At 42.1% G+C, this 72,089-nt stretch overlaps 1 protein-coding gene across 2 annotated transcripts; it reads right to left on the minus strand.

Annotated features, from left to right (window-relative positions):
* Window positions 1–19,812: 19,812 nt before the first annotated feature.
* Window positions 19,813–35,459, minus strand: Cbln4 (cerebellin 4 precursor). Of its 2 annotated transcripts, XM_074075008.1 has the most exons (4): window positions 34,051–35,459; window positions 30,980–31,096; window positions 29,318–29,453; window positions 19,813–20,905 (listed from the first exon to the last, which is right to left on the minus strand). In XM_074075008.1, exons 1-4 carry the CDS (start codon window positions 34,339–34,341, stop codon window positions 20,712–20,714), a joined length of 738 nt encoding a protein of 245 aa, XP_073931109.1. In that variant the 5' UTR covers window positions 34,342–35,459; the 3' UTR covers window positions 19,813–20,711. The 2 variants fall into 2 exon arrangements, with proteins under 2 accessions (XP_073931109.1, XP_020009878.1); XM_020154289.2 differs by lacking the exon at window positions 19,813–20,905 and having other exon boundaries at window positions 28,163–29,453.
* Between the last annotated feature and the right edge of the window lie 36,630 nt (window positions 35,460–72,089).

Consider the following 72,089-nt stretch of genomic DNA (forward strand, 5'->3'; position numbering starts at 1 on the left):
GAATTGGGGCCACTCCTGCAACTAGCCACACTTCTTCAACCTTCCCAATTCCTTCCAACCTGCCTCAAGCTCACAAAAGTCAGAGAAATTGTCCAGATATAAAATACTTAGAGTTTACTATCAAGAAAATAGGTGTCTCATAAAAACAATGTCATGGATGAGACATTGCTCAGCAGCCACTGTCCCATAAAAACTTGATCTGATATTGACTGAGTCACAGTTCCCAGCCAATGTGTCTTCTGGAATATTTTCAGCATAATCATTTTCTAGTAGCCTCCATATAACTTTATAGCAAATCATATACACAAAATCCAACCACAGGAAAGATATAGTGTTTGCATCACCCAGCTGTTGCCAAAAGGCAACAAGTCAGATTATTAGTCAAGAAGGTAGCAGAGCACAGCCACTCAAATGCAAGTGAAGATATTGCAATGGAAAAACTGGTTGCAAAGCTGTGGATGGGGTTTCCAGAAAGACCATTGCATAGGAAGCTCCAGGCACTAACACAGAAGGAGAGACTGAGCCATGGGAAGATGGACGGTGCAAGGGTAGGCAGCTGTGGCAGAACCCACCACAAGCTCAAGTGGGAGAGGGACTGCCTGAAATTAGCTATGGGTAGAGATGGAAGAGAAAGAAAACCAGTAAATAACCCAAATTTCTCTTCTCATCCTTCCATCTCCTGCAGAACTAGAGCTTTGGGGAAGTCCAGGTAATGTATCTGTGGAGGTCTTATTCCTGAGGCTCAGAACAAAAAAAGGATGAAAAGTGAGTCTGCCTAGAATCCCAGATGGAGAGTGACCAGGCCACTTATGTGCAGCTCTAAGGAGTTAGAACCATTGTTGTTTGATTTATCTGTACATTATCCATGCAGGGTGGTCAATAATGACAGGCACTAAATATCCCTGGTTGTGTGCCTCTTGAGTGCATGATGAAATTGCATTGACCTGACCCCATGTGCACATGGGACCGTGAGCTTCTTTCTAGACAATGAGCATGAATGGGAGTAATGTGAGCACTTTAGAGAAAGTTATTCATTTGACAGTTAAGACCCTTCAAAGCTCTCCCTTTTACCTATGTCTTAGTTACCAGCAGAACAAACATATCCTCCCATTACCCCTCAAAGGATATGCAGAATAAGCAACAAACAAATTGCTATTTTTTAAGCCACTGAGATTTTTGAGGTTTTTAATAAAGCACACCAACCCTAACTGACATATGTTCCCTGTCTGGAACCCCACTAGCCTAGCTATTGGGCAGACAAAGCATTCTTGGCAATTCACATTCGTTATTTAACCGAATGGTGTATAACAAGAACCTATCATGTATGAGGCACTGTGTTATGGGACATAATGACAAAATGAGCTAATGTTTGCCCTCAGGATGAGTCCTGATTGCCAAATTCATTCCCTAAAGTAAGAATGTTCTAGATGTTTATTCTGGATGCTATAGAAAGAAAGACTCTAAAGTGACCCATCCCCCATGATCTCACCCTTCTGATGCTCACACCATGTATGATCCCTGTCTTAAGAACAGGCAAGACCTGTGCATTGTTTTTAACCAACACACTATGGCAAAAGTGACACAATGACATTATATAAGACTGCAATGTCCACTTTGGGAAGTGACTAGTCTCTTTGCTGGCTTTGATAAAGCATGAGGCCATGCCAGGACCATGGATCAGGGCTGCTTCCAGTCACCAATCAGCTAGGAACTGAGGGTGCCTTTCAGCCAACAGCCAACAATCCTGCCAGCCTGGAAGCAGATCCTTTCCCAGCTGAGCCTTCAGATGAAAAGTCAGCCCCAGATGATACCTTGATTGCAGCTTTACTGAGGACCTTGAGAGCTGGTACCAAGGGAAAGTGTTAGGTAATAACTCTGTGTGGTAGTTTGTGACATGGTAATTGACAATTAATGAGCACAATCACAAGGCCATAGGAGGTTCCTCCCAGGTATCAGTTCATTGAATCCTCAAAGCACCAGTAATGTAGGTACTATTATTATCTTATTCATGTTATAGGTAAGGAAGGGACCTGAAACCTAGAGGATTTATTCTACCTATCCACGACCACAGCCAGTAAGTGGTAAAGTCAAAATTCAAATCAGGCTGACTCCAGATTCTGCTCTCTTTACCTGGTCTGTGCTATCTTCCCATTCTGCCTCCTTTAATCTAGCCATTGTCCTGCTCAAAAACTTTCAGTGAATTCGCTCTTTGCTGGAAGCAATGGCTTCTATCACCTGAGAGGTCTCAAAGTATTACAAACTCAAATTGCTCACACTTGGTAGCACTTGTGCTGCAATACTTAAATCCTCCCAACAAACCTATGATGTAGCAAGTATTTCCCCCTCCCCCATTTGAAATATGAGAGCATAGAGACACAGAAGGATTAAGTTTTGTGCCCAATGTCATTCAGGAGGAAGTGGAGGAGTCGCTAATCAAACAAATCAACTCCGGCCCCTGAGATTGCCTCTATAACCACTATGCAATCTACATTGTGATTAGGATATCAAAGTTTGGGAATAATGAATTTGTTCATAATGAACCAGATGGGATCCATGGCTATGAAAATGTCATCCTCACTCACTTACCTTCCTATCTCCTCCCTTGAATAAAAGAGAAATTACACTGGAGCATGCAAAACACTGGCTCTTCCCATAGACACGGGTTGTGATATGAACACCATCCATCAGATGTGTCAAGACTGAAGAAATTTATAAACCACTGACTCAAAGATTCAGTCCTTTATTTCTCTACCTTGTATTCAAGATGCTCCATGACTCAGCCATGACCTGTAATTCCCATTTCAAATCTTGCAACTCCCCCTTCCTTAAATCCATACTCCATCTAAGCCAAACTTCTCACCCATGCTCCACAATGCCTCAGCTCACCCTGGCTTTTCCCACTTCCTTATTATCACATGTCCAAATGCGGTCTACCATCCAAGGGCCACATGACATTCTCTCTTAGAATAGTTTCCCATTTCCTGCCCTCAATCTCCTTGTCATGAACATTCAAGTTGAAAGCAAAGCTTTTCATCTCCTTTGCTTTGGCATAAGATGCAACTCTCTTCTCCTTCATGTCACAGTTACCAATGCACTGAGGATGACCACAATGACAACAGAACAACTCATTTTCTCTGAATAAGTGTGCTGCACCAGGCACAGTGCTAAATGGCCCCAAGCATCTTTTCACTTAAAGATATCTCTGTCATGGGTCATCTCTGTCATTATTCCCCAATTGACAGGCAACCCTCATGCTTTGGCATAAAAAGGACAGTGTTTGCAGAGAAATGATCAACTTTTTCCTGAAGATCACTGTTCCACAGAATTCCAGAAGCCTCACCCTTTTAGCTTCATTCCATTCTTTGCACATCAAAGCTGCATGAAAAAAAGATTCTCCCACTTTCAGCCTGAGCTGACCCTTCCCCAGTGGGAAAAAGAAGCGTTAAAATGCAGTGGGAGTCCACTGACCTCTCTTCTCTCATATCTCTGTGAGTTCAAGCATAGATTCCAGTCAAGAGTGAATGTGTGTCCTTATTTTTCAATCTGACAGTGCTATTTGTGGGACTTGAACCTCAACATCTTTGGGGAACTTTGTGCTCTTCCATCTGAACTAGGGCATATCTATACTTTCCTGATGCAAAATAGTTATTAAATAGGTAGTAATAATTATGTCCTCCCTATTGTGAGCTGAATGCATTATATGTAACTTTTAATCCCTTAAAAAAAAGACATTAGCTAGTGAACAGGGCTGTGGGTTCCAAAATCTATATTTGCAACCAAAATGTTATATATAGTATAGACAGTTATAAAATAAAGTAAGCGAAACTTCCCCAAAGGAAACACCCCTTCAGTTACTTAAGAACTCTTCCACAGAAGAAAAATAATAGGAACAAAAATAAGACCCAATATTTATAAAGTGTATATTAAGGCTGACTACCATATGAAAAGCTATTACCCTTACCTTCAAATTTTCATTTATTCTACAATGGACTCAAAAAGCTAGATCACCATTATACCCACTATATGTGAGGAAAACACAACTCAAAGAGATTAAGAATTTGTCTAAGGTCAGAGAGAGAACAAGTGGAGAGACAGAACCCTGTGAACCTATAAGTTAAGTCTGTGATCTTAACCACAGTACTAAAATGTGCAGTGGTGTGTATGAGAGAACAGATGAGTCTGGTACTCAGTCTCTTAGTAAATTACATTTGATTAAGAAAAAAAAAAATATGAGCCAACAGACAAAAAAGGTTCCCACTACCCTTTTCAAATGATTAAGTATTAAAAGTAATTTTAATTGAAACAATAACATTACAAGTGTATAATAAGTCAAATTATTGTTAATCATCCTATTTAAATATCATTTAAAATATCTTTTAAAAGAATCCATATGCCTTAGAGAGAGACAAGCTAGAATGTATATAAATAAAATGCAATTAGCTTCAAAACATGGCGCAAAGCTGGATGTGCACGGAAAAGACTGGCAATGAATTAACGTTGCTGAGGCTGGCTGGCTGATGTGAGAGGTTCAATATACTTATAATTTTTGTATGTGCTTGATATTTTTCATAATAAACAATTCCTTAAACATGAAATAAGGAAACTATAGAAATAAAAATTGAATTCTCCTCTCTTGACCCCAGATTGGTTCCCTATCTCTCTTCCCCCAAAACAAACAATGTTTGGTTTCTAGTGCATTGGTGTGGAACTTTCCATTTGTACCCAAAGGAGTGTGTTTGTCCTTCCCTTTGTTTTCCCCAAGTAACAAACAACACACCCCAGAACCTTCTGCAGCCCCTCTGTGTGCTTTTCCCACTCTTACATTCTGTCACCTGTTCATTTCCTTCTTCGTACTTGACAGCACTCATACCTGCTGGCATAATCACATGCTTAAGCTTTGAGATAGAAGTAAAAGTCATGTGATGTGAATTTGGCAACTTTAAAGTGGACAATTCTGTGTACGTTCATAGTGCTGTGACACCCTTATGTCCATCACCTTAAAAGAAAGTCATGCACCCATTGAACAGTCTCATCTTTTCCCCTTACCCAAACCCCGGCAGCTGTAATCTGTTTTCTGTCTGTGTGTTTTGGTCTATCCTGCATAGTTCATATAAATGGAATCATACCGTGTGTGGCCATTGTGCCTGGTTTCTTTCATCAGATGTAAGGTTTTGCAGGTCCATCCAAGTTGTACCCTAATTCTATGTATGATATACCACATTTTCTGTCCCCATTCATCAACTGATTGACATTTGGGCTGTTTCTGCCTTTTAGCGATTGTGAATAGCACCACTATGAGCCTCCATGTGTAGGTGTTTGTATGAATTCTGGCTCGATTATTTGGGGCCTATGCCAGGTGTGGAATTTCTGGGTCATGTGGTAATCCCGTGCCTAACGTTTTAAGGAACACCAAACTGTATTGCCCAGTGGCTCGCCATTTGCATTCCCACCAGCAATAGGCGAGTTCCAACATCTCCACGTCCTTGCCTTTGCTTGTCGTTCTTTGTTTGTTGCTTGTCTTCTGCACACTGGACTTTGACCAGCCCCTCCACTTAATGGCAGACTCAAGGAGGTCAGGGCTCCATGCTTCCATTACCACCGCCTCCCCAACGCAAGCACAAGGGCCTTCCTGCACGTTTTCTCAAAGAATGAAAGACCCAGTCACATAGCAAAGCACCCCGTAACAACTAAGGAATCTCTGCATGCATTCTAAAAGCAGCGGATGAATCATTGCATGTCCTCCTCACCATTGCTTTCAGAGCTGGCCTGACCACATCTCAGCCCCAAATCCCCCGTTAGCTCTGCTTTCCTCACTGTCAGTCAAAACCTTGCAGTGGTCTGACAAGTGCTACATGCTCTGCCCCCTCCCATACACCCCTTCAGCAGCTCTGGGAGCCTCTCCTCCATGTTTCTCCCTGCTCACTCCACTCTTGCTATGCTGTTCTTCAGTCTTTCCAAGCTCTTCCCTCCCTATGGGACTTTACACACCTCTGCCTTCCGTCTAAGGAGCTCTCCCCCAAAATATCCAGGTGGCTTTGTCCCTGTCCTCCTTAAGTCTTTGCTTAAGGGAACTGTGTTCCCATGGGGACTTTCATTGACCACACTGATTGAAATCGCGTGCGCACGTGTGTGCACACACACTCAGGTCCTGCATTAGCACAGCCTGCCCCTCCCTCTCCCTGCCTCTTTTTTTCTTTCCTTAGCACTTAGCCTCAGATGAGTGTGTTACTTATCCATTGTTCATGTCAGCCCACAGCGTCTTCCCAAGGTCAGAGATGTCCATCTGTCTTCATCCATTCTGTATCCTCAGCTCTGCACATGGTAGCTGGTCCTTCAGAACACTGCATGTGAATGAAGGGAGGCATGCTGAGGCTCAGACTCCCTTCCCACAGAGCCTCACCCTGCTGTGACATGAATTCCCAACGCCGGCACATCTCCTCTCTGCTCCTGGAGAGGACTGCTTCTGGCCTGGACACATTGCCCGGTGAATTCCAGGCTAGGCTGTCACCTACATGAAGCCTAGAAAGGATGGGTCAGCCCTCCTGCCTTTGGACCTCCACCAGTTAGTCCTGCACTGGCCTGGGTAGCCTTAGGCATGGTGAAGGAGACGACTGCCCCCATTCTCCTTCTAGGAGGGTTTACAGGCTGGTCACAGGTAGAAAGGGGCTGTACATGTGCAGATGCACACACACACTCTCACATGCACTCACACTCACACTGCAGGCATGAGGACCACGTCATGGTGACGTGTGTAGATAGCACCTTTCCACACAGTGACCTGAGCTCTCAGGAAGCCTTGATGATAACCCCAACCACCTGATGTGGCTCAGTCTGTCAGGCTCTGGAGTCAAAGTGCACTGCTGGTCAAGTCCCAGCTGGATGGCCACAGACACATCCCCAACCTCATAGTCTCACTTTCTGCATAAACAAAATGAGAGTGGTGGCAGCACCCCCTCACAGAGAGGCGATGGGGTCAAAACAAGAACCATTATGTGGGACACTCAGCACTATACTTGCTCATAGGGGGCTCACATACTGGACTACTTGTTTAACATCAAATCTGTGTTAAGCAGCCCCGTGTGATGGTGCACACCTGCAGTCCCAGTTACTTGGCTGGCATAGTCAGGAGGATTGAGATCCAAGGCCAGCTCTGGGCAGAATCGTGAGATTCTCTGAAAAACAACTAAAGCAAAAAGGGCTGGAGGCATGGTTCAAGCAGTAGAGTGCTTGCCTGGCAAACCAGAGGCTCCAAGTTCAAATCCCAGTACTACCAAAAAAATAAAAGTCTGTGCTGAACACTGTGCCACTCCTTGCTCACCGCTGCAGAAGATACAGACCTGACCAGAGTTTCTTGGAGGAAGACAAATGTTAATTTTGCATATATCTGTGGGACCATGAGGTTAAAAACTCAAACATTCTGAAGAAAAAGAAATAGTCTTCTGGCAGGTGACATATTCTAATCCAGTGCAATCAGAGACTTCTTCCTGGAGGAGTTGACACTCAAGTAGAGACTAAGGAAAAGCACTAGTTAATGGAGTACAGAGAGTCGAAAAGCAAGGGACTGAGTTCATCCTTCTGGGTGCAGGGTCAACAAGTACTGCTTTGCTCAGGACTTCCTGGTTCTAGCACTGAAATTTCCACAGCCCAAGGAACTCCTCAATCCCAGGCCAACAAGGATGATTGGTCACCTTAGGTCAGGAGAATTGTATAACAAAGGCAGTGGGAGATCATGTCTCATTTTAGAAACTAACAGAAAGCAAGTTTGGCTAGAACAGAGATTGGTGTGATATGAGAGGCAGAAAAGCCTTCTTCTGAAGACTCTGTGCATCAATATTCAAGAATTTTCTCTTACTCTGAGGAGAAATAGGGAGCCATGGAAGAGTTTAAGCAGGGAGATGACATGCACAAAGGTGGGATTTTATAAAGTTTACAGCAGCTGCTGCATAGAGAATGAACAGGAAGTAGCTGGAAGCAAGAGAGAGGGTAATGGGCTCAGCAAACACCAGTTCTGGTTAACACAATTGTCATGGTTTCAAAGAGGAAATAGGCCCTGGTGACAGATCAAGAATTCCCATATTGATTGGGGGTGCTTGGGCTATTGGGGTGCAGCTGTAGAAAATCTAGCAAAGAGAATCACCCTGCATTTTCCATCACAAGGACTTCAGAGAACAAGGAACCAAGGCCTGAATTACACTTTGACATGGGTCAGCAATAACAGAGTCCCCCATTGTGAAGGACTGAAGTCAGTCAAAAATTTAATTTTTTAAATAAGTAGAATAGAAAAGTGGAAACACTGGCAGAAACAAGCATTTGAAAAGGGAAGTCACTCAGAAATGTCTTGTATTTCCTGTCTGTTCCATTAATGACTTTTGTAAACTGTCTCCCAAAGGAATTTCTCTTAGATACACTAATGCCACTCCAGGTCTCTGAAACTCTGTGCTTCAGTAGCAGAATTTTCTGCTACTTTATCTAAATCAAACACCCCTACAGATATGAGAGGCAAAAAGCAACAAGGAATGCCCTCTTGATTCCTATGTCAGATGGCAATGGTGATAACCCCATAGTCTCTTGTCTCTGCTAGGACCGTTCTCAGCCTCTGGACCCATGAGCACCCTGCTTTCTGGCTGAGATCTTCATCCTTTAGGAATCAGTTATCAAATGTTGCTCCCAGGCTAGATTAGAGATTTCTTCTGCCCATAACACCAGAGCACCCCGTGTCCCCAGACAGAGCACTATCAGGCTTATTGTGGTGCTGAGATTCTCCTCCTCCCTCTCTAGTGCCTGCTTAATGAGAGGGACTCTGGGGACCTTTGTCTCAATTGCATTTCCAGTGCGTAATCCACATGCATAATGAGCACATGTCACTGGCTCAAGCTTCCTGTCCAGGTGCTGTACTACGTGACATGCTCTGGGAAGATTTCCTCATCCCATTCCATCCCGCTCCGTGGCTCCATGAAGAGGATGTAACCAGCGGTTGGACTGAGAACCTGATAATCCCAGGCTCCGTGACTCTGCCAAGATCACACTGATAATAAATGGCTGGATGCTGACAGGAACCCAGTGTGCAACTCCAAATCCTAGGGTTTGAACCAGTTCTCCTCTGAGTCAGAGAGAAGTACTGTAGGATGCAGAGACAAGTTTTGACTTCAACTTTTCCATCTTTTTTAATCTCATTGGGTAAAGTATCTTAGCTTTCTCCACCAAGTTCAGAATAAAACCGAGGCCAGGTAAATATGCGTGTGTGTGTGTCTGTGTGTCTGTGTCTGTGTGTGTGTGTGTATTAAATTGTACAGAGTAAGGGGTCTGTTTTGACACTTCCACACATGCATCTAATGTGCTTTGACCATATTACTCCCCTCTAACTCCATCTTCCCTCTCTCCATCACTTTCTCTTGTGCTAAGTTTGTCCTCAGGAAAAAGCTATTTGTCACTAATGACCTGAAGTCTGTTTAATGGGTAATCGAAGCCCTTCCTGATCCTGAGCCACCTCACAGTATAGTGAGGAGAGGAGCTGGGAAATGAGACCATTGAGGGGGCCCAGCTCCAGGCAGTGCAGGTCGGAGTAGGAGCCTCCTTCAGGGTGTTAAGGGCACCTCCCAGGTCAGTGACAGAGGCAGAGATTCATGGAGGATAAGGGAACGGAGCAAACAGAGAGAGGCTGGGAGGGGAAGTGGGGAGGCTAGCATGCCAGGTCCTATGGCAGGGCCATCACCCAGGAAAGGCTGGAGAAGCCATGGGAGTCTGGTCACCATCCTGGAGAGGCCACTTCTCCCCACCACAGCCCTGCCTGGCACCAGAGGAGGGTCTGGTCTGCAACCATGTGGCACTTGCTGACTGCTGAAAGCACTCTCAACCTGGGCCATTTAGCTAGGACTCCTGAACACTGGGCAGGACTTTGCACCAGCTTCACAAATGCCTGCTGGAGCCCAGTCCCAACCATACCCTCAGGACAACTGCAAATTCCACAGACGTCACCTAGCTTCTAGCAGCCAGGCAGGAGTGGTACCTGGGGAAGAGAAGGCCAGGTCAGCACTCACACGTGGCCCATGGAACACTTCGTCTGATGCAGTCACCAAGGAGACTTTTAATTAAAAATGATTACGAACTGCAGCTTCAGAGCAAACCAAGGGGACATTTATCCCAGGGCACCTCAGAGAACTGAGTAGGAATGTTGGGCATCTGTAAGGACCCGTGTGGCACCTATGTGTCCCCAATGCCTGCAGCTACAGAACTCTATCCTGAGGAAGCTTCTGGCTCACGGATGTTTCATTTGTCCCATAAGCGTTTTGGAAAACTTTGAATTAGATACCAACGTGTACAATCAAGAGGGCTCATCGAAAAATAAATCTAGATTTCCAATGGCTTCTTTCAAAATCAGAGAATCTGACAATAAAAATTCCACATTTTACATGGCAGCTCCGTCCTTTAGGTGGGACAGTGAGGCTGTTTGCTCCAGTCTCTTTTTTTTTTATTATTATTCATATGTGCATACAAGGCTTGGGTCATTTCTCCCCCCTGCCCCCACCCCCTCCCTTACCACCCACTCCGCCCCCTTCCTCTCCCCTCCACCCCCCCAATACCCAGCAGAAACTATTTTGCCCTTATTTCTAATTTTGTTGTAGAGAGAGTATAAGCAATAATAGGAAGGAACAAGGGTTTTTGCTGGTTGAGATAAGGATAGCTATACAGGGCATTAACTCACATTGATTTCCTGTGCGTGGGTGTTACCTTCTAAGTTAATTCTTCTTGAACTAACCTTTTCTCTAGTACCTGTTCCCCTTTTCCTATTGGCCTCAGTTGCTTTAAGGTATCTGCTTTAGTTTCTCTGTGTTGAGGGCAACAAATGCTAGCTAATTTTTTAGGTGTCTTACCTATCCAGTCTCCTTGATACCCAGCCTCACTGACTGAAGCCAGCAGTCAGTGTCCCCTCTGTTGCCATTGAAGTGAGAAATGATTCTGTGGCCAGACCACCAGCAGTCAGAGAATGAAAGAGGCTGGAAAAAGTCTGCCTTTCTCCAATCCGCCTTTTCCTCCTGTGAGCAAGTCCCCTTGTCCACCCATGTCCCCTCCTCCATGTTGCTCTCAGTACACTTCAGTGGGGCTAGGGGTCACACACTGCTCAGTTGCCCATTTTAAAAAATCCCTGTTGATCAAGGAGTCTTTACCCAGCATGCCATCACTTATGGACTGAACTGTGCTCTCCCAAACTGATTATGTGAAGTCTTGACCCCAAATGTGACTGTATTTGGGGATAGGGCTTTTGAAGAGGACAAAAGTGTGAACCCTAATCCAACAAGACTGGTGTCCATCTACAAAAAGAAAGAGACCCCAAGAGTATGCATGTAGAGGAAAGGCCAATGAAGAACTTGGTCTGGAGAAGACAGCCATGTGCAGGTCAAGGAGACACCTCAGGAGAAACCAGTCTTGTCACCTCTGGGTCCTGGGTTTTCAGTGTCCAACACAAGGAAAGACAAACTGAGGTTGTTTAAGCCCCCAGGTCACAGGTTTCTGTTATGGCAGCCTGGGGCACAGGCAGATGCTGTGTAGCCAGAGTTTCGAGGTAAACTTTGCCTCTCCAGAATATGCCCCAGGTCTCATTTCTAAAGTCAGACTGTCCAGAGTTCTTGGCTCTGCCACTGCCTTGCAGACCCAGAGTGGAGCTCAGGGATCCAGAGAGGTCATTATCACTGTGGGGGACCCTGTGCCAAGGTAGTGCTGGGAGAACATGGTTCCCTAAATGCCACCAACAGTGAAGTCTCAGAGCGGTCAGTGAGAGGGCATGAACAATCGACTGTGAGTACTGTTCACTGAGTGTGTTCCTTCATCAAATAATTGAAGGGGTGAAAACACCCATTTCCCTCTCTGCTATAGTTCATGGCCTCTCTAGTACACAAAGGCTCTGGCATATGGCAAAGATTGTAGAGGAAATGAGAAAAGGCACAGGGAGAGAGAAAGCCGAAAAGTGTAGGCAAGGAGGAAAAGGAGGAAATGAACTTCCCAGCGTTCACTGCAGCTACTGACCCCCTTTCAGGGCCATCACAAGTCATTTTCCTTCGGGAGCCACCGTTCCCTACCCTCAGTCTGAGACTTTTGGGCAGGGCTGACTTTATCTGTAACGGAGGAGGAGCATGGTGCCATTCAGCATAATCCACTGGCCATATGACCAGTTCAGGCTCTATACTGAGCTAAGTTCATCCCACTACAGTGAATCCCTGAAACTCCTGGGTGCTCCTTAAAAGAAAATCTCCCTTATTCTGCCAGATATGAACTAGAGAAGGGATAAATTTAGAGGAGGATTCCTGAAATTATTAGGGGCCAACAAAGGAGGAAGTCCTACTAAGGAGATTTAAGCTATTAATAAGCTATTAGAGCCGTCCGATGGAGAAAGCATTCTGTTGCTATCACTTAAACCCCTGGATCCAGCTATACCTGAAGGCAGTGCCCCATGAACTTTTTAGTTTCTTGAGCCAATTACTTTTTTAATTAAATCAGTTATGATGTGGATTTCTATCATCTGTAATTGAAATGACCCTGACTAATGAAGACAATCTTAAATTATCTTTGCTTGAAGGTAGAATACAAAACAAAGAAAGTCAAAATCATGAATTACAAATCCTTGGTCACACAAAATATCTACTATTTTTGAACCCTGACTATATGAAAGTCTCTAGGCCAGGCCCTTAACACACATTGGCATTATTTCTTGAAACACCCTTGCCATGAAAACTTCTGGCTAGCCAAACAACACTCTGATCCTCTGGTTTGTTTGTTTTTTTTAAAGTAAGATAAATAAACATCCACATTTCTAATACCCAACACCTTCTCTTGGTCTTTCTAAATGAATTTTGTGTCTCAGCTACCATTCTTTGTGTCAGAGGGAAGAAAAACACAAACGCAAGAGAATCGCCACATAAATCAATCTTCATTCCATTTCAAAGCTGGCAAGATTTTTCCAGACATTCCAAAGACCTCCTTTCTTGAGTGAAATACTACATTTATTTAATAAAGCAGGGAGGATTTACTATCTGGGCACAGGTAAGCACTTTTTATTTTTCACAAGATAGATGACAGCTGCTGAAGGCTTTTTCTCCCTCCTTTCTACTTTTTTCTTCTCCTCTCTCTTTTGCTACGACTGTACAACTTTCCTGACACAATTGAATTACCAAACTGAGCCAAAGAAAGATGGTCCCTACGGGGGTGCTGTGCAGGTTGCAGGCTTTACTTCCCTTTAAAAATGGCTTTAAAGAATTAGAAATAAATGTTATCAACTGTGGTTTTAAATGATGCTGACTTACTGCAACCCACACACACACACACACAACTCAGCTGAACTTGCTGGAGACAGGAGGAGGGAAACGGCTTAATGACAAACAGGACATTCTGCAAGCATCCCCCTCGCCAAGTTCAACAAATGAAGACAAAGGCTAAAGGGGGAGATTTTGGTCCCTTGGCTTACATGGAGTTAAAGAATCAGAGACACTTTAAAAAGAGTCACCCGTGGAGGAGAGAAAGCAGCTGAGAGGGGAAGAAAAGCAGTTTGTTTTCATTTGCTGCCAGCAAGACAGAAGGTGAGAGTTTCTCTCTCGACATCTTCACCCATAAGTTGGGCAGTGAGCCAGTTTGCACTTTGGCTGAAAAACTCCAATTAAAAATGTATGACTTTGGTCTTCCAGAGAGGAGAGGCAAAAATTCAGCACTGGGCTATGCAAACAGCAGAGGCAGCAGAAGCAAGCCGAAGGCCCTCCCTCCCGAACTTGCCACTGGCTGTCTAGGAAACAGTGCCGCTAATTCTGGACAGAAATGGGGAGATGCCAAGGCAGATGCCCCTGCCATCACCAGGGCACACGGCTTCATCGTGGCCCCAGTCTGTGATTCCACAACAGGCCACCTCAGGTGCTCAACGAACCATTTTCAACTCAAAACACACCTCCAGTTACTTGTGTGCATTCACATGTGCACATGGACACCTAGGTGCACACGAATACAGACGTACACACACACACACATTCACACACACACACAGACATACGGGCAGCTTCTTAATGGTATTGTCCTCAACATGTTCTTGATGCCCCAGATCACGGGGTATCTGAGCTGTGTCCTTCTCCTCCTTTGGTCTTTTCACACCTTGGTCAAGGCTAAGCAGTGCCTGTATTGGTCTTTTTCATTTCTGAATCCCTGGCACTTGGTGAATGGTAAATGCTCCTATATTTATTTAATAAATAGGCAAAAATCCCCTATTTTCCATGACTTCCTCTCCTGTGAGCATCCCACATTCCTGAGACTCTCCCCTCCCATCCTGCTCTTTACCTCTCTCACCGTGTTTCTCTTCCACCCCGCCCAATCATCAGCGGAGAAGCTTCCTGGAGATTTCATGAAGGGGAGAGGCACCCACAAGTTGAGGTGAATCTTCTCCCCTGGTACCTTCTCCAAAGCACAGTCCCTCTTCAGCATCTGGCCTCCCAGCAAGCAATGGTTCTTGCTCCTCTCTACTCTGAGACAAAGAGCAATTGCGCTGTGCCCTAAACCTGCATTTTAGCTTTCATCAAAATGAAAGAACCTGCACTAGCAAGGACCTAATGGCAGCTTGTGGACCATTAACTACCCCGAAAGTCTAATCTCTCATGCTGATGACTGATTAAAATGCTTCCTCCAAAATTCCAGAGCTCCAAACCTAAACAAGGTTCTGATCAATGAAATCTTACCAGTTTTTAAACATTAAGTTTTACTATTCACAGCTAGCTCCCCTAAAGTACAAGAATGTCTTTGATTACTTCTGTTGATGCAGAGTCTTACTGGTGAACCCTGAGGACTGATTGTCTATTCCAGTAGTCACCATCCTTGAATCCATCAGAATTCCCTTTTGATGGTTTACCTTGGATATAAAAAGCTTCCCTAAGATGTTTGCTTTCCTTTCTTAGTTTATTTATTGACCAATTAGTTGTTCTTTATTAACTAAGCTCAAAGATCTCCACTTATTAGCATTCTGTCACGTAATTTCACCCTTCCAAAGATAGCTAGACATACTGACTTGCTTCTGATGAATAGAACATGACAAAATGATCAGCTGTTTCTTCTGAGAGATTAAAAAACTTGTGACTTTCACCTTTCTGGACACTTACTGCCATTTCAGCTATACACTTTGATGAAGCTGCCGTGATGGAGGAGCCCAAATGCAGCAAAGAACTGAATTCTACTCACTAAGCCTATGCTTGCTTACCAAAATCCTGAGACACCCCAAACAACTAAAACCAATGATCCCTGGATTATCCTTCTATCAAGACTTTAGGGACATACTAGCTTTCCCAGATATTATTTAAGCCACTAATCTTTGCTAAATAAAGTGCTGCAGCCATTATGGAAGACTGCCATTCTTCTGCCAGATAAACCCTCCTGATGTAGCCATCTCATTCTGTAAATTGCCTGACTGGACCCCTTTTTTATTTGCTACTAGTAAGCAGAAGCTTTAATCCCTAAGAAGTCTACAAGGTTAGAGTTTTGAGGAGCCATGTCTCATGGAAAAATCTACTTTGGAAACTTATCAATTACTATATTGGTCAGGTCCAATATAGGGACTACATGACTAGTCCCTAGATATTTCAGTTTCCAATGTTGAGAGAGGAATTTCACCTAAGCCCTTTAAGTAGCACTGTCATGTATACATAAAGCAGCACCTAGCCTTCCACCACCTTCAGAGAAGGGCTGGCCTCTGAGTTGCTGAGAACAATGAACCCAGACTCAAGCTGTCCATCCTTAGGGTCTATTCTACCCCAAGGCCCTGTCCTTCCTAGGGAAAACTAAAATTGGTAGGTGGGCAAGATGGGTAGAGTTATAGAGGCCTAGCCATGTGGCCCAAATGCAGGACACTTGGATGGGCCGTGTTTGATCCAGAGCTCACCACTGGGGCAAAAGAAGCATCTCAGTTTGATATTTCCTTCTGCCCATTGCTGCTTCCTCTGCCTTCCTTACCAGTGTTGATCTCTCATAAATATTTTAGATCCCAAACTCTGTCTGGGTATCCACTCTCTGTGAACGTAAGCAGTGATATCACCATTAGAAAGTCCCTCTTTAAAATCCCATTCCCTAGGAACTAGCAGAGTTTGCTTCTCTCTGTTTCACCAAGTGGTTCTGTCTCCATGATCTAGCTTTATGGTCACCACCTCCTCAAGCTAGCAAAGTAGCAATCTCCTTTGTACCAGGGACTGTCTCTTCTAACGTCTTGTGCTCAAACTATGACCCAGGAATCAGCAATATCAGTTAGTGGATTTTCTTAGTAATGTTCAACCTCTGCCCCTTCCAGACTTGATGGGGTCAGAATTGGAATTTTAACAAGAACACATCAAAGTTGATAAGCATTTTTCTATTAGTGGTTTCTGCCTTTAACTTCCTAGTGTACATCTGAGCTTGTGGGAAGGAAACCAACTTAGTCCTGCTGACTGACTTAGTCTACTTTATATGTGGGAAGAGAGAGGTCAAGGAAGAGAACAAAGCTTTCAGGTTTATCCTACTGATCAGAGTATAGGACTATGTAGTTTTGAAGAAAAGACAGGAAATGCAAAGGAAGATGGGCAGCATCCCCACTAGTTATTAGAGGTGCAGTCCTAGGGAAGTTTCTCATTTAACCACACTGCCCTGGCTCCCTTAGACAAGTTCTCCTCGCATCAGACAGGCTTCGTTGTTCATCCATTCCCCTGAAGCCTCACCAATTGTCTGACTCCTAAATAAAAGAATGAATGATAGAAGTCTGCTAAGACTCCAATACAGAGAGGATGGTCAAATAAGCCAACCCTATGAGGTGTGACTACTAGCCTCTGAGTCAAGTCATGTGACTGAGGATTCAGGCATTTATCACGTCAACACGGCAAGGAGACAGAGACCTGTAAAGAGCTGCAGGTCAGCTTTCAAAGAGGAATTTTAATGAACTGCCCATACTTCATCATTTTGATAATCACAGAAATTAGAGGAGGAAATGAAAAGCTTGACAGGTCATCTAGCCCATGTGGAACCCTCTCTAGTGTATAACTTGTAGGGTTTTATCACACTGCCTGGTCGAAATGATTTTTGAAAATTAGGGATCAGTTCACACTTGCTCTTTGCTTCTTCTCCTACATAGGTCACAGTCCAAATTCTGCTCTGCTCATCTGTAATGTATTTCTTGAAGGCAAAAGTGAAGTGTTACTCTGAAATAAGATGTCATATTTGTTTTAAGTCATGTGTCATCCAGATGGGCTTGGGCACGCAAACAGCAGTAGAATACAAGTCTCAATGCTGAACACATGAGGTATTTAATTTTTGCTCCCATGGCATGCCCAACACAATTTAGCAGGGAGTCATGTTGATCTTCACTCGGACCACAGGCTAATGAAGATATTTCTATTTGTTCTTCCCTGGTCATCAAAGGACAAAGATGGAACAAGGCTAATTGCACCTGTGTCTTCCTTGAAGCAGTATGTATAACTTCTGCTCTCATTTCATTGCCAATCGTACAGCCTACCTTGGCATAGAATGGAGAGAAGTATCATAGGCAGCATGAGTGATTGCCGTAAGAAAGAAATCAACAATGGCTAAATGGTCAACCTCATTCTCAAAGGCCACTTGATGATAAGAACAGGGCCCTATACGTGGACTTTTGCAAAAAAATATCCACTTCTCTCAGTAGATTATTTATTGGCTTTTACAATGGTTAATTTTATATGAACCTGAGTAGGCCACAGGATGCCCAGCTAGCTGTCTAAACTTTAGTTCTCAGTGTGCCTGTGAGCATATTTCTAGAAGAGATGAGCACTTGAATTTGTGGACTGAGTAAAGCAGATGGCCTTCCCCCAATGCAGTGAGCAGCATCCAAGCCCTCAAGGGCCTAGATAGAACAGAAAGGTGAAAGCAGGTTGAACGCACTTTCTACCAACTGTTGAGTGGGACCATCCATCTTCTCCTGCCCTCCGGCCTTTAGACTCAGGTGGAATCTGCATAATTACTCCCTAGCTCTTAGGCCATCCAGATATTCCACCCACCTCTCAGGTCTCCAGCTTGCAGTTGGAAGACTTCAGGAATTTTCAGCCTCCACAATCATATGAGACAATGTCTTTAATAAATCTCTTTATAGGTATGTCTCCTATTGGTTCTGTTTCCTCTGAAGAATCCTGACTAACACAACCCCTACTATGTCAAGATTTGCAGTGACAAGAGAAAGAGAGGCATTTGATGACAGAGGCTGTATTTAAAAGAGGGAGACAGAGGAAAAGTTGACAGATAACAGAGAAGTTATGAAGCATATATACAAGGTAGGTGTGGGGGGTTGATCTTTTGTGTGTGTGTGTGTGTGTGTGTGGCCACTGTATTTCTGGTACCCAGGCAGGGTGAGGAAGGGATCCACAGGTACAGCAAACCTACCTGAGAGGCTTAAGCCTACTGGTAAGAAGAATGTTGGCATGAGGGGAGAGACCTGATGCCAGGGGTGGTGTCTAAGCAGCTGAGGAAGGCTCCCACGTGTGTGTGGGGAGTGGGGAAGAGCCTAACATGAGAAGGTGGATGCTCTCCTCATAGGGAAAGGGGTAGTGATAGAAACAGGACATTAGTTAGATGTAGGATTGATCAATGAGTAAATTAAGAACCATGAGAGCCTACATTTTATTTTATTTTTTTCAAGAAGTGAGATACAAATTGGAAAAAGAGAAACCGAAAATGAACTATATTTGGAGGATATTGGAGCAAATACATCATTTGGATGGATGGATGGATGGATGGGAGAATAGATGGGTATGTGTTTATATTCCCTAGGTTGTCCACTCAGAATATGTAAGAGCACCAATACAGTGGCAATAAGCACACCTAGCTTGCAAGTCTTGACTTATAAGTCTTCCACAAAAATAAGCCAGAGCCCTGGAGAAATGGCTCTCCTCTGCTAGAAGAGAGAAAGGGCAAGGTAACCCAAGACATCTTTTTGTGCTCAAGAGAAAGTGCTCGAAGAATGATGGAAACATGTTTTATAAACGAAACCAAAATAAAGGAGGTTCTCTGAACAAAATGGGCACAATTTAAGCATTCAAACAAATGATAGTAATGGATTATAATCCAGTGAATAAACTCCAAAACCCGAGGTACATTCAAGTATAAACAATCAGACAGACACACAGTTTGGTGAAAAATGGGACTTTTATGTGGTCACAAGGATCCTCCCCACAAAACGCCTCTTAATTCCAAGGGGGAAATAAGTAACAATAGTAGACAAGCCCAGAAGGTACCACCCCTAATGACCAGGGGGGACATTGTCAGTAATGGGGACAGCTTTACATTGTGTGCCTTTCTGAAGTGTCCGAAATTGACAGCATGCCCATTGCAATGAGAAAGAGTTTTGTTTTCCAGGCTTTTGTGAGCTCTCCAGCGTGTGGCTTCCCAGTCCCAGTCTTGCAGAGGGCACAACCTCACATGGGCAGCAAGATGAGGACAGGAGACCCAAGGGACAGAGCACGACTCTGCATCTTCGGGGGCACTGACTTTGTGTTGTTTTTCCTGGAGCACTGAAGATATCTTGAGCACCCCCCAAGGGGCAGCCTGTATATTTAACCTCACAATTAGCAGGCATCTGTGAATATTGAGTGCATTAATCACTGGCTGCCCGGGCCCCCTTCCTGGGCTTTCCTCAAAGCAATTTAAGGCTGGTTCCTATTCAGCAAGAGCTGCAGCATGTGGAAAGCCAGGCAGCCGGGTGTTCTCTCAGGGCTGTTGGTTTGTCTGTCCTAGGGGTTGAGGCCAGGGAACTGATAAGGAGCCTCCTCTCTCCTGCTGTCACTCATAACCAGAGGGGCGGGCGGGCTGGGGAGAGACAGTCACTGATCTTCTGGCAAATGCTGCATTGAGAGGTTCTCTCTTGCATCAGTAACTCCATCAGCTCCAAATGGCTCTTGTTGACAATGCCAGAGCAAATTCTCAGTGTTCTTATCTGGAACTTGGGGCAGACTTTGTAATGAATTTCAAATGAAAAGATGAGTTAAATTCAAATTCTTTTTTTTTTTCCTGCAATGCTGGGATCTAACTAAAACCTTGCACGTGGTAGGCAAGCACTCTGACACTGAGCTATATCTCAGCCCACAGTCAAATTCTTACCTGGGACTGAATGATGGCAAATTTGAAAAGTCTCTCTACCTAGCTGGTCATTGGACTCAACTGGAGAAACTGTGGAACAGGACAAATCTCTGGGCCTACTAAGGCCCTCCTGGAGTGGGCAGGAAGAGTGAGGAGTCCACAGGATGAAGCTTTCTGGGGTTTGTCCCACAGCATCATTGGCAATTTTTAAGCACGTATATATTCATTTGGTAATTCAGAAGCATAAGGAGGAAAAAATAAACCAGTATGAAAATTGTTTAAGCAGATGTGACTTCTTCAGTGACAAACTTAAAGAGTGACACTCACCCATTTGGCTCAAACCTAGTGGCAGCATTACAAGGACAATAGGCAATGAAGAGACATCATTCTTAATTACAATATTAAGAACTATTTCTTCTCATTAAGATGGTGCTTTATGGTTTACAATGGCCCAGCATGTATTGTATTTAAATAATAATTCTCAAATGATATTTTCCCCCATGGTATTGGAAAGAAAAAAATGCAAACTTCCTGCCCTGCCTCCCAGAATTAAAGAGAAAATCTGTGGGTAGAAAAAAAAATATGACATTTTTTATCAAGCATCCCAGGGTTCTTAGGCAAAGGGAAATTTAAAGATAACTAGAGATTCTAACCCTTATGGCCCGCAAGGAAGACAGTACACAGATTACCTGCCCAAGGTCACTCAGAGGTGGACTGGGGACTTTCACTCCTGGCAGTTTTCCAACAGTATCCTGGGAGCAGGCCCCAGAAAATCTTTGTAGCCCTCCCTGCTTCTTCATCCAAGGAACAGAAGATTCAACACCTGCTCAGGGAATGAAAAGGAAGCCAATTCTTCTCTGGCCCAGTGTGAGCCAGGTTCTTCCAGAAGCTCTGTTCCAATGGAAGTAGCTGCATTATACGCTAAAACAAGGGCTCTCCAAGGCACCCCTTGGGGGCTCAGTTCAGCTTCCCTGGATTCCAGCAGGAAGAAGTGAGTCAAGGGCACACAGTGTGGGCATGGCCATGAGTCCAGTAGGGAAGTTGGGGCAATGGGTACTCAGGCATGTGAGGTATGGCTAGGCCTGTGGGCACCTACCATGCCAGCTCCAAGGGTTGGTGACACACCTCACCATGGGGTGAAATGATACACTGATAAAGCAAATACACTTCTTCCTCTCCTGGGTTCTTCTTTTCCTTCCCCATGTTCAAGCAAGTAATCCACTTTCAACTCATCTGCTCAAGAGATATGTGTAACAGAAAGCAAACGTTCCTGCTATCTCCACCGTGATCCACCTGGACCCAGAACCAAAAGTACCCCTCTCAGCCACAGTTCTGAAGACCTCAGAACTATTGTCCAAACCTTTGGGGGAAGGGTCTGGGAGCAAGAATAATTGAGGCAAAATTTTCTACCAGTCAGTTTAAGTGTGTTGTGGGAGTGGGGGTCTTAGAAGCAGACTAAAGTTGAATTATACAAGACTTTTAAGGAGTTGCTTCCCTTTAATCTGCTAAGCTTTTAAGAAGCTGTGCATCACCTCACAACAGTGGGATGATTCACCCCCGTCTCTGCCACCAGTTCTAGGTGCCAATGGAGGGAGGTAGCTTCCTGTGGCCTGGAAGCCAACAGAAACCTACAACCCAGATAGGCTCAAGTGAACCTCCAGGGGCATGAAATCAATTCACCCAGACCTGGGTGCATAGGCCTCATGCCCCCACTTCCCATGGCCAAAGGCACCGTTCAGAAGTCAGATGAAGAACAATACAGTAGCTCCCACCTACCATGGGAGGTGTACCTCCCACAACTGTACCTGGCAGCCCTGTCTTGTTCTTCAACATTTTCACAAAACTTGACCCTGAAAGAACACTGTGGTAAAAGCAGTCAGGAAATGGCTTACTGTAGATGGTTGTTTCAAAACATTCAAATTATGGAGCTCAGTAAATACTAACACTACCACTCTGGATTCAGCCTGCAGAGTTTCAACCCACAAAGCAAAGAGGTGTTTGCCAACAGTTTTGAAACTTAAAGCCAGAAGGGAAGAGCAAACTCAAGGTCAAGAGTGTGGAGCATACAGTAGGTACACAATAAGTGTATGATTGTTTCTTCAGTAAAAGAATGGACATGCTCAGACCCAAAGAGAAGGTTCTTGCCTTATTGCCTTCCTAACAGTATTGGCCTCTAACTCTCAGAAAATTGTAGGTGACCTTGTGATTTGTGGCACTGTGCCAACTTCTTATAGTAAGTGAGGACTTGGTATTTGTTCTCTTTCTCTAATAACCAATTCAGTCAAAAAAGGGGAATCTTGCAAAACAGGACTTTTTAATGTCTCTTATGGTCTCCACATTCCCCTTTATGGATACTTATAAAATACTGTCTTATCATCTCACAAGAAGGAGAAAAGGGCAGAGTCAGAGTCCTGTTTTCCCCTGAGACTAGCCCCAGGCGCATTTGATGTCACTTCTAAATCCTGAGTCCCTTGGTGTCTCTGCTCTGAAAATCTCTCCGAGGACAGAGAAGAAGGCGTGGCTTCCTTCCAAGCTAGGAAAGGGCTTCCTTGAATTACTGGAACGTGGGGCATTCCTCTCCCTGGAGAGGACTTACTGGACTCTTTCAGCAACATTTCTTTCTTTCCAATCAGCCGAGCCAAGAAATAGAAGGGCAGAATCTAGCACAACGTCTGACGCCGCCCATGGTTCAGAAAGTCGCTCTAATGAAGAGAGCTAGAGTCTTTGCTGGTGAGGCAGCATCCCTCTGCCTGCAGAGAACTGACCTTGACCCTCAGAAAGACAGAAGGGAGAAAAAAAAACAACACCTAAACCAAACCAGAATCCATTTCACTCTCTTCCACTAAATCATCATGTCAGATATCAGCAAAGTTTTATCACTCATTTTTTCCTGTTTTTTTTTTTTTTTGGTTGAGTTTGTTTTTTACCTTTATACACTATTTTTCTGATCAAATGTTTCTTATGTTAGCATTTGCTCCATTCATTTTTTTACATTGGCGGGGGAATCATAACAGTTTTTCACCATGGTGTTAAAAATACTAACAAAGTAGAAGCTAAGTTATTTTAAAAGAAACACTTATGACTGTTTATATATATATTTAGACAGCTAAGGAAACAGAACCTAGAAGAAAATAGACTTGTGCTACTCACAGGTAAAGAAAATACAAAAAATAATCAAAACCCCTTTATTTTGGGAGCCCATCACTCAGACTGGACGTCATTACTGGGGAAACAGGGCGATGTCCAGTGAGGACAGTGGGCCAGAGAGTATAAAGTAATGAAGAGATTTCCTTGTACAGCTCAGGCCTGGAGACACCATCCGACCTGAGTGTACAGTGCAGACGTGTTCCTTCATTGCTTTGTGAATGGCAACAGTCCTCCTTCCAGTGTGGGGACGCCCTGCCCAGGAGACACAGCAAATCACTTCCACACACACCGCAGCCTGTTCCCACATTAATGTTCTTTAATTTCTGGGTGCACATGCCGCACGTTACTCCCACCCCAAAGTGGGCCCCATGGCTTCTTCATGCTTTTTCACATTCCCCCCTTTTCGGAAAAGCCATGAACAAAACTTCAGAATGATTCTCCCAGCTGGACAGGTCATTTTAAGCCACTTTTTCCTCTTGTCATAATGACTTTTAAAAAGTTGTGGAAATAGCTACCGACTCTGCATTAATTTTCCTTCTTCCTATCATTGATTATACTTTGACATCAGAGTTTAAACATGACAAAAATGGAAAAACAGCAGGGAAAGAGAGACCTGCTTTTCTCACCCTAAGCCATGAGTGCAGGGGTCTTAGTTCCCCAGGTTGCTGCCAGATCAAGTCCCTCTAGGATTTCCTTGACATTCTCAGTGTTTAGAATTCCAAATATATGTTCTCAAGATAACTGACTGGGAAATGAAAACTCCCAAAGCTCAGCACCTAGAATAATGTGCTTTCTCATGTAAGTATCAATAATTGCACCCGAAAAATATTAGGAAAGTCCGCTTTCTGCCTTTGTATGAATTTTCAACATCCCGCCTGGCCACCAAGACTGCTGATATCATCGATTCATCTCAGTATATTCTCTCTGTCTCTCTCTGTCTCTGTCTCTCTCTCCTCTCTCTCTCTCTCTCTCTCTCTCTCTCTCTCTCTCTCTCTCTCTCTCTCTCTCTCTCTCTTTCACACACACACACACACACTCACTAAGCAATGTCCTCTGAGGCCAAGTGTCAAGGGTACTCAGACAGAGGCACTGCCATCTCAAGGGGAGCACTTTAGTCTCAAAGAAAGTGAGGATTTGCAGGTGACTTACCTCTGTCTTCAGGCCATCTCTCCTCTAGGCAAAATCTTCCTGCAGTCCTGCTTTGTGCATGCGGGAGGATCTCCTGGAGCCCTGCCTCACAGAAAAGAGTGCTTTGCTGACCCTCAGTAAGGCCTGAGGCCCAGAGCCTCTGCTCACTGGAGTAAAGTCATCACACTTAGCCCCATTTAGACTCGAATTCCTGAAGCACTGAAAGAACAAGCCCTGCACCTGCATGGCCCAAGGACAGGGCTCACTGAGGTCTTTGTTAGTCTGCACCTGCCTGATGCCCAGCTCAGGTGGTTCCATTGCAGGTGGTCTTTGGGTTTTATATAAAGACAGTGCTTCATGAACTTTGGGGTGCCAAAAACTCATGATGGGAGCAGAAAATCTTATTAAAATGTGGATTCCAATTTAGTCTATCTGTGTTGTCTCAACTCCACCTGGGGTTTCTAACAACCCCCAGACGGTGTGGATGCTACAGTACTCTGACCAACTGAGTAGCAAGGCTTTAGGAATGGTGGTGGCAGAAGTCCTTGCTATTGATCGTGTAGTCCCCGGTCAGCAGCATCAACAAACAGAGAGGCTGTTACGATGCAGACTCTCAGGCCCCACCCAGCCCAGCTGCACCAGACTCTGCTGTCAGATGATTCGTACACATGTAAACTGACACAGAACTTCAAGGTCAAAGACACAAAGAAGTTCTTTTCTGTCAGAAAGGTCAGGGTAGCAAAAAAAAAAAATCCTTTTGAGCCTAAGATATCAGAAATCCACAATAAGGCCTTATTAGAGGAGATCAAGAGCAAGCAACCCATTCAGAAGTCAGGCTCCTCAATTCCAAGCCCCTCTACTAAAGAGAATCATTTTGTTCTAGAGTTCAATGTTGCTAGCTCCAGAGCTCTGAAGCAGACAGCAAATGTAAGTCCTCACCTCTCTGTTCCCATTACTTTTCATAACCATTAGGTTAATGACTCTGGGGACCTTACTATGCCCAATGGGCCACCAATCCTCAGGGGATGTATGGTTTATACAGTGCTGGTGGATGGGTAAAACCTAGGCCTCTCCATCAGAATACAAGTTGAAACCATAACTATAGCGGATGGCTATTGCTCCTTGAGAAGAGTAGGGTTTTGTTTGATATTTAGGGAAATCTGATATTTTTGTTTTGTTTTGTTTTGTTTTTGTGGCACGGGGGTTTGAACTCAGAGCCTCACACTTGTTGGGCAGGAGTTCTTACCACTTGAGCCATTCTGCCAGCTATTTAGGGAAATCTGAAAAAAGGAGATGTCACCACTCCTATAAACACAGAATCTGTGACCCATAACAAGGATGATTGAATTGGTATCAGTTAGTTAAAATACTTACTACAAAATTTAAAGTAGGTGTCAATCATCAGCGGCTCATACCTCTAATCCTAGCTACTTGGGAGGCTGAGATTGGGAGGACTGTGGTTCAAGACCAGCCCAGAGAAATAGTTCATGAGACCACAATTCCAAAATAACCAGAGCAATGGGTACTGAAGGTGTGGCTCAAGCGGTAGAGCGCCTGGTTTGCAAGAGCAAAGCCCTGAGTTCAAACCCCAATCCTACCCAAAAAAAACGTACTTGCTAGAAAGTAGCGGCTTATAGAAAACATGAAGCCATTCAGGTTGCTGGAAACCAGAGGAAATAAGGAAACAAACTTAACTCAAAAAAATAAAAAATAAAAGAATTTTCAAAATGTAACTAGATAAAGTCTAACAATCTAGGGTCATGGTAAGTACCTCAAAGCCACTGGAACCAGCGAGCTCCTAAGCACATACCACTGCCTTCCCTTTCTTTTCCATGAGCTTCTGTCAGAAGGAAACTGCTTGCTACAGATAATTGTTTGCATTTGTTGATCAACAGATCAAGGAACAGCCAAAGGAGAGAGGAACCATCTAGGAAGGGGTAGAGACTGGCATGAATGAATACAGATAGGGCCAATGCAAATATTGTGCTCAATTAGCATTTTTGTGGATTTAGAAATTTCTGAAGACAATTTTCAAGTCATAGAAAACACAGGGAACATCTGACTCTGTTTCTGGAACTACTTCTGACACCGTGCCTCCTGCTCTTCCACCTACTCCATCTACCCCAGCTCAACTTCCCTCTGTTCCTCGCGCCAATGTCAATTTCCTCTACACGCCTATTTGTTGCTCTGCCTGTGTTAGGGCTTTAAATTGTAGTCCTCCTACAGTAATCACAGTAGTAATCACAGACCTTGGATGAGATCCTACTGTGCTCCAGGCACTTCACAACTACTTCTTATTTACAAATAAAATAACTAAAGCTTGGAGAGGTGAACAGGGTCACAGAAATGGCAAGTAAAGGGTGCAAGACTCCTTTTTACATCCATCCAAAATCCACACTCTTCCAGTCAAATCGTCCATCCTGTTACTTTTGCTGTGCTGTGCCACGCCAATATTATTTTCTGGCCAGTGGGGGTGGGGGATGTAGCTCTTACTTCTTTGAACCTAGTTAGGATGAGTATCTGAGGCTGTCAGTCTGATGTCATCTCTTCCATTTAGGGTTCACTATCACAGGTACCCTCCAACATTTGATAGCTATGGCCTTGGGACTTTTCAAATAGACTTTCTCTTGAGGGTTTCAAATGGGTTTTGCATCTCAAAATATGAACATTAATGCTTTGGAATTAAAGCTAAGACCTTTGTCAATGCACTCTGATGTTCAGAAGAACCAACAAAAATAAGGGTAAGCCTAAAAGCACATTTATGAAAGACCTTTCTACATTGATCTGTCTTGATAATCAGCTCACTTCCCTGTGTAATCATGGTATTCTTGACCATTTTGCCAAAATACTGACGGATAATAGATCTATTCAAGTATGATTTCTCCTGCTGTCCTGTATAGACACAAACTTTGAATCTGTTAGAGCAGGTTCATTTAGAGAGGATTCCTCCAGCATTCGGAAGAAAGCTGCCTTTGTCATCTCTCTGTGCAATACTAGCTTTTTAAGTTAAAATCAAGATCATTGACTGAAAGCCAGCTGGGGTTGACTTGTATCAAGGATCTGTTGGCAACACTTCCAGATAATTCTTTTTGGGGAAAGAAGTGAGTCTTCCTAGGGACTTCTTAGTAGGAGATTAATCACCATTGTGCTGGAAGCCTGCATGTGTCTCCCTGAAACATCTTTACTGTTGTCGCAAATTACAAAAGGGCCCCTGCCCCAAAAATTGTTGTACTTGACTACAGACCAGAAGGTTGGGCCAAATCTCAAACAAGAAGCATAATAACAATCCCTCCTTCAAAGGAGTTTTGTCTTCTAGTGTGAGAATAAAGCAGGACTTTTCCCCAAGTCTTCAGTTTGAAAATATTGGTCTTTATACTCATCACCGCTCATTCACACACTGAGCCCCCTGGTGATAGTTTAGGGGATTTTTTTTTTTAACAGCTTCCTTGCAAGTTCTTCTGAAAGAAGAGTTTACGAAGTTCATTGATTCTCTTTTGGCAAACTTGCAGCTCCTGGATTTGGGCAGATTAAACACAATAAAGATTTCCTATACCAACTCAGAAGACATCGCCTGAAAATTCAAAAAGGTTTTTTTAAGCTCCAGGAAAAAAAAAAAGAAACAAGAGGGACAGAGTGGGGGAGGGAGGGAAGGAGGAAGAAAGGGAGGGAGGGAGGGAAGAAGGGAGGAAGGAAGGAAGGAAGGGGGGAAGGAAAGAAGGGGGGAGGAAGGGAGAGAGAGGAAGGAAGAGGGGGAGGAAATCATGTAAAATACGTTCCCAAAACCAAAAGAACAAAACAATTCAACTAACATATATTAAGCTTTATTCTATAACAGAGACATAAATAATTTTATGAATTCATATGACCTATACAAAAGACAAAATAAGATATTGCACTAAATTTAGTCATGGGATATTTGGATTTAATGCTAGCTAAACAGATGAATGTATACAAGGTGAGGAGTTAAGGCAAAACCAGATGATACTTCAAACACAACAGAAGGTTTGAAAAATAGGTATAATTAAAAACAGGGCATCCCACCTCCAGCTAATAAAGTAGTCATGTCTAAGGGAAAAATCCCTTTCGTTTTTTAATAAAGTGGTTATTATCAATCATGTTAATTAAAGTTGAGCGATAAAGTATAAAGTTTCCCGTGGAGGAGAGCTCTTTTGTGAGGTGTGGATCTCGAGTACTTAGGATTCAGGTAAATTGTCAGATTTATGATCTATTTTCCTATTAGAAAATATAATTTGGAAAATATGACTCTTTCACATATATAATTAAAATACAACTATGAAGCATTCTTTTTTTCTTTTTCTTTTTCTTTTTTTTTTGAGGGAAGTCATGTTGGTGATCTCATAGTCAAGATAAATTTTCAGGCGAGCCATCCATGGCCCTATTTATAGAGCAAACACAATGCCAGCCACTGAGGAATGACTCCCAGGTACATAAGAGAACAAAACAAACTAATTGCAAAGGAATAAAAGCAGCAAGTGTGGTCAATATGTCAACATGGTGTACAGTTCTTTGGCGGCAACACACTAACCCATTGCCAGTCTTCTGACAATAAATAAACAAAATCTGCATCTGTAATGAATTCAGTAATTCCAGGAAGTTAAATTAGAACAAACCTCGACACAGCTTTTGATGTTACATTTAAGCATAGATATGTATGATCTGCTTTGAGCCCCAATCCAAATATATTGAAATACACACACGCACACACACAAAAAAAAAAATCTGTGAAACTTCGTGTTGGTTCAGACAGGTAAAGAATCCTTAAAGAGAATCCATGTTCACCCATGAGAAACCAATAAAAGATATCAATCCAATGATGAAAAATGATCTTCCAATAATTCAGGGGTGGGCCGCCCCTCACTTCATGGAGAAATCAAATTCTATAGGGGAAACACCAGAAAGCCAGAGAACGTGGAATACTGCCAGCCTCCAACCAAGTTACCTTTCTCCAGTTTTAGGTAAACCTTATCTTCTTTGTCCAGATAGAGTAGGACTCCATTGGTGGCAGCTTCACGAGTAACATCTTTGTCCCCAGCAAATGCAGATATTACTGGTTTTCCATTCAACATCAAGTTAACCTAGAAGGAAAAAAAAATCACTGAAAAGCTCTCTTTAAAGTCAAAACATTTGCCATGGATACAAAGAGATGACTAAGTTCACCAACCTGGATGTTCACATATTTTACCCCTATCTTTCCAAACTAGCCAATTGTGGAGTCAGACTTAGTAAGTTAAGTGTTGATTACTTTGATTTCACTCATAGATGTTTCCTTAAATTCATACAAAAACAAAATGCCATCCAGAGAGAAACCTAGTCATGTAAAAACTGGCTTCCCTTCAGAATGTAAATTAAGCTTACTACTTTGCTGACCTCCAGTCCACAGCAATCCATTGGTAATGAAGACTTGTGGCTTCCCAGTGCCCTGACAAACCCAGACACAGCCAGATTCTGTCAATGTTCTTTCAGATTTTAGGGTAAGATGCATAGCACTGAAGATCATTTGCAATAACAAAGTGTGTATGTGTTGATTTTTTCTGTCTTCCCTGATAAGAAATGTATATTAAAAATAACAATGACCACTACCACTGGAGATCTTAGTGATGAGTAATTAGCAAAGAATCAACTCAAAATTTTATTAACTTTTCTCCATTCTATAAATTTGAATTTACTGTGTCAAATATTACAAGGTTTCTATATATTGGAGCTTGGAAAAAGTTTTTGCATGGAAGTAAATTTGTGTGCTAGATATTTATTCCTCTTAGGTTAAAATTAATATTGAGTAAATTAAGTCTGAGACCTAGCAATTGATCCATTCACTAGGATACATCAAAGAGGCAGGTGGGTGTGTAATCTACCAATCAGACAGACACAATGCATAATATAAATACTGAACATAAGATAAATGGTGTCCTAGAATTTCACAGGCGTATCAGGATTATACACTATTCACATATTTTAATACTTTAGGAAGTATCTCCTTTGTAACGTCTGAGTATAAGATCAAGCCCATTACCTTAGAAAGCACAACCTTAGTTAACCATGTAACTACAACTGGTAAAATTCATTAGCACCAGAGTAACCATGGATGAAGGAAATCTGAAGCAGAGCACATTCTTTTTTAAAAAGTACTGTGAACAGTTAACTCTCCTTCATAGGCTTATTTTTAACAGTAAGCATAATTTTTACAGTGATAGCAAATTTGTTTTACTCATTTCTGATGCACTTGTAAAAGCTCTCCTAGTTTCATAAGCTTTTTTCTTGACATGTTCAAATAATTTTTGTACATGTATTAAATGAAATATCAAAATCTTCTCAAGGGATTTGTGTCACTGACTTTTTGTCACACCACATTGTTTAAATGTTTTGTTGTGATCAAACTGATAGCATCAATTGTTTGTTTTTCTACATTTTTTTGACACATGCTTTAATGGATTTTAGAAAGAAAAAATTGGAGATTAACTACTTTAAAAGTAAAGTATAAAGACAGATTTTTTTGTTGTTGTTTTACAGTGAAAGCACATCTTTGAATAAAGACTTAAATACGTAACCCACTAAAGATAAACACAGTTTGGGGAGTAGAGACAGGATGGGTCAAAACACATACCTGGATTGTTTGGCTCTGGTAGACTTTAATTACATGAAAACTGAAACTGTAAATTCCTTTCCTTGGTGCTACAAAGACAGACTCCAACGTGAAAAAATTACCCACATTAACTAGGATCTACAAATAAAAATAATAAATAACAGTTAATTATAATATTTTCTTTTGTAAGAAAATAAGTTTCCTTTCTCCCCTTCCTTCTTTGCTTTCTTTCATCCTTCCTTCTCTCTTCCCTCTGTCCTTTCCTTCTTCTTCCCTTCCTTCCTCCCTCCCTTTCTTTCATCCTTCTTTCCTTCCTTCATTTCTTCCTTTCTCAACAACTAGCTTTAGAAACCATAGAGAATAAAATATGTATTTCTATTTCTTTCCTCTTACGTGACTTGGAAAATGGACTTGTATACTGGAAGGTTCTTCTGTCTTTTAAATGGTATAGGAAAAAAACAGAGTAAGTTTTGTATTCATGTCTGCAGTCTCCAGCAAAGTCTGATGGCTGTGGAAACGCCTAGGGAATCTTCCAGGCTTTATATATAACATGAGCTTGGGCTTGAGAGTCAAACGAAAGGCATATGCCATGTATCTACATTCCTACTATCCATAGGCCTTGGCAATATCCAGAAGTGATGTTGCCACGCCAGCCAATCCATATCCATGGGCTCTCTGCAGTCATCCCTGGACATATCTCACAGAGGCATGGGTACCCCTCCACCTCGTGACACACTGCATGACACCGAACAGCGGGTGCACAAAGTGATATGAATGTCTAGCCCTTCCCAGAGCCTCGCCAGCACTCTCCTAAGATCCATGTCCACTTTTTCATTTCTGTGGCATCTAAGCCTTAATTATAATATTTTGGCAATGAGTCAGCCCTTGCTGGCTGCCAAAGAGTAGAGCATGAATAAGACAGATAGTGAAATAGGCGGCCTTTTCATGTTCCTCTCAGTGTCATGCATTATCTTCCTATCAATCACCTACTCTTCATTTAAAGTTCAAGGATCAAAAATGAAAAGCAAAATTAAGCACTGTTTCCAAGAAAGCGACAATGCAGTTTGTATTCCAAAATGCTCTCCATGGTTCTTCTATTATTAAATTATCTGTGAATTTCAGTAAGTGACTTCTTAAGCTAAATTTGCAATGTCACATAGGTAAGTCTCTTCCTAAGAGGAAAAAAAAAAAAAGAGAGAATGGGGAAGGCAATAAAATAAGGGTTTCTTTCTTGTCTCTCCAAGAAATAAATTTGTAAGTGGCATTCAAAAAAGTCAGACACAGATATGTTTCCTATATATCAATGGTAGTCTGCTATTATCTTTGTAAACATTGCCTTCTTGTCAAAATTAATACATTTTAAGCCCCTTACATCATTTCCTCAAAGTGCACTATTACCTCTAAGCAACACACCAGAATGGCAGGGCAGTCAGACAGATGTGCCAGCTCAACCCTGCCTCAAAATACATACACATATGTGATTTTTGCTGAGATTCTGCCTTATTCCCAGTAAGCATCAGATTTCTGTTCTCTGACCTGATGATGGATGGCTTTTCAACATCAAGTCACCAGCTGTGCAATAATCCCCATCAGAGCCTGTATGAACAATTTTTTCAAGCACATTCAAGGTGCTTAGCGGGAACTTCCTGATTCAGATATAAGTAGTAAAATTCATTAGCAATAATGGAAACGGCTGATTAGTGTTGACTACACAAGAAGCCGATGTTGACTCTACATAGTAATTGGAGCATCCAGGCACATCAAATGTATAACTGAATGTGTCTTGTTGTCTCTAAGATGCATAGCTCCCGGAACACAGGAATAAACCTTTCTCCTTTCCTAATTGAAGGAAGGTCATTGAAAAGAATGCCCCATACAGAGGACAGGGCAATGCCCACAGTATTCCAACATTTAATGAATGCATTGAAATGCAAACCAGGGGTGGTGCTAGACATTATTTCCATCACAGTGGAAAATAGGGCATCAAAACCCCAAAGGGGCTACTTAACTCATTTAAAAATTACAGCTATCCCATAGCAAGCCCCCTGAGAGGCATCCCCTGTCTTTGGCCAGATGGAGCGAACATTACCAAGGAAAATTAAGTAAGAAGTACAAATGTCACCTCACACCTTCCCTGGCACAGCCTGCAGCCTTAGGACTGTGAACTATGACTTCAGAATTTAAAAGACTGTGGGCGCTGTTGGGATTGGAATTCAAACGCAGGTGCCAGTTTTCTTCCTCAGGATGCTGTGCGACAGCTCAGAGGATGTCCTGGGGTTTCTCATCAAGCCAAACCACAGAGCACCACATCTCTAAACAGAAGCTGCAGCTTTCATCAATTCTGCCCCCACCCCCTACCTGCCTCCTCAAAGTCTGTGGTTCCCTGTGAATTTACAGTTCTCTAAAAGGACTGGAGCCCAGGAAAGAGGACCCATCTCCCCAGCGCTTCCCCACTCGACCTTCGCGCCCAATTCCTTTCTCTCCCTCCTGGACAACTTTTCTCTGAGTGGAAGGGCTGTCTGCCTACTCCAGGGCAGGAGCAGCCGCGCCGGGACCCTGCCTGGGGGCCTTGGCCACTGAACCAGGAGGTGAGATCTGATTCCGCCCTCCTCCCCGCACTCCCCGATTTCTGCAGGGTGTAGGGTCCTGGAGCTTTCTTTGGAAAGAAGCTTTCCCACCTGGAGAATCAAGTCAAACATGTATCCAGCGAGGGCCCCACAGGAAAGCCTTGGCGGCACCTGCAGGGAACCAAGCTCTGACTAAAAGACTGGGGTGTCCAGGGAGCTTATTCCCAGCTCCTGCTGACCTGTTGCTGTGAAACTTGTCCTGATCTCTCGCCGCTCGCCTCTGAGCTCCCAAGCCTCCCCCACCACACAGGCAGCCTCTGTTAGAGACCAGGAGGGGATGGGGGCCGGGGTTGCGGCGAGATGGGAAACAGCAGAAGTTTCAGGCTTAGGCATATATGGGGAGACGGGTTTCTAAACGACCCCCCACATTCCAGTCAGACAAGCTGAGCCTGAGCAGGCAGCTCCGATCTGAGATGCCCGGAGACCGCCCACCCCCTCGGTGCCCTGCATCCCATGGGGTCTGACCTGATCGAAGTATATGATTCTCGTCTTGTTGCTCATCTCGGATGGCTCGTGGTTGGTGCTCCGCACCGCCGAGAAGGCCACCTTGGAGTTGGCCGCCCGGACCGATATCCCCAGAGGGGAAGAAGAGGAGCCCTTGGAGTCTGTGGCCGGGTTCGAGTCGCACACCACCAGACATTTGCCCTCCAGCACGATGGGCTCAGTGTCGTTCTGCGCCCACACAGGCAGCCCCCGCAGCATGAGGACCAGCAGAACGGCCCGCACCACGGACAGCGCCGGGAGCGCGGAGCCCATGGTGAGCTGCGTGGGCAGCCACAGCCGGCTGGCGCTTCTGCTAGCCGGCGTCGCCTCCTACCCCGGGATCCCGGAGCTCAGGAAGATGCCAGTGGCTAGGTCGACAGCGCTGCAGGAACGGCAGCGGCGGTGCGCACACTTCCACCAATTCTGTGGCTTGAAGTCAAAGTCTCCCCCCGAGCTGTCTCACTAGCTCTATTACCTTTGTCCTTTAAGGAGCTCATGCAGAACCCCCTACCCTACCCTCCTCCTCCGCTCGAAATCAGTCCTGCCTGGGGCTTCTGCACCCCACCCTTGTTCCTAGATATCTAAGAGTCCCCAAACCTTCACGATCACACCTCAAAGCAAAAAATAAAAAATAAAAAAATATTAATTCTCACTCCAAACCCAAGCACTCCCAAGGAACAGAAGAGACAGAGGGGACTCAATGAGAAGCCACAAGGGTGGTAGGTGCCAAAAGGTGCGGGAGTCGGTCCTGTACGAGTCTGGCTTGCGCAGGGACGAATTACAGAAGCAGGTGTTCCCTGGACTGGGAAGACCGCGAGGCTGTGTTCATGGCCAAGATGCTAGCGACTCCCACTTTCGCTTGTCAAAATTATTTCCCAAAGCTTGGTGTCACTCCGACGTAGGCAGGCAGCGGCCAGCCCGGTCCTCCATACGCGGGACCGGTTCCAGAGTCCAGGATGGCTGGGCAGGCGGGGTCTTTCCTTTCCTGGTTCCGGCCCGGCACGCAACTTTCTCCTTGCGCAGCCGGAGAGCGCGAAGCTGGCACACGCGCGCTATTTATAGGAGCGCAGAGGCCAGCTGGGGTTGGCTTACTGCTCAACCCGCGGCTCTCAGAAAGGGGGGAGAAGGCGTCCGGTGACCCCCGCCAGGCAGCTCTTGCCTGACGTTTAATGCACCCCGGAACTAGTGGGTGGCACAGCACTGCTGGTTAGCAAGGTCCGAGGCCACTCAGCCCCCGGAAAGCACACATTGCGGAGCTTGTGTGCGCAGAGAGGCGCACGCAGCCCTGCGCTTACCCCTGCTCCGGCGGCTGCTCGCCCCCTTCTCAGTCCCAGCCCTCGGAGGGAGCTGTGGCTCCCCTCGCTCTCTCGAGCGCGGGACTCCGCCGCCGAGCGCCCGACTCCGCCGCCGAGCGCCCTCCGAATGGAGCGCTGCACTGCCAGTCCCGGTTACTGAGATGGATGGGCCGCCGCGGGTCCGCGCGGCACGATGCCCAGAACCTGAGGACCCGCTGGCGTGCCCACCGCTCCTGGCCGGGAGCCGGTCCCACACAGCCCTCGGCCTTGAGAAGCTCAGGAAAGTCTTGGGGCAATCCAGGGCCTGTGGGGGCGGCTGGAAGGAGGTGCCTGATTCCTTCCTTCCGCTCAGGGAAGATGTGCCTCTGAAGCTGCAGGGGCGCGCCTTTCCACTCACGCAGCAAATCCACCCCAGCAAGGCCAGACAAAGATGAGACAGAGTCAACTCAGCCAGAATAGGTCTTCATGAACCACATTACCCCTTTAAAAAAAAAAAATTCACACCACCTGACAATAAAGCACCTCTCTCCAGGTTTGATGATGGGCCTCCCTCTCCCCTGTGCACCCCATTACCATCTTGACCTGGGATTGACAAAAGTATCTTTCTCTTCTGCAGGCACCGCAGGAAATGGCTTGTCTCTGTGATGAGCTACGTGAACTTGGCCAAGTCAGTTACCCTCTCTGAGAGGGCGCCACCCTATTCCCTTAAGTACCTATGGCTTTTTAGTTCCATGGTGATTTAGGGTCATGGCGGTGCCTCTCAAAATTCCTTTTGACTTCCAGCTGTAGGAGGGCAGGCACGGTAACTTCAATCTAAACATTCCTTTCAACAGCATCAGCCATTGGGAGCGCTTCCAATTATATTGACTACTTTTTCATTGAAAGAATGTTTATTGTGCTGTGCCCTTGGGACAGGCAGCTCCTCATTCTTTGCTGACTGAAAAGCATCCTTCTTAACATGACATTCAAATCCCTCCACAACAGAAGCCAGCTGTGAATCTTCAGCCTTGTCCCCTCATAAGCTCTTCCAAGAGGGGTATCAGTCCATAAGCACCACACTGCAATTCCAATTGCTAAAATAGGAGACACGTCTATAGTTGGTCATTCCTGGCCCCATCACCCTATAAACTTGCAACTAAAGATTTGATACCTTGTACCATATGAGTGTCAGTTCTGAGTGGGAGATGCTAACTCCATGCTATTTGTTATAATATTGAACGTCACTGGTCTAACTTGTAACCAAACAGATGAATTGGTCAGTGCTTTTGGAAGATGGCAGTAATCTACCCAGCTGTGATGCCCCACCCCAAGACCCACATAGCCTTCAACTCCAGTCCTCTCTGCACTTGGTAATCTCGGCTTTCACCACTGTCCTCCTGAATGGCAGCTGTATTTCACTAGATGTTGCGTTTTGAAGGTAGATACCCATGGAATTGGATTCCTCTTTCCTCCTTTAGAAGTAGCACTCAGCCTGCCTTGTCCAAGACAGCTGCTCAGTAACTGTCTTAGGCTGTTCCATTCCAAGCTGAGAGGAGTTTGAGGGGGAAAAAAACTCTGTTGACACAGAACTATTCAATAAGCTGACTTCCCCAACACCCAACATATTCTCTTTGCAACCTTTTCTTCTCCAGGTATTTCCTTTCTACAAGGACTCGGGGGTGGGGGGGGCGTAGGATAACAGTACTGTGGTTTGAACTCAGGGCTTTGTGCTTGCTAGGCAGGTGGTCTGCTTCTTGAGCCATGCCATCAGCCAAAAGAGCTCATGTTTCTCTCCTATTTCTCTCATTGAAAGTATCCATTTGTACTCCCTACATCTAGCAATGACCATATTAGAGACTCAATAATTGAAAGAGATATGACTGAATACTTCAAAATAGAAAGTTACCAGTCAGGCATCTTATAGTATAAACCGGTTTAATTGAGTCCCTCCCAGTAACATTTAAATTCAAAGCCTTCTGGGTAATTTGGGATGAAATCTTTGTTCCTTACTAGAGGACATTCTGCTAAGCAGGGTGACATGAAGATGTAAGACACCACATTTTCTGTGGTCTCCCGGTAAGAGATATTGTGAATCACAGAGTCCTGTCTTTTCCCACCACAGCTGACTGAACAGGGATAGTCTCCAGGCCCTAGAACTGTCAATCCATTTGATATCAGAAGTTCATTACTTGTAGGACCCCACATGGCCAGAAGGGTTGGGACTTCTAGATTTTCTGTCTGGGATCTGAATGAGGCACTGGATGGATTACAGGAAGCACTGGGTGCTGCAGAAGCAGGTCTGTAGTCTCCCAAACTGGTACAGCCACTTAGAAAGTTCCTGGAAGCTCACACCGAGCATGCTGGAAGATTGGGAGCACTGACCACTCTGGAGAACAGAGGCCACTCCTGGAGGCTGAGGACCTCAAGAGATGGGAGAGGGAATAAAAGAATCAGACCTGACTCTCCAGTTCCAATCTCTTAATTACATGAGGTCCAGCAGCCCTTTTTCTAACCTTAGGCTTCCTGAGATCCTCCTATATGCTTCAATAAAATCCACTTCATTGAGCTACTTTTAGTAACCTGTTCTTTGTCATCCAAAATCTTCATTAGAACAGTTTTCCCCAAATCGTACCACAAGAGGTCTTGCATCTCCTGCTAAAAGACACTAACAAATCCCATCTCCTATCTGTGGAAAATGCTTTTGAACATTAGGGAAAGGAGTCATTCCTTGCACTTCAGCCTGTTCTCCAGCTCCAGCATCCCCAAAAGGAAAGAACCAGGATCAGGTTCAACTTTCCCTCCAGCTACAGGATAAGTCTGTTTCTTTTTTTCTTTCCAGTAATATGCTATTAGAAAACCTGACTGTGACCCAAATGTTCCCCTTTTCTGAGATCTCCAGATTGTGTTTGATGCCCAATGATTTTTTTTTTGTTAGACCTTTAGAGGTGAGGAAAGAATGCATTTTGCTTCTCTGCAGTTGGGCTCAACTTCAAAGTAAATTAGAATCTGAACTGATCTTACATAGGAAAGGTACTCCTGTGTCAGGAAAATCAACCAGTGCTTGTCCAACCATCCCTAAGAGAAATCAAGTTTCAAGCAAGCCAAGACGGTGAATTATCCATGAACAATTTTCTGCTTCTGAGGAAGCTCTCCCTAAGAAGGCAAAGACAGACACACAGGGCTGAATAAAAGAAGACTCCATGCATCACGTAGCAGAGACAGCCCCAAGTCGGGTGGGCAGAAAGTAGAAAATCAAGAGAGAGCAAGCAGTAAGGCTCACATCATGGCCAAATGAAGGTCCACTGACTCGCTTAATTACCCTTTTCTCTCTTCAGCTATGTCTCTCAACCCAAGCAAATGCTTTTTTTTTTTGAGGGCGAGTAAGTAACTCAGAAGAAAAAGTCTTGTGAACCACCAATAAATGGGCAACAAAAAGTTACAGAATTTCTTCCAGACTCCTGGAGAGAGCCAAATGACAGACTCATTTCCTATGAAGATGTTATTGTAAGGAAAACTAAGTGAATGATTTTAAAATCTTTTAAATTTGCTTTAGAATTTATAAATTCTTTCAAGACAGTTCCTTTACATAGTTTCTTCCCCTCACTGTGTTGACCGATGAGATACATGTCTAGAGTGACATTGAACCATAAAGTGTCTTAATTATGATTGCACAAGACTTTGACTCCCCTTTTGGTCTGCCCATAATATCCTTTGCTTGCCTCAGTCATTATTTTCATCACAATTTTTAAGTTAATGATTTCTTTGTTGTGTTTTCTATGGATGATTAACTCCTGGGGAGCACAGGATTTAGCAGAGAGTAAGGATAAATAAATAAATGGTTACTGAAAAAGAAACTAATGATCATATTTCTTATAGCAAAAACAAAAATCACATTAAACTCTCTCTAAGTATGAGAGGAAAAGCAAAATCTTTCAGATATCTGGAGGAGTTAAAATGTTTAGTCTACCCTTAGTTATGAAGAATGGAAGCATAAAGGGGATACATAGGAAGGACCCCGCCTCACAGAACCCATGGACAGAGCTGAACCATGCAACTACAGAAACCTTGGTGATAACCAAAATTCATTATTCATCTTCCCTCCATTCATCCTCCCTTCTCCCTCTCCCCTCCCCTCCCCTTACCCGGTCCCTTGGAATATCTCCATTATTCTTTTTCTCACTGCAATCTACCATTCCTTGAGAACCACATGATGGAAAATGGCAATAGACACCTCCAAATTTCACACATAAGAGATCCATCCATCCAAATGATACCACAAAATCCCAAAGAAGAGACTCTGAGTCCCATCTGGCTTCAGATGCCCAACCCTTACCAATCATCTTGGCTGGAGACACAGAACTACATCACATATGACTGATTCCCCTGCAGCAAGAAATACAGAAAACCAGGGCAGGGCTGAGGAGAGTCCTGAAAAGGTGGCACATGCAGTGTGTGATGAAGTAGAAAACAGAAAGATACAGATCCAACTTGAATTGCTTGATTTTGCATCCATACCCATTAGTGTGTACAAATATTTTATGTTCCAATAAATGAGGTAAAATATGAAAAGCTAGATAGCAAATGGTCAACTTTAGATGAGTGGAATGGAAAGAAAGGAAACACTATTTTACTTCAAATATTTGTTACTTGAATGATCACAGCAATCATCTAGTACATTGTTATACACATTTAAAATAAATTTATAAAAAAGGAAAGGGTTGCTGGGTGAATCATCCAATGCTATTACATTAGCGTTTTTATACATCATTTAAAACTCATAGATTGGAAAGAAAAGGAACTAACATTCTTTTTCAATAGTGGCATTGGTTGGACAACCATTTCCCTTCTTTGCTATATTGATCCAACTCACCAATATAAGATCATTCACTCAATGTTTAGGAAGACTTCGTTAAGCTCATGAGTGACATCAAAATTACTGATTGTATTTCAGACTCAACTGAGCACTTTATGTAACAGGTTAGCACCCACGGAAGCCCTAGCTCCGTGTCAGTGTATGCTATCTGCCCAGTCCCTCTCTGTTTCTGTTGCAGAGACAAAGAGGGACTGAATGCACAGTCCAAACCAATGAAGCCTATGTGTGAGAATTACCTGAGGCTTACTACACTCTCTGACCCAACTCTGAGATGATGGCTCTATCCATGCACTGGGAATGTGTTTTATTAACTAGCCCCAATGTGAACCTGAAGCTGTGACTATGTAGATATCACTAGTGAGAGGCATCTACCAAGAGTCCATCTGATAGGCCTGAGGTTAAAAAGGGAGTTTTCAAGGTCAGCTTTACTCCTTACTAGCTTTAGAACCATGACCATGGGCAAGTTACAACCTTTCCTTCAGCAAGAAGACTGCAATCATAAAAATAATACTTGGTGTCTGGCTTGCTCAGAGGATTGAATGGAGAAATATAAGCAGGACACTAAGCATAGTCCTTGGCACACAGAATATACTAATTAAGTGTAGCCATTATGATCACTAATTTATGGACTCTACTAATGACTAAAAGTAAGCATCCCACAGTATCCCACATCAAGGCCCATTATTGTTAGAATGCAGTAACTGCAACTTAATCTCCCAGACACTGCAATGGGGGAGAAGGAAGCCTGCTCAAGTGTAAGGGTCAGGGTTTAGATACTCAGACAATAATCAAAGCCAAGTATATGAATGCCTGTAATTCTGCATAGCTGAAGCTCTTGAATAAAGCTAAGGCACCAGGTAGGTTTATGAGCTCCCTGAGGGAATGGATAAAGGGTTTAGTTCTTTTTCTGTTTTTCTTCTCCATTCTCTTAATCACTGGTTCTCATCTGAAAGAACCATTGAGCAGGAGTAGACAGATTCTCCAGAACAGACATTATAATGGTGAGAACAGCTGGTCAAAAATCCCCATCAGAGCAGCAGAAAGATCCAGAAAGGCAGGTGGGAATGGGAGATGCTAGGCAGTGATTAAATACTCAGGGACACTCTAGGCAGAGGTGTCTTAGGAGCTGGTATTCTGACAATTTATTCTGCAGCTGGAGGATCTTGGACAATTTCAATTTTCCTGATTTTAGCAGTGCATGTTCGGGGGGTAAAAAAGAAAACCAGCTTCCACCCAGTAGGTAGCTCTCCTCACCAGTACTGTCAATGAACTTTGGTCCACAGCAAGCATAAGATGGAAGCATGAATCTGCAGCCATGGCCTCTCTGGTATGAGCATCACCGTCTGCCATTCTAGTGCTTAAAGAGAAGTATTTTCCTTCACCATGGCCAGGAAAAGCAAGCCAACAACATAATCTGATATTCAGCTGAAGAAACAGCAATCTGTTTTGACTCTGAAAGAAAAATTGGCTGTAATGAGCTCCCTGAGAGCCAGCATGACAGCACCCAAGGAAAGAACCTCCAAAGGCTTTTCAAGGGTAAGTATGACTCTGGACAACTTTTCCCTTGTGCACTTGCTTTAGAACTAACCCTGGAATACAGTGAAACTCAAAACATGCTCTTTTGTTTAGTTGGGGGAAATCTCAATGATCATAACTTCTCTCATTTGATTAGCACCACTCTAGTGAGAGGGAGCCTTATCATCTCCACTGTACAGGTGAAGAGATGGAGCCTCTGAGAGGCTGCTGCCCAAGAGCCCTCCACTACTAGAAGCAGGGTTGGATTTGATGTAGGACACCTGTCCTCATGTGCAAAAACCTTCTCCCAGACCACACAACAAAACTGAAATTAAAATGTAAGGGGCTTCTAACATGTTCAGAACTATTAATTTGTCAGCTCATGACATCAAACATGAAAACTAAAGTTTTGGTAGAGGAAGGCAACAGGTTTGCATCACAGACTTTTTAATAAAGGCTACTGACCATAAAACAAGGTGGGGAATATATAGATATATATATCATATATACATGTATGTTAAAATAAATAGTATATTAATATATACATAATTAGATGATAAGTAGTTAAATCCTTTATGACTTGTAGCTCACTGTTTTTTCACTCATCTTGCTTGCTGGAGCAAGTTACAAAGTTACACTCATTTCTCTTGTTACTTAACGAAAAATCTTTTCTCTACCACACTGTAAGCTCCATGAGGGCAGAGATGAGCTGATGCTCACTCATCATAATTGACTGCCCAGAAGAGTTCCTGGCACACAGTACTAGCAACATGAAATGTGTGTTGAAGTAATGAATAAAGTATTATGGTATAGACTGTAACTTTGGCTACATTTTCTGAGTGTATTTCCAACTATAATACTAGATTGCTTCAAAAATTAACTTACATTTTCTCTAATTCTCACTAATTATTTATGATATGTAATAAGCCATCCTTCTTTACTTGGAAATTTAATATGATTCTGGAAAAAGTGCTGTAAGTAGCCCTTTCTTTCCCCAGACACCCATTTTCACAGCTGTTCCTTGTTTTCACATTCTACATGCTGGGTTATGAGTATCTCAGTTTTGGCCAGGCTACCAGCTCAGCTTCTTTCTTATCCACCAGTGGGGTTATAAGAATAGCTCTTCTTCACTAGGTTATAGGCTCAGTGAAGCAAAACCTGCCTTGCATTGTCCTTTGCTGCTAACTGGAAACCTGTAGGATTTCATAAGCAAATCCAAGATGGTGGGCCTCTGAATCCATTGGTTTCTAGCTTTTTCATCTGGCCAAGACCCTCCTGAATGACAAAAAACATGCCAACTAACTGGACTTTCTTGGCCATCTGTCTGTTGGCTAAATAACTCATCTTGGATGGATCAACTCATCACTTAGGCAGCTGGTGTTTTGAAGACTGACTGAGATGAACCATTTCTGGTGTGGGGCCAATATTTTCTCCCCACCTTTAAATTTTTTTTAAATTAAAGAACAAGTTCTTTATAAGGAAAAAGTAGAGGAAAACAATTGAGGAAATAGATGGACTGAGCTTTAGAGCAAAAGCTTTCTAAGGCATGAGTCATTTTTTCATTGCTACTCTCTTTGGCTATAGTTTATTATCTCCCCTTCTTCCTCTAGTTTTCTTCTTCTTTTCTGCCCCTCTTCCTTTATTTTTTCCTAAAGTTCGTTGTGTTATACATCATCCCATCAATATTTAGCTAGGATCAGGGGAGAGTATACTCACATCTCCTCAGGGGTGTGGTGACACTTGCTGGGTTTTGTTGTTGTTGTTGCAAAAACTTGAACTCCTTATGTCTGGGGACTCTTCCTTCTCAGAAAGTAGGACCATCACCCATCAAAGAAGCTTAAAGTCCATATGTTTGTTTTCCAGCTTCCCTTGCAGCTAGGGGGGTAAGCATATGACCTAAGCTCTGCAAATCAACCACACCCTCCTCCAAGACTGAATATGCTTTAATATACTTTCCTTTCACTGAAATTTGTCAGAGTCTACTTTTAATGTTTGCAAATATGGGTCCAAATAGGTTGTGACACCAATAAGGGCTCAAAAATGGGTGACACCAAGAGAAAATAACTGAAAAGATGAAGCATCACTCCTCCTTTCCTGCAGGGGCTGTTGATAAAACTTGTACATCATGAACCCAGTATTGGCACATTTTTTACTTTCAATAGGAAGATAAATTCAGGATTTTTTTTCCCTTTTAACAAAATCCCTGTTTAAGAAGCATTTCAGGGTATTTATAGCAGAGAGATTTCTTTGTAATAGCTTCTTGTGTCCCACTTGAGCTCTACATCTTACAATGATTCAGTCACCTCTCAGCTCTACCATAAAATTCTCAGAGACCAGGATGGTCTAAATGGAAAGTAGCACATGCTAACTGCACACCACCATAACTGTCCATCTGGTCAAATTCACCCAGCCAATCAAAACACTGGGAATCAGGAAAACTCTCCAGCCGCTGACAGTACCTCTATCTCAGGGAAAAACCCAAGTCATCACCTGATTTTGCTGCTTTCAGTTTAGGATGCCTTACTCTCATACAGACAAGGCCTTGTGGTTTAGTATCACAATCTCACAGGTCAGTCTTAGGATGCCACTTGTCATTGACAGGAACGGGAAAAGAGTCTTGACCTTTTCAGCTTAGAAAGTGGGAGATTATTCTTCCTCTCACAAAGACTCATGAGATGTTTTATGACACATTCCCACATCTCTCCCCAAAACAGAAGGTACTAATGCCAGATGCCAAAAAGAGCCACACATCCTCACTCCACAGCCTTGTCTGGCATTTTTACTGTTCTTCTTCATGGTACCCTACTTCACACACAGGTCTCGTTTTCATTTTCAGTCCTCATTCCCTTGTGCCTGTAAGCCTAAGAAGAATCAGACAATATATACCAAAAAATAAACTGTGATTCCTTAAGAATTTGAGTGCAAAAAAAATTAGTACAGGAACCAGAGGGGAATGAAGAAAATAGATACTCAGATCCAGACTCCAACAAAATGAAGATAAACTATGCCAAAGGACCCAAAGAAGCCCACAAGAATTTAAAAGAAGACATACTACAAGTACTCAATGAGAATTTTATAGAGATAATACTGGATAGGGTCAACCAAAATGTACAGGAGACACTCAAGAAATTCCAAGACAACAAAAATAGAGAATTTGAAAAAGCAAAAGAAGAAATAAAGGAAACCATAGAAGCACTGTATAAACACCAAAGTGAAACAGAGAACATGAAGAATAAACAGATAAATGAAGTCAGGACAAAAATAGACAACATTAAAGAGGAAACCACCCAGGATATGGAAAACCTCAGAAAAAAGAACGAAACAGAACTACAAAACAAAAGGAAAGGCCAATCCAGCAAAATAGAACAAACAGAAGACAGAATCTCAGAACTTGAAGATGAAATGGTAATTAAAGGAAAAACCAAAGAACTATTAATTAAACAACTCAAGACCTGTGAAAAGAACTCACTGACTCCATCAAAAGACAAAACTTGAGAATCATGGGCATGGAAGAAGGAGAAGAGGTGCAAGCAAAGGGAATGCATAATATATTCAACAAAAAAAAATGGAAAATTTCCCAAATCTAGAGAAAGATATTCCCATACAGATGCAAGAGGCCTCCAGGACACCAAACAGACCAGATCAAAATAGAACTACTCCATGACATATCATCATTAAAACAAGTTCAGAAACTAAGGAAAGAATATTGAAGGCTGTAAGAGAGAAAAAACAAGTAACATACAAAGGTAAACCCATCAAAATCACAGCAGACTTCTCAACAGAAACATTAAAAGCAAGAAGAGCATGGGGTGAGATCTTCCGGGCACTGAATGAAAATAACTTCAATCCCAGGATACTCTACCCAGCAAAACTATCATTCAAAATAGATGGAGCAATAAAAGTCTTCCATGATAAGCAGAAAGTAAAACAATATGTGACCACAAAGCTACCACTACAAAAGACTCTGCAAGGGATTCTGCACACAGAAAGTGAAACCCAACTTAACTGTGAAAAGACAGGCAGCACCAAACCACAGGAAAAGAAAAAGCAAGACAGTAGAAAGTAACCTCAACTTAGGTACACACAATCAAACCTTCAAACAACTAAGACAACTAAATGACAGGAATCACCACATACTTATCAGTACTAACACTTAATGTTAATGGACTTAATTCACCCATCAAAAGGCACCGCTTGATGAAATGGATTAAAAAGGAAGATCCAACAATTTGTTGCTTACAGGAGACCCATATCACTGACAGAAATAAGCATAGGCTTAGGATGAAAGGCTGGAAGAAGACTAACTGAGCCAATGGCCCCCGAAAACAGGCAGTAGTAGGAATACGTATCTCTGACAAAGTAGACTTCAAACCTACATTGATCAAATGAGATAAAGAAGGACATTCCATACTAATAAAAGGGGAAATAGACCAAAGGGAAATAATAACCATCAACCTGTATGCAGCCAATGTCAACACACCCAATTTCATCAAACATACCCTGAAAGACCTAAAAGCATATATTAACGCCAACACAGTGGTTGTGGGAGACTTTAACACCCCATTATTATCAATAGATAGTTCATCCAAACAAAAAATCAATAAAGAAATCCAAGATCTAAAATATATAATAGATCAAATGGACCTAGTTGATGTCTACAGAACATTTCATCCAACTTCTACACAATATACATTCTTCTCAGCAGCCCATGGAACCTTCTCCAAAATAGATCATATCCTAGGGCACAAAGCAAGCTTCAGCAAATATAAGAAAATAGAAATTATACCATGTATTCTATCTGATCACAATGCAATAAAACTAGAACTCAACAACAAAAGTAAAGACAAAAAACATGCAAACAGCTGGAAACTGCATAACTCATTACTTAATGAACAATGAATCATCGATGAAATAAAAGAGGAAATTAAAAAGTTTCTGGAAGTCAATGAAAATGAAAACACAACCTACCGGGACCTATGGAACACAGCTAAGGCAGTCCTGAGAGGAAAGTTTATAGCCATGAGTGCATATATTAAAAAGATTGAAAGATCCCAAATCAATGACCTAATGATACATCTCAAACTCAAAGAATAAACAAGAAAAAGCAAATCCCAAAACAAATAGAAGGAGAGAAATAATAAAAATAAAAGCTGAAATCAATGAAATAGAAACCAAAAAAACAATACAAAGAATTAATGAAACAAAAAGTTCGTTCTTTGAAAAAATAAGCAAGATCGATAGACCCCTGGCAAACCTGACTAAAATGAGGAGAGAAAAAACCCAAATTAGTAGAATCAGAAATGCAAAAGGGGAGATAATAACAAACACCATGGAAGGTCAGGAAATCATCAGAGACTACTTCGAGAACCTATATTCAAATAAGTTTGAAAATCTTAAAGAAATGGACAGATTTCTAGATACATATGATCATCCAAAACTGAACCAAGATAAAATTAATCACCTGAATAGGTCTATAACACAAAATGAAATTGAAGCAGCAATCAAGAGCCTCCCCAAAAAGAAAATCCAGGACCTGATGGATTCTCTGCTGAATTCTATCAGACCTTTAAAGAAGAACTGATACCAACCCTCCTTAAACAGTTCCACAAAATAGAAAGGGAAGGAAAACTGCCAAACACATTTTATGAAGCCAGTATTACACTTCTCCCAAAACCAGGCAAAGACACCTCCAAAAAGGAGAACTATAGGCCAATCTCCTTAATGAACATTGACACAAAAATTCTCAACAAAATAATGGCAAACCGAATTCAACAACACATCAAAAAGATCATTCACCACGACCAAGTAGGCTTCATTCCAGGAATGCAGGGAGTGGTTCAACATATGAAAATCAATAAACGTAACAAACCACATTAACAGAAGCAAAGAGAAAAACCACTTGATCATCTCAATAGATGCAGAAAAAGCCTTTGATAAGATCCAACACCATTTCATGATAAAAGTTCTAAGAAAACTAGGACTAGAAGGAAAGTTCCTCAACATTATAAAAGCTATATATGACAAACCTACAGCCAGCATTATACTTAATGGAGAAAAACTGAAATCATTCCCTCTAAAATCAGGACCCAGACAAGGATGCCCACTATCTCCACTCCTATTCAACATAGTACTGGAATTCCTAGCCAGAGCAATTAGGCAAGAAGAAGGAATAAAAGGAATACAAATAGGTAAAGAAACTGTCAAAATATCCTTATTTGCAGATGATATGATCCTATACCTTAAAGACCCAAAAAGCTCTACTCAGAAGCTTCTAGACATCATCAATAGCTACAGAAGGTAGCAGGATATAAAATTAACATAGAAAAATCTTACAGTCTGAGAGATTCCAAGATGGTGGCTAGAGGTAGGAAGCAGAAAGCAACCCTCCTATAGTGAAATCTTGGAGAGATGCTGGAGACACACTTTGCAGGCATAATCACCGAGAAAAGACATAACTTTGACTCCTCCACATCTCCACCCAGCGCAAAGAATCTCCACTTCACGTTAAACGGAGAAACAAGGAGGGCCCCCGGGGCCGCCAGTGGCCGACGCCCATACGTCTTGGGAAGACACAGACCAGGTGAGCTTCACGGTACCGCGGTAGCCCCACAGACAAGCCTGGGCCAGAGCAGCATAGCCCCCTGGACAGACTGACCTCCACCCGGGAAAAAAAAAAAAAGAGAAACTGAGTAATAAGCAATAAGAACAGTTAAGACACGCTGGAAAGAGGGTGGGGCGCCCTGAGCGCTGAAGATTGGGGGAAGGGAATCCTTCCCGGGACTGTAAATAAACAAGCCGGGCGGGCCGGAGAGCCTCTGGCGGGAGCAGGGCGCGCACCCAGCAACCAGGAGCGGGGAAGCTTGTGAGAGGAGGGAACTGTAAACAAACATGGCGGCCGGCAGGAGCAGCAGCACCGCCCAGTATGCAGGAGCAGGAAAGCTGCTGAAAGTGGCAGTGGGAGGAAAACTTCAGAGGAGAGGGGCTCCCACATGAACTGTAAATAAACACGCAGGCCTGACAACGCGGGGCAGTGTCACCTTTCCCAGTGCTTGGAAAGGGGAAAGCCTGTAGCAGAGGCTCCCGCACAGGAGAACTCTGAGCAAACAAAGCCTGTGGGACCAGGTGAGTGCTAGCTCACCCCAGAGATCTGCATAAATAACGCCGCCAGCTACAGGCTGAGAGCAGCAGGCAGGCAAGCCACAGTTGCAGATACCACTCTCAGAACTGTCTCCAGACGCTTTTTTTTCTTTTTCTCCCTACCTTTGATGAGAGAACAACTGAATTACACCTGCAAGCCGAAAAACTTACTGAAACTGTATTGCATTTGAACTGGGGACACTTGGTGGGGCATTTTTGTGTGTGTGTGTGTGTGTGTGTGTGAGTGTGTAGTTTTGTTCTACTTTATGCATACCCTTTGATGAGACAACTACAGAACAACATCTGAGGCACCAACTCCAGGACTGGAGATCGAGACGGACACCCAAATTATTAAGACTGAAACTGCATTGCATATAAACTTGGAAGATTTTGGGTTTTTTTTTTAATTTTCTATTTTCCATTTTATTTTAATTCATTTTTATGTATAGATATTACTTCCATTTACTTATTTTTTATTTTTTTTACCTTTGATTTTCAATCCTCTCTCTGTCTCTCTAATGTCTGTTCAGATTAATGTCAACTAGTACACTAACACTCCCTGTTTATACCTTTAAAACTCTGTCTGATACCTTGTTCTGCTTTCTCCCTCTTGTCTGTATATTTGTTTTCCCCTTTTCTTTAACTTCTTGCTTTCCATCTCAGCTCACTCTTCCATTCTAAATATTACCATTGTTATTATTACAAGCTAGAAAATACTTAATTACACACAGTACAGGGACAGTAACAACACCAAGGAAAATGACAGGAAGACAGAAAAAACAGGGAAACCAGTTTCCCCACAGCAAAAAATTAGTACAGGAACCAGAGGGGAATGAAGAGAACAGAAACTCAGATCCAGACTCCAACAAAATGAAGATAAACTATGCCAAAGGACCCAATGAAGCCCACAAGAATAATTTAAAAGAAGACATACTACAAGTACTCAATGAGAATTTTATAGAGATGATACTGGATAGGGTCAACAAAAATGTACAGGAGACACTCAAGAAATTCCAAGACAATAAAAATAGAGAATTTGAAAAAGCAAAAGAAGAAATAAAGGAAACCATAGAAGCACTGTATAAACACCAAAGTGAAAGAGAGAACACAATGAATAAATGGATAAATGAACTCAGGACAAAAATAGACAACAATAAAGAAGAAAACTGCCAGGATATGGAAAACCTCAGAAAAAAGAACGAAACAGAACTGCAAAACAAAAGGAAAGGCCAATCCAGCAGAATAGAACAAACAGAAGACAGAATCTCAGAACTTGAAGATGAAATGGTAATTAAAGGAAAAACCAAAGAACTATTAATTAAACAACTCAAGACCTGTGAAAAGAAAATGCAAGAACTCACTGACTCCATCAAAAGACCAAACTTGAGAATCATGGGCATCGAAGAAGGAGAAGAGGTGCAAGCGAAGGGAATGCGTAATATATTCAACAAAATAATAACAGAAAATTTCCCAAATCTAGAGAAAGATATTCCCATACAGATGCAAGAGGCCTCCAGGACACCAAACAGACCAGATCAAAATAGAACTACTCCACGACATATCATCATTAAAACAACAAGTTCAGAAACTAAGGAAAGAATATTGAAGGCTGTAAGAGAGAAAAAACAAGTAACATACAAAGGTAAACCCATCAAAATCACAGCAGACTTCTCAACAGAAACATTAAAAGCAAGAAGAGCATAGGGTGAGATCTTCCGGACACTGAATGAAAATAACTTCAATCCCAGGATACTCTACCCAGCAAAGCTATCATTCAAAATAGATGGAGCAATAAAAGTCTTCCATGATAAGCAGAAACTAAAATAATATGTGACCACAAAGCCACCATTACAAAAGATTCTGCAAGGGATCCTGCACACAGAAAGTGACACCCAACTTAACCATGAAAAGGCAGGCAGCACCAAACCACAGGAAAAGAAAAAGCAACACAGTAGAGAGTAACATCAAGTTAGGTACACACAATCAAACCTTCAAATAACTAAGACAACTAAATGGCAGGAATCACCACATACCTATCAGTACTAACACTTAATGTTAATGGACTTAATTCACCCATCAAAAGACACTGTTTGACAAAATGGATTAAAAAAGAAGATCCAACAATTTGTTGCTTACAGGAGACTCATCTCACCGACAGAAATAAGCATATGCTTAGGATGAAAGGCTGGAAGAAGATTTACCAATCCAATGGCCCCCAAAAACAAGCAGGAGTAGCAATACTTCTCTCTGACAAAGTAGACTTCAAACCTACATTGATCAAACGAGATAAAGAAGGACATTCCATACTAATAAAAGGGGAAATAGACCAAAAGGAAATAATAATCATCAATCTGTACGCACCCAATGTCAACGCAGCCAATTTCATCAAACATACCCTGAAAGACCTAAAAGCATATATAAACGCCAACACAGTGGTTGTGGGAGACTTTAACACTCCATTATCATCAATAGATAGGTCATCCAAACAAAAAATCAATAAAGAAATCCAAGATCTAAAATATGCAATAGATCAAGTGGACCTAGTAGATGTCTACAGAACATTTCATCCAACCTCTACACAATATACATTCTTCTCAGCAGCCCATGGAACCTTCTCCAAAATAGATCATATCCTAGGGCACAAAGCAAGCCTCAGCAAATATAAAAAATAGAAATAATACCGTGCATACTATCTGACCACAATACAGTAAAAGTAGAACTCAACAACAAAAATAAAGACAAAAAACATGCAAACAGCTGGAAACTAAATAACTCATTACTTAATGAAGAGTGGATCATCGATGCAATAAAAGAGGAAATTAAAAAGTTCCTGGAAGTCAATGAAAATGAAAACACAACCTACCGGGACCTATGGGACACAGCTAAGGCAGTCTTGAGAGGAAAGTTTATAGCCATGAGTGCATATATTAAAAAGATTGAAAGATCCCAAATCAATGACCTAATGATACATCTCAAACTCAAAGAATAAACAAGAAAAAGCAAATCCCAAAACAAATAGAAGGAGAGAAATAATAAAAATAAAAGCTGAAATCAACGAAATAGAAACCAAAAAAACCATACAAAGAATTAATGAAACAAAAAGTTGGTTCTTTGAAAAAACAAACAAGATTGATAGACCCCTGGCAAACCTGACTAAAATGAGGAGAGAAAAAAACCAAATTAGTAGAATTAGGAATGCAAAAGGGGAGATAACAACAAACACCATGGAAGTCCAGGATATCATCAGAGACTACTTTGAGAACCTAGATTCAAATAAATTTGAAAATCTAAAAGAAATGGACAGATTTCTAGATACATATGATCATCCAAAACTGAAGTAAGAAGAAATTAATCACCTGAATAGACCTATAACACAAAATGAAATTGAAGCAGCAATCAAGAGTCTCCCCAAAAAGAAAAGTCCAGGACCTGATGGATTCTCTGCTGAATTCTATCAGACCTTTAGAGAACTGATACCAACCCTCCTTAAACTGTTCCATGAAATAGAAAGGGAAGGAAAACTGCCAAACACATTTTATGAAGCCAGTATTACACTTCTCCCAAAACCAGGCAAAGACACCTCCAAAAAGGAGAACTATAGGCCAATCTCCTTAATTAACATTGATGCAAAAATCCTCAACAAAATAATGGCAAACCAAATTCAGCAACACATCAAAAAGATTATTCACCACGACCAAGTAGGCTTCATCCCAGGGATGGAGGGGTGGTTCAACATATGAAAATCAATAAACGTAATAAACCACATTAACAGAAGCAAAGACAAAAACCACTTGATCATCTCAATAGATGCAGAAAAAGCCTTTGATAAGATCCAACATCATTTCATGATAAAAGCTCTAAGAAAACTAGAACTAGAAGGAAAGTTCCTCAACATTATAAAAGCTATATATGACAAACCTACAGCCAGCATTATACTTAACGGAGAAAAATTAAAACCATTCCCTCTAAAATCAGGAATCAGACAAGGATGCCCACTATCTCCACTCCTATTCAACATAGTACTGGAATTCCTAGCCAGAGCAATTAGGCAAGAAAAAGAAATAAAAGGAATACAAATAGGTAAAGAAACTGTCAAAATATCCCTATTTGCAGACGACATGATCCTATACCTTAAAGACCTAAAAATCTCTACTCAGAAGCTTCTAGACATCATCAATAGCTATAGCAAGGTAGCAGGATATAAAATCAACATAGAAAAATCATTAGCATTTCTATACACTAATAATGAACAAACTGAAAAAGAATATATGAAAACAATTCCATTTACAATAGCCTCAAAAAAAATCAAATACCTAGGTGTAAACCTAACAAAAGATGTGAAAGACCTCTACAAGGAAAACTATACACTTCTGAAGAAAGAGATTGAGGAAGACTATAGAAAGTGGAGAGATCTCCCATGCTCATGGATTGGTAGAATCAACATAGTAAAAATGTCCATACTCCCAAAAGTAATCTACATGTTTAATGCAATTCCCATCAAAATTCCAATAACATTCATTAAAGACATTGAAAAATCTACTGTTAAATTTATATGGAAACACAAGAGGCCACGAATAGCCAAGGCAATACTCAGTCAAAAGAACTATGCAAGAGGTATCACAATACCTGACTTCAAACTATATTACAAAGCAATAACAATAAAAACAGCATGGTACTGGCACAAAAACAGACATGAAGACCAGTGGAACAGAATAGAGGACCCAGATATGAAGCCACACAACTATAAGCAACTTATCTTTGACAAAGGAGCTAAAAACATACGATGGAGAAATAGCAGCCTCTTCAACAAAAACTGCTGGGAAAACTGGTTAGCAGTCTGCAAAAAACTGAAACTAGATCCATGTATATCACCCTATACCAAGATTAACTCAAAATGGATCAAGGATCTTAATATCAGACCCCAAACTCTAAAGTTGATACAAGAAAGAGCAGGAAATACTCTGGAGTTAGTAGGTATAGGTAAGAACTTTCTCAATGAAACCCCAGCAGCACAGCAACTAAGAGATAGCATAGATAAATGGGACCTCATAAAACTAAAAAGCTTCTGTTCATCAAAAGAAATGGTCTCTAAACTGAAGAGAACACCCACAGAGTGGGAGAAAATATTTGCCAACTATACATCAGACAAAGGACTGATAACCAGAATATACAGGGAACTTAAAAAACTAAATTCTCCCAAAACTTATGAACCAATAAAGAAATGGGCATGTGAACTAAACAGAACTTTCTCAAAAGAAGAAATTCAAATGGCCAGAAAACACATGAAAAAATGCTCACCATCTCTAGCAATAAAGGAAATGCAAATTCAAACCACCTCACCCCTGTTAGAATATCCATCATCAGCAACACCACCAACAACAGGTGTTGGTGAGAATGCGGGGAAAAAGGAACCCTCTTACACTGTTGGTGGGAATGTAGACTAGTACAACCACTCTGGAAAAAAATTTGGAGGCTACTTAAAAAGCTAGACATTGATCTACCATATGATCCAGCAATACCACTCCTGGGGATATACCCAAAAGACTGTGACACAGGTTACTCCAGAGGCACCTGCACACCCATGTTTATTGTGGCACTATTCACAATAGCCAAGTTATGGAAACAGCCAAGATGCCCCAGCACTGACGAAGGATTAAGAAAATGTGGTATCTATACACAATGGAATTTTACGCAGCCATGAAGAAGAACGAAATGTTATCATTCGCTAGTAAATGTGGACTTCCCAATTTAAGGAGAGGCCTTTTCCTTTAAGAGGGCCTCAGGTTGATAGGTCGTTTCCTTCTGATGGCCACACTGAGATTTCCTACTGTTGTGTGGAGGCGATGAAGCAGAAGGGAGCTGTGAAGTCCTGCATCCCAGACCATGCCACACCCACAGGTTAGTCTATGTTCACAAATGAGAACGAGGACTCCAGGAATGCTGAGGTCAGGATGGTGTCGGGACCTGTGACTCTGGGGTTCTGAGCTTGTCAGGTGTTCCTGGTCGGCTTGTTGGGGTGGGAGAGTGGGGAGTGACTTTATTGTGCATGGGGCGAGTTGTTTGATGGTACTGGCTCTTCCCTGATGGCAGGTGAAGGCAGCTCATCCCCATCAGGTCCCCTTTCCCCAGATGGAAAGGGTTAGTGGCCTTGACTCAAGGTCCAGCACCTTTCATGGTCCCTCATTTTCAACCATATGTGAAACTAGAAATTCATTTTGTTGGCAGATATTTAAAGAGCATGAGAATCAGTTGTAAGAATTTTTTTTGTGTGCAGTGATGGAGATCATACTCCTGGCCTCCTGCATGATTCTTTTTACTTTTTTTTTGTTTTTCTGAGACAGGGTCTTGCCATGTAGCTAGGCTGGTCTCCAACTTGCCATCCTCCTGCCTCAGCCTCCCAAGCGTTGGGATTACAAGTGTGCACAACCATGCCCAGCTACTTTCACCACTCTTAAACATGGGGAGTTTGTAATCAAGCTGCCTGATCTGCCTTAGCAGCTGGTTTAATATCTGTGCTTCATCCTAGGCTGGCTCCACCCTGTCATCACTGAGTCCAAATGGGGTTTGCTGGTGGAGGGGCTGGGAGGCTGCATAAGTTCTGTCTTCTGGCTTCCTGAGGTCCAGCCAGCTTTTTAGGGGAAGTGAGGGCTTCTCTGTTTCCCGTATGGTGTTCCATCCTCTTATCACGAAGAACCGTCACTGTATTGGCTTCCCACCTTTTTAGTCATCTCTTTTAGTGTTTACTTTTGCCAGTTACAATAATGTCACCAAAATAATGTTCATATAGCTTTGAAGAAAACCAGAAAACATGGGGTTGGGTATTTAGCTCCATGGTAAGAGCCCTTGTTTGACCTCCAGCACAAAAACCACAACAGAAAATAGGAGCAGAATAGGAGACTTCCTTGGTATGTTGTTTGGCCCCCTGATACTCAAGTGCCTCTCACAGTGTCTGCAGAGGAAGGGCCACAGGTCGAAAGTGTGTCGGGCCCCCTACTCTGGCACTCCAGGAATTCAGGTGTCTTGCTGCTGGTACTATAGAGCGCTGCTCCTGAAGGCCTGGGAAACTTGGGGTTTAATTTTGGATCAGACCCTCCTGGCCTGCCTGGCCAGACCTTCACTGGAGGTAGCTATGGAGTTCTCCCCTTTTTGTGGATCAAGGGGGTCCTGCCTTGGGCCCTGGCAGCTGCCTTCTCTGAGCCCAGGGTGTGGGTCCTCCTCGGTGCAGCTCATCTGTAGATGCAGGAGTGTTTTGCTCAGAGAAGCAAGTCATTTTCATTATTTTCCATGCTGTGCTGTTAGTCTCCAGTTTTCTTGTAGGAGTCATAGCATGATGCTTTAAATAAAAACTTGTTAAACTGAGCCCCCAGATGGGTGAAGGTGCTAGTGGTGTGTGGCCTGGGACGTGGACACTGAGCTGCAGCCCGTGTGATGGCCAAGCAGCAGCTGACCATCCCGTGTGTGCTGCACGTTTTGACCTGTGGGCAGGTACACAAGGTCAGCCTGAGCCAGGCCACCAGCTGTGTCTTCCAGTGTGCACTGAAGGGCATGCTGGTTGGAGGGCTTGTGGGCGGTGGTCCTGGGGAGGTGGCCCACACCTGTCCAGACGGCGCTCTGCCTCCTTGCTTGTCCCTGACACCTTGACAGGGACTGCTTTGAGCAGTAACACTGCCCAGAGAGAGAGCAGCTTCCCTATGTGGCTAAAGAGCCAAGGGTTGGCCCTGTTAAAGGCTTTGGGGCTCCGTCATCATGGTTCGAAATCAGACAATAAGGAACATTTATTTCGGGCACCGAAGTCTTAAGGTTTTCTTCAATTTTTAGCCAACAGTGATTGGTCTTCATTACTTGTGCTGAGAGGAGTTTTAATGCAGAGAAGTCTAAGAGAAGTGTTCCCATTCAGGAGCATCTGAAATTTCTTTCTCCTTGGTGTGTGCTTTGTGGTGTTCTCCTTCATCACACTCCATCCAAAAGGATGATGCAGTTTTAACATGAATGTCACATTTTATTTTCAAGGAATTATTACCTGTGTCCCCTTTGTAAAGGAAAGATATTACTGTAAATCATTTTATTAAATAATGTAAAGATGTATATCTGTATTTTTGGATCATGTTATAGATTATGGGTATATTGTTTAATAAATAAAGTATTTTTTGGAACAAAAAAAGAATTTGAGTGCAATTAAATATCACATAAAAGAGTACACTTTGCTCAACTTAATCTTTCTTTCAAGATTCTACACCTTATATTGTAAGCACATTTGCAAATGTCATAATGAATCCCCCCATACAAATATTATATGCTAATAAATCACTTAAAAGTGAAAATAAAGATTAAAGATCACAAAAAGAAAGATTCTATACCTTCTCCTGGAAGTATAGTCACCAGTGGTTACCAAAGTAGGCTCTTTATCAGGACAACTAAGGAATCATTAAAAATACTGTAAGTCCAGGTCTACTAACATCACATACTCTAAGGTTAAAGTCCTGGAAATCCATTTTAGAAAGCTTTCTTGGGCAACTTTAAGGCTCTACCTGGTGTGTATATATTTCAATTCTGAAGATGGGGAAGGGCTCCATGGATAAAATTGAGGTTGCATAGTACAGTGGACATTATGCTTTTGCACGGAAGCACGTAACTTTACTTTGGAAACTTCTTCCACTCCACTTCAATCTCATGATTGACAGGGTAGCACCAACAATAACACCTTCCTCCTGGTCCCAGGAACGGTCATGAGACCCTAGCATAGCCCATCTTAATGTCCCATCCTCTTAGGCAAGGTGTTGATCCAGGGAATGAGTATATCACCCAATCAAAACCAGACTTGTTCTAGTAGAATTTTGTATTTGTAGGCAAGAGAGATAAGACCCCGCCTTCAGTTAGGCACTGGAAGAGCTGAAGTTAAGGCAATCAATGGTCATTTTCTCCGACAGCAGAATTAAAGAATGATGCCAACATGATGAAGGAGAGCTAAGACACAGAGAGCTAGACATTTTCTTACAATGTCTTTGCCCACTTCTACATGAAGCCTTCTCCATATGTGGACTTTGCCAAAATGGAGACCACTGATGTAATTCAGATTGGATTTCTTCCCCCTTGAAACAAAAACCTCTGGAATAATAGGGTCATCGTTTGCTTTGAATAGAAAATAGTAAAAGAATACAGGAGCAAATTAATTTTCTGCATTTGGGTAAGGTCAATCAGCATAAAATGGACATTTCCCTACTCTCTTTTTAACGTTCTCAGCTCTAACCAAGAGCATGCCTTGATTAAACTTACAAGAACATATTAATAAAGACGCCAACCTGACTAGATGTGGTGATATGAAAGGACTGTGAAAGTTCAAAGTGACTTTTATCACGCGACTAATTGGAGACTTTAGACCAAATGAGCTGGGAACAAATGCCCTTCACAAAAACAATTAAAATGATACAATGTAAATACTAACAAGTGCAGTAGCCCACAAAGGTAGATCCTTACATCCTGTACCTCTGTGCCACATGGTGGGTGGACTCAGAGAGGACACTAAGCCATAAACCTGAAGGGAAGGTACAATGTGTTTCTGTCACAGATATGTATGGGACTTAACATTTTCCTTCCAAAGTCACCAATCCAGGCTCCCCAGAGTTTCCTTTATAACAAGCCAGTGCCAAAGAGGTTAGATTCATATGCAATTAATGATTGTACATGGCTTGCCAACGCCCTGTCAAAACATCTTCTCAAAAACTCAAGTTCACATTGCTATGGAAACACCATCATGTCAAACAGAAGAAAGAAAAACAATAACATAAGAGTTATTCTCAAGTTGTACAGAAACCAGCGGATGCACAACACACACACACACACACACACACACACACTTGCATGTGCACACACACATCCTGGAAGAAGCCAGCTCATCTTCCTGGCTTCAGATTTACAGGAGGTAGCCTTTTCTAAAGTCTGCAGAGGTCAGAAATGTCTTCAGAAAGAGGATCTACAGAACATTTCCCTTTGGTCCTGGAGTAAGGGGATCCTGTTTGACAGATGAAAAGTGGAAGAGAAAAGTATGTTGGAGCTGTCTGACTTTTCCTTTCCCTCCTAACTCCCTTCCCTGGCTTTTCAGCACTCTGTTCACTGCCTTAAACACCCCCTTTCCTCTTGAGTGTTTGATGTTCCCTTTCCTTTGTGTCTTTTTGGTCAGAGAGTTGTGAAATTGTAACTTTCTCAGGAAGGAACAAGGCATCAGCAAAATATTTCCACAACACGGTATCTAATTCTAACATGAAAGTCACCAGGCACTGCCTTATCTAGAAATGGGAGTGGGCACCTTTTTTCTAATGACCCCTTAGAATTTCTCTACAAGTTCCTGCCTCCACTTCCACTCCGTCTCACCACCATCACTGTAGTCTAGGCCACTTGCATCACCCACAGGGCAACTGAAGCGTTTTCTGTCCTCTCACCCTAAATCCAGTGGGCCTCCCATCTTACTCCTCAGTGATGTCAGATGTTCTTGTTTACTTGGCAGTACTAGAGTTTGAACTCAGGGTCTTACACTTGCTAGGCAGGCAGTCTGCCACTTGAGCCATATCTCCCGCTGTTTTGCTCTGGTTATTTTTTGAGATAGACTCTCGCTTTTTGCCCCAGCCAACCTAGGCCACTCCTCCTATTTTATACCTCCTGCTGTAGCTGAGATGGCATGCACAGACCACTGTGCCCAGGCATTGATTGAGATAGGATCTCTCTTTTTTGTTTTGCCCAGGCTGGCCTTGAACTGTGATCCTTCTGCTCTCTGCCTCTCAAGTAGTTTGCATTACCGGCTTGAGCCTCTGTACCAGCTGACAGATGGTTTTTTAAATTCAAAGCTAACCATATCATTTCCCTGATGAAAATGTCTCATGAGTTGCCCATTACCTGTAAGATCAAAGTCAAAGTCCTTGCTGTCCTTTGCTGTACTCCTCACATTCCTACCCAACTTCACACACCTTTTGCTCTTCTTTGCTCTCTACTCTCGGCATTACAGCCATGAAAGTCCAACGTGACCCTCCACGCTCAACCTGGACTGTTGGCGCCTCAGGCCTATGCACACATGAGGACCTCTGCCTGAAAAAATTCCCTCACTCTCTGTCTGTACCCTTCACATGGGATCACTGCTACACCTCCTCAGGCCTGCTTGAATGCCAATTCCTCATGGCACCCCTGCCTGCTTCCCTGGAATGTCCCACCTCTCAAACAGCCTCTTGCTCTTCTTGTTCATTGTCACAATTACAATTAATCAGTATGTTGGCTTTCCCAATAATTCATAAATTCCATGATGCCTATGACCATATCTACCCTGCTCAGAATCATGATTTCTGTTCTCACCACAGTGCCTTGTGCCCGGTAGAAATTTGATTGTTTTCTGTTGAATGAATGGATAAGTGAACTAATAGATTCTGGAAATTGGCACCCAGACTGTAAATCCCCTGTGGGAGAATCCCTGGGCAATTCTGCCTACTGTGTTATACAGCATATTGCACAAGTATAAATCTGCATGACAATAAATGCCTCGAGCCAGATTTCTCCTTACCCAAAATGTAAATGTCTGTAAATGCTAACTTAAATATTGTGCAAGCTCCTAACTTCAAGGAGGAAATGGGGAATTCAGCAGAGAAGAAGAGTTATCATGAGTGATTGACTTTTGAACCACATCAGGACAGGTGCCACCCAAGGCAATCTAAAGATTCCTGCAAGGGTAGAGGGCAAACTTGATCTTCACAGGCATGTAATAGCATAAGGATCATAAGGAATGATGCTGGCACAAGAACAGGGATAACATGACAAAATAGGGATCAAATTAGTCCATTTGGGAGTAGAGAAGAGCTTTGGGACAAGAAGTTCAGAGCTGAATCCAAGGAAGGACAACATTCTAACTAGGGCTCAGTGCTCACTTACTCCCAGAGCATGCTCCAGGATGTGAGTGTTAGCTCAAATGAACCACATTAGGCTGGACTTCACTTGCTGATTTTCTTGCTTCCTTCAGCCAGAATTGTTCTCTCTTCCCCCAAAACCTGGAGCATCTGCGTGAGGCTATTCCACTGCACTCAGTGCATTTTGATGCAGATTCAAGTCACCTCTGAGGTCTTCCCTGCTAGCCCAGAAGCACTCTGCACCCATCTTATTCACATCTGAATCCCTATCACAAGGAGAAGCTCAGTGTTGACACGTGGAAAATGGCATTCTAATCTTTCACAGTTATTTCATTGAGCTGTTGTAAGGGTGGCATAAAATAACTAATGTACAATCATCTCATGAATTTCAACATGCTTTACAAATGTCTGCAGTGGTGTGTCCCAAGGCTGTATGTTATTTAATATCAAGCTTCCACATGATTAAATAAGAAAGAAGTCTAGAGTTTCTCGCTCTCCCTTGGAGGTCGCTCTGTGAATGCTCAGGAATCTTAGGTGGGCTTATCCAGCCCTGAGTGTGCATCCTCTGGGAGGCGTGATGAGGAAGACATTCCCAGTATAAACAGCCAAGGGCTAAGCCTACAGTAACTGCTACCAAGGATGGGTGGGGCTGAGGAAACAGTGCCCTCTTCCTGACTGCTGTCACTATAACTGAACCTCATCCCTCTTGAGGTTACAAGAAAGGAGTCCCCTCCTTTCTTGTAGGTGTATGCATGCCATGAACAATCCCTGAGAAAAAGGGCCATGGTCTCAAACCTTAAATATTTCCTCCAAGACAGGATGAGAAAGAGTTTCAGTATTGTCCACACAGTTTCTCCAGAAACAGCCCTGTTTTCTAATGGAACTTAGGCTTGGGTTAGGTCAAGTTCACTATTTCAAATTTCCTCCTTCCTAATATGATCTTTATTTATGAGGCCTTTTGACCTCATCTTCCATTCATTTTTGGTCAAGGCTACACAATTTCATGGGAAATATTTCAATAATTTGGAACCACAGGAAAAAGGGTCAAATGGACAAATTATCAATATCCTCTTAAGATATCCCTGATCTTATGCATTGGTCAGACACCTCTTCATAAGCCAAGTTGCAATACCTGAGGAATTGAAGCCATATGCCCAGAAAACTCTCATCTAAAATAATGGCTCATTGCTTGTTCTCATCTATGTGATGAAAGATCCCAATCTACTACTTTTCAGGATATAAGCAAAGGGTACTCTAAAGGAAAATTGAGGTCTCTACCACAAAAATAAGAGTACATCTCACTTTTTAATAATTGGTTCCTCCCAATACTTTATCATATGTGATATTAATGTTGTGGAAGTATTCACGTTATGGTGGATATATATGAACACTGAATGAATAACAGTGAGATGATAATGGTGATTAAAGCAGTGGTGTGATTGGTTTGTGGACCACATAATGTAAAAGCACCCATTCATTCATGCCACTTAGTCAACATTTGCCCTGTGTCTATTTAGCACCTATGAGATACAACATATTCACTCTTGCCTCCTGCAGTATAGTGTTCTCATTGTAAACAAAAAACCCAAACACACCATGACTCTTACCTGCATAGATTCAGTGACAATTCCTGCTACTCTTAGAGGGAAGCCCTGGCCCTTCTGCTACCAGGCTCTTCAGGTCTGGTTCCTGACTCATCTCCATTCTTATGCTGAACCTAAGACCTTTCTGTCACACCATGGCCTTGCCTGAGGTTCCCAAGTGGACCATGCTCCTTGTGACTGTAAGAAATTCACATGAAATAGTCCCTCATTCTAGAATATCCATCTACTCTAGAATAGAATGAGAATCATTCTAGAATATCCATCTACTCTAGAATGAGAATCATTCTAGAATTTACATCTGCTCTAGAATAGAATGAGAATCATTCTAGAATATCCATCTACTCTAGAATTAGAATACCTATGTCTCACATGGGTAAGTTGCCTCCATTCTTCAGGGCATCACCGTCCACCAGAACTTTCAGGAGTGACAGTAATGTTACAGAGCTGCCTTATCCATTAGAACAGCCGGTAGCCACAGTGGCCACTGATACTTGAAATGTGGCTAGTAGTGCAACTGAGGAACTGAACTTTAAATTTTACTCCACTTTAATAATTTAAATAGCCACATGCAACTAGTGGCTACCATGTTAGAAAAGTGCAATTCTACAGTTCAATTCAAATGTCTTACTTCATCCTCTAGTCATATGTGTACATGTGTGTGTGTATATATATGTATAAATGTGTGTATATACACACATATATGTACATATATATGTTAACCCTGTACTTTTTGTTAGCATATTATTGTTGTACTGGGGGTATATTGTGACATTTACAAAGGGTTTAAAATATATCTTAGTAAGATTCACCCTCTCCATCATTCTCCTTATCATCCATTCCCCCCCTCCCATGGAATAGTTTCAACATGTCTCATTGGTACATTTTCATACATAATATTTCATTTTCATACATAATATTTCATACATAATATTTCCACTATATTCACCCTCCTTCACCCTGTCCTTATGTCCTCCCCCCTCCAGTTCTGTACTTTTGCATTAGGGCAACTATCACATAAATTCCATATATTAATACTATGATTATTTGCTTATCTTGAATTTTCTCTGCTACTCAGCAATTTTTGTGAAGTCAGGGGTCAAGTCTGTTTTGTTAAAAAAAATTGATCCCTAAGGCACAAGTGCCAGGTATATGGTAGATAATATTATTTGCGAATGAGTGAATGAGTCAATGAATGAGTGAGACTGAATGATTGGCTTCAGAAAATCACAACACACCTCCAAGCCTCAGTTCCTCATCAATATCACCCATGGATCCCTTCAAGCTTCATCATTCTGTACATTTTACCTCTAAAGAAGATATTAGACATGTCGAGTTGGACAGAAAGTTCTGGATATTACTTGGGACCATTTTTTCCCCATAAGACTTTCTCTAAAACATGTAAGAATATGACAGTAATTTATGGTTGGAAGATTGGATATGCCATGAAATTTTATTAGAGCACAATCTGCAACTTCATTAAGACACACAAAATCTGTGCAGTCCACATTCAACGACTAAAACAATTTATTGAGATGACCATTTACAATTGTCCAAGACTGAAGATTTTTCAGACTCAAAGTTAAAAGCTGATGCCTCAAAATATGAGAGACACTCTGGGTAATCACTCCACCTCTATTTTATGCAATCTTGCAACTAATAAAATATGGATCAGAGAGATTTAGTATAAATTCATAATTATCTTTTACTTCTTATTACTTTTGGTAATAACTTTTGTGACTTTCTCAGCACAAACTCTTCTGTCAGAGCAAAGTAAACCACATGAAAAGTGCAGAAGGGTTCATTTGACTAAGTTAGCAAGTGAATTCTATATAATGTGGAATGGTGGAAGATTTACATTGAAATTAAACAGTTTATAACCATTTTCAACTTGGCAAGAGTCTTGTATACGATCCTAGATTATTTGGATCTCAGGTTTAGAGAAATCATCATTACCTTCTAGTTTAAGATCTAATCTGTCCTCCTTCCCATAATGTCCAAGCTATGCATAGACCCTCCCTCCTCCTTGTCTGAGGCAAATGCTTAATAAATGATCCATGATCCTGAACTTGTAATTCAGACAAGGACAGCCCAGAACAGTGACAGATGCTGGAAAAAGATTGCTTATGTTTTAAATAGATCTTACCCTCTTTATATCTTAGTTTCTCCATCTGTAGAATGGGATAATTATACACCTACATCAGGAGTTGGCAAGAGGATAAAATGAGGTACTCAACACAAAACACTCAAACAATGCTTTGGCTTTTGTGACAATGATAACAAAGGATCAGAAGCAGAAATCTATTATCTATGCACACATAGATCTGTACACAGTACCCTTGTAAAATAGACAATGTTGTAGTAAGCTTAATGGGTCACTCTTTCTCTTTTTTTTCTTTTATTATTCATATATGCATACAAGGCTTGGTTCATTTCTCCCCCCTGCCTCCACCCCCTCCCTTACCTCCCACTCTGTCCCCTCCCTCTCCCCCCCTCAATACCCAGCAGAAACTATTTTGCCCTTATTTCTAATTTTGTTGTAGAGAGAGTATAAGCAATAATAGGAAGGGACAAGTGATTTTGCTGGTTGAGATAAGGATGGCTATACAGGGCATTGTCTCACATTGATTTCCTGTGCATGGGTGTTACCTTCTAGGTTAATTCTTTTTCATCTAACCTTTTCTCTAGTTCCTGGTCCCCTTTTCATATTGGCCTCAGTTGTTTTAAGGTATCTGCTTTAGTTTCTCTGCGTTAGGGACAACAAATGCTAGCTAGTTTTTTAGGTGTCTTACCTATCCTCACCCCTCCCTTGTGTGCTCTCGCTTTTATCATGTGCTCATAGTCTAATCCCATTGTTGTATTTGATGGGCTACTCTTTCTAATGACATTTGTATTCAGTTTAGTAACTACCACTAATCAAGCACCTACTGAGTGCCAGGTCCACATAATCTCATTGACTCCTCCAAATAGCCTAAAAGGTAGTGGTAGTTTTTCTAGTGGTATTCGTAGCAATTGCTACACCGGAAATAACAAGAAAAATAATACCTAATGAATTTTCATTATGTGTATTACCTCACTTAACTCCCCAAGCAAATCTCATTTAACCTCTATGTAAACAGAGAAGTAACAAGTCCAAGATCAAATGGTCTCAATGTGGAAAAGCTAAGACTGGAACCAGATTTATCTAACCTCTGCTAACTGCTACACCACTCTCCCTCAATCTTAGTGTGTTGGGAATTTAGAATTGGAAAAATGTACACATCAACATTAAAACTATGATCAGGTGATTATGTGGACCAGGGCTGGGGTCAGAATGAGGCAAGTGAGGTGCCTAGGAAGCAAAGTTTAAGAAGTCACTCTGGACTTGAACTAAAAATTTCTTGCATGGGTTACTGGGAGTGGTAGCAACAGGAGCCACACATTCTTCTACCTTTTGGTTACAAAACCCTAGTTTTCTACCTATTGAGAATCAGCATCAGTGGACTTGATTTAGGCTGGACATTTGAACCTGGAAGATGTTCCTCATCATCTCAAGACATCATCTTCAAGTTGATGCCTCAGGTGCACCTTCAAAAGGCTCATTGCTCCATGAGGCTGGCAGCATTCTTGGCTACTCACAGAGGTAGACCACTGTGCCCATGGCGATACCACTGTGCCCATGGCGATACCACTGTGCCCATGGCGATACCACTGTGCCCGTGGCGATACCACTGTGCCCATGGCGATACCACTGTGCCCGTGGCGATACCACTGTGCCCGTGGCGATACCTCTGTGCCCATGGCGATACCACTGTGCCCATGGCGATACCACTGTGCCCATGGCGATACCTCTGTGCCCGTGGCGATACCACTGTGCCCGTGGCGATACCACTGTGCCCGTGGCGATACCACTGTGCCCGTGGCGATACCTCCTTTGCTACAAAGTGATGAAACACAATGTCATGACAGATTCTGGGCCGATGGATCAATAGAGTTTTGAACCATGGTGTTGCCCCTGTGAGCAAGAAGGAAAACCCAACAGGTATCAACACAGATCAAGATAAAATGCCATGCCTTCCAGGTAAAAAAGGGACTAGGGTAACCATCCAGTCACCAAAGGGTTGGTTGAACTCCTCAAGGAGCAGGGTTAGGCCCTGCAGGAGCAGTCTCTCCAGGGTCAGCACACTCTGTGGCTGGCAGATTGTGCATCCAGTTGTAGCAGTAGCTAGACCAGCCTTGCTGGTGGACCTTGCTTTTGGGCCCATCTATATCTTCCCTCCCAGCCAGCATGGAATTTTCTACCTAATGTCTGTAAGTAATTTGAAAGAAATAGTAGGAATTCAAACTCCCACAACCTGAGAATGTAGTTCAAAGGTTAGCACAGCAATTCATTGTTAACTTAAAGATCTCCTTTTTGCTTTATTTCAGTCTAAATGTAACATAGGGTAGAAACTATAAGAGGTATATGGAACCTAAGGGTCTGATTAAATAGTGAGATAATCCTCAAGATGAAGTCAAGCAACTTAAGGGCTTTATTTAATCCAAAGCATGGCACTGACAGCATAGACAAATTAAAGACCATATAATGAAAGACTTTTGAATGATTAAAGAAAAAGCAAAGTCAAAAATATTATTATTATCAGGCTACCCATCTGTGAAGATCTATGAAATTATCTTGATAAATAAAACCTGAGTCACTTCTATTTCACCTTTATTTACCCTTAAGTAATAACACTATCTTAAGAAGGCTATGTATCAGCTAGCTATAACTATGTAACAAACCACCCCAAATCTCAAAGACTTTGAATACAAGAATTTATTGCTTATGCATCTAAGAGACAGTTGTCTGGTCCGTGCTGCACTTACTCAAATTTCTGAGAGGGACTGAACTGTAGGTGGGTGGCACTGCTTGAATGAGATCTCATTTGGTTTAGGATGACCTTAACTTGAATGAAATATCCTCTATTAGGCTAGACTTAGGTTTCTGTCACAGGTTAAGTAGGCACCCAAAAGTCTGAGTTGGAAGTGTGTAATGCATCATGTAGCCTAAGTTAAACTATCAGGTAGTCACACTCATTGTGCTCCATTAACCAAAGCAAGTTACATAGTGAGCTTTGAATCATAAGGGAAAAATTAACTCCTCCCCATGGTGGGACAAGACTCAGAGTTGCAGTGCAAAAGGTATAGATGTATGAGGAGGGCCAGGCATGGTGGCCTGTAATCCCAGCTGCTCAGAATGTGGAGATTGGGGGGTTGCAGCTCAAGGCCAGCCTGAGCAACAAGTTAACAAGACCTCATCTCAATAAATATGCTTTGCATGATGACACATACCACCACAGGTAGAAGGATCATAGCCCAAGGCTATATCTGGGGTGAGAAATGAAGCTTCATCTGAAAAAAAAATAACTAAAAGCACAAAAGGACTGGGGTGTGGCTCAAATGCTAGCATGCCTGCCTCACAAGTGCAAGACCCTGAGTTCAAACCTCAGTACCACCAGAAAAAAAAAGAAAGAAAGAAGGGACACTTGTATAGTCTTCTTGTTTTCAATCTACCACAATTATATAATTACTAATATTCAACCATCTTATAGCTGTGTGACTAAATCATTCTGGTCCTCACTTTCACAATTTATAAAATATATGCTAGTATACAACCTATCTCAATGCTGTTGCATTAAATGAGGCAACGTATAAAGTACATATCACAGTGCCTGGTAGCTACTCAATAATAAACACTAACATAATTCTAAATTCTATTATTTATAAACTTCTTTGTGCATATTTTAAAACTTCCTTTATTGATCCATAAGTGGGAGTGGGCATACACAAGGAAGGCATGACAGTGAACTCAGAATTGGGGACTAAGTGACTTCACTTACACTCTACCAGGCCAAATTCTCTTTAGCCTAAGTTACTTCTTGATGAGTAGATAATTTCATAAGTTATTTTTTGCTAAAATGAAAGCTTCACGAATGGTTAGTGGGAAGGGAAAGACAGAGTTCATAGAGTGGCCACAGAGTTGTCAGAAACAAAAGCTGAACAAGGCTGAAAAGAAATGCACTTCTTCTGCACATGGGTTTATTTGCTATTCATTGGTATTCTGCATGAGCTCAGAAGAGTAGCTAATCTGAGCTCAACTTATAACTTGTAAAACAAGTAGTTTATGAACAAGACACCTCTTCTATGGCCTTTGTTTAAAAAAATTCTAGATAAAGAGAAGTTTCTTTTTCCTCTACCTTGTATTTGCACTTTTTCAAGTCTGATTCTTTTCCATGATGACTGGTCAAATAAAATAAAATGAAGTTTTATTTTAAGGGAATAAAATAAAATTTAAAAAACAAAAGGAAGAGATGCAAAAATGTAGAACTCACAGGAAAAATCTAGATGACACATTTAAATGTCAACCCAAAATCAAATGTGGGAAAAATATGATTGCCTGCTATGAACAATTATTTGCCCACATATTTGATAACTTAGATGAATTAGATGAAGTAGAGCAATTCCTTGAAAGATAAAATCTACGGAAACTTACAAAAGGAGAAATCAATAAACTGAATAAACTTGTATCTAACCTTCTAAAAAGAAGCACACCCAGCTCAGATGGTTTTATTATCAAATACCCAAGGAAGAAATTGCACCAAATCTCCACATTGTACTCAGGAAAGCAGAAGTGAGAGGAATGCTTCCGAGCCCATTCTGTTCCCTTAGTCCCAAAACCAGATGAAGGGATTATAAGAAAGCAAAACTATAGGTCACTGTATCTTGTCAACATAGATGCAAAAAGTCCTTACCAAATATTAGCCAATTAAATTTAACAATGTAAAAAAGATTCTAACAACTGAATAAAATTTATTCCAGATACAGAGGCTAGTTTAACAATTCAAAATCAAGGATCTTAATATCAGACCCCAAACTCTTAAGTTGATACAAAAAAGAATAGGAAATACTCTGGAGTTAGTAGGTATAGGTAAGAACTTTCTCAATGAAACCCCAGCAGCACAGCAACTAAGAGATAGCATAGATAAATGGGACCTCATAAAACTAAAAAGCTTCTGTTCATCAAAAGAAATGGTCTCTAAACTAAAGAGAACACCCACAGAGTGGGAGAAAATATTTGCCAACTATACATCAGACAAAGGACTGATGACCAGAATATACAGGGAACTTAAAAAACTAAATTCTCCCAAAACTTATGAACCAATAAAGAAATGGGCATGTGAACTAAACAGAACTTTCTCAAAAGAAGAAATTCAAATGGCCAGAAAACACATGAAAAAATGCTCACCATCTCTAGCAATAAAGGAAATGCAAATTAAAACCACACTAAGATTCCACCTCACCCCTGTTAGAATAGCCATCATCAGCAACACCACCAACAACAGGTGTTGGCGAGGATGCGGGGAAAAAGGAACCCTCTTACACTGTTGGTGGGAATGTAAACTAGTACAACCACTCTGGAAAAAAATTTGGAGGCTACTTAAAAAGCTGGACATCGATCTACCATTTGATCCAGCAATACCACTCTTGGGGATATACCCAAAAGACTGTTACTCCAGAGGCACCTGCACATCCATGTTTATTGCGGCACTATTCACAATAGCCAAGTTATGGAAACAGCCAAGATGCCCCAGCACAGATGAATGGATTAAGAAAATTTGGTATCTATACACAATGGAATACTATGCAGCCATGAAGAAGAACGAAATGTTATCATTCGCTGGTAAATGGATGGAACTGGAGAACATCATTCTGAGTGAGGTTAGCCTGGCCCAAAAGACCAAAAATCGTATGTTCTCCCTCATATGTGGACATTAGATCAAGGGCAAACACAACAAGGGGATTGGACTATAAGCACATGATAAAAGTGAGAGCACACAAGGGAGGGGTGAGGATAGGTAAGACACCTAAAAAACTAGATAGCATTTGTTGCCCTTAATGCAGAGAAACTAAAGCAGATACCTTAAAGCAACTGAGGCCAATAGGAAAAGGGGACCAGGAACTAGAGAAAAGGTTAGATCAAAAAGAATTAACCTAGAAGGTAACACCCATGCACAGGAAATCAATGTGAGTCAATGCCCTGTATAGCTATCCTTATCTCAACCAGCAAAACCCCTTCTTCCTTCCTATTATTGCTTATACTCTCTCTACAACAAAATTAGAGATAAGGGCAAAATAGTTTCTGCTGGGTATTGAGGGGGGGAGCGGGAGTGGGCGGAGTGGGTGGTAAGGGAGGGGGTGGGGGCAGGGGGGAGAAATGAACCAAGCCTTGTATGCACATATGAATAATAAAAGAAAAATAAAAAAAATTAAAAAAAAAGAATTACTGTAAGATACCACATGAACACACTAAAGAAGAAAACTCATATGACCATGTAAATCAATGCAGAAAAAGTACTTGAAAAATCCAACACTGATTCATGTTAAAAAATTTCTCAGTGAAACTAGGGATAGAGCAGGAATTTCTTGGCTTTATGAAGAATGCCTGCAAAATGTTTACAGCTAACATCATACCTAACTAGAAAAGTGGATGCTTCCACCCCAAAGACTGAGAACAAACAAGATTACCTTTTTGTACCACTCTCTTCTAACAGCATACTGTAAGTCCTAGATAGTGCAACAAGACAAGAAAAGTAAATTAAAAGTATGTACATGGGAAAGGAAGAAATTTTTAAAACTGCCTTTATTCATCTACAACAGGTAAAAATCTTAAAGACTTAAAGGTAAAAAACAAATATCCTGGAACCAATAACCACATTTAGAAAGCTTCAGGATACATATGGTTACAATACAAAAGTCAAATTGCTTTTTTATAACAGCAATGAATAATTACAATTTGAAATTTAAAAATTAAATACTTAGGAATAAAAGTAATAAAATAAAGAAAATAGATAAGGAAATATTCCATGTTCATGGATTTGTCTAAGTCAGTTTAGGCTGCTATAAAAAAAAATTACTACTGTCAGGAAGGCTTAACCACCAAACAACCATTTGTCACTTTCTGAAGTCTGGGAATCCCAAGTTCATGGTGCCAGCACATTGGAGTCTGCTGAAGGTTCACTTCCTAGTTGGCAGGTGTTCATCCTCTTGATATATCCTCAGTGGCAGAGAGCAAAGAGAAGGAAAGCAGCATTTTGGGCATCTCTTCTCCTAAGGGCACTAATTCCATTCCTGAGAGTGTCACTCATAGTCACCACTTCCTAACACCATTACATTGGGGAATTAGATTTCAACATAGCAATTCTTGGGAGTGGGGGAAAAGCAAAGCACTGGCAGATTCACTAATGTTAAAATGTAAGTTCTTCTCCCAAATACATCTATAAATTCTATGTCATTCCAATCAAAATCTTAGATACTGACAAGCTGATGCTAAAGTTTATATAGAAAGATAAAGTCTAGCCAACATGGTACTAAATATGAAGACTAAAGTTAGAAGAATCATACTTGCTTGATTTCAGGAATTACTATAAAGCTATAGCATTAGAAAAAATGTGTTATTGGTGCAAGAATAGACACATAGATAAATGATATAGAAAGGAGCACCCAGAAACTGACACAATAAACACTGCCACACACAATGGAATTTTATGCAGCCATGAAGAAGAACGAAATGTTATCATTCACTGGTAAATGGATGGAATTGGAGAACATCATTCTGAGTGAGGTTAGCCTGGCCCAAAAGACCAAAAATCATATGTTCTCCCTTATATGTGGGCATTAGATCAAGGGCAAACACAACAATGGGATTGGACTTTGAGCACAT

Source organism: Castor canadensis, chromosome 5 (assembly GCF_047511655.1).
Source record: "Castor canadensis chromosome 5, mCasCan1.hap1v2, whole genome shotgun sequence".
Taxonomy (NCBI): domain Eukaryota; kingdom Metazoa; phylum Chordata; class Mammalia; order Rodentia; family Castoridae; genus Castor; species Castor canadensis.

Excerpts from the sequence above, each read along its gene's own strand:
- Cbln4 (XM_074075008.1), bottom strand. The coding sequence starts at position 34,341 with ATGGGCTCCGCGCTCCCGGCGCTGTCCGTGGTGCGGGCCGTTCTGCTG. Across the intron at positions 31,097-34,050 it reads GAATCATATACTTCGATCAG|ATCCTAGTTAATGTGGGTAA; the intron begins GTCAGACCCCAT and ends TTTTATTTGTAG. Across the intron at positions 20,906-29,317 it reads TTACCTAAAACTGGAGAAAG|GTGTTGAATCTTCTGTTCCT; the intron begins GTAACTTGGTTG and ends TTCCCTGAGCAG.